General features: G+C 44.5%; 2 long non-coding RNA genes and 2 other non-coding genes across 4 annotated transcripts; 1 reads left to right on the top strand and 3 right to left on the bottom strand.

Moving 5' to 3' along the window:
* The first annotated feature begins 18437 nt into the window (after positions 1-18437).
* Positions 18438-18519, top strand: trnas-acu (transfer RNA serine (anticodon ACU)). The gene has a single exon. It is a non-coding gene; the product is annotated as a tRNA-Ser (tRNA).
* Positions 18520-30457: 11938 nt separating this feature from the next.
* Positions 30458-30529, bottom strand: trnah-gug (transfer RNA histidin (anticodon GUG)). The gene has a single exon. It is a non-coding gene; the product is annotated as a tRNA-His (tRNA).
* Positions 30530-41803: 11274 nt separating this feature from the next.
* Positions 41804-51991, bottom strand: LOC132814963 (uncharacterized). The gene is made up of 3 exons (XR_009644609.1): positions 51928-51991; positions 43042-43170; positions 41804-42546 (listed from the first exon to the last, which is right to left on the bottom strand). It is a non-coding gene; the product is annotated as an uncharacterized LOC132814963 (long non-coding RNA).
* Positions 51992-52000: 9 nt separating this feature from the next.
* Positions 52001-58283, bottom strand: LOC132814964 (uncharacterized). The gene is made up of 3 exons (XR_009644610.1): positions 58100-58283; positions 55948-56056; positions 52001-52033 (listed from the first exon to the last, which is right to left on the bottom strand). It is a non-coding gene; the product is annotated as an uncharacterized LOC132814964 (long non-coding RNA).
* Positions 58284-72089: the final 13806 nt, after the last annotated feature.

The raw sequence follows: 72089 nt of genomic DNA, 5'->3' as shown, positions 1-72089 counted from the left end.
TAATTCAACCTTTTCATCCCAGGAACCCGCCTAATGAACCAACTTAGTTACTTGCTTCATCAGCATGCTAACTTTATGTTTCATGCACAGAAACACTCCAATCCCTTTGAACAGCTCCTTTTTTGGGAGTCATTTCCATTAAGTAACAGCCTGACGTTTGGTTCCCAGTGTCATCCATAAACTCGGAATTATACTGCACTCAGCTTCCATCATCAGGCTATCAGTATAGATGGTCAATAACTGATGCCATCGCACTGATACTTGTGGCACTGCACTTGATACATTTTATCATAAAGATCTATTGATCGTTACTCTCCAACTTCTATGTGTTAACCAATCGTCATTCCATCAAATATATTATCCGTCATATATGAGCTCCTGTATTGTGTAAACACCTTATTTTGTGATACCTTATGGAAAATCTCTGGAATGCCTCAAGCCTACCAGTTCCCTTTCATCAACTTCGCTTGTTACATTGTCAGGGGTATCCAGATAAACTTAGCATGATTTTTTTAATAGATTCCCTTTCATAAAACCATACTGACTCTGCGTGAAGGATTTCTAAATGTCCTGCAACTCCCTGCTTAATACCACACTCTCGCAGATTCCAGGCAATAACGGTAAAGCTAAATGGTTCCTGCTTTCAGTCTCGCTCCTTTCTTGAAGACAGGCGCCACATTGGAGGCTCTCCAGATTCGCAGGAACACTCCTGTAATCCAGAGAGTTATGGGATACTTTACGCAGTGGCACAAGTCACTCTGTAACCACTTCCTTTAAAACCAGCTATGAATTTCTGCTGACCTGTGCCCCCCTTACACTTCTCTATTTGTTTAAGAAAAACCTTGTTCCTTTTGTTAGAACTTCTTTACTAATACAATTTTGTTTATAGCATTCAAATATTTACAGTGCCTCACCTTGTGAGGACCAATGTAAAATATTGGTGTAAATTACCTGCAAATTCCCCCTGGGCAATTCCCCCGTTATGCCCTCCAAATATCCTCAATATACTTTCCTGACTTCATTTCCACAAAAAGTCACGCACTCATCCTGATTTTCTTTTGTTATCAACACAGACTGTGTTGTTATCAACACAGCATTTTATCATGCTGCTTGTTTTTTATATTTCTTGACAATTTACTTACATCGTATCTTTTATTTCTTTTCCCTCACTTTCTAGTTTCATGCAGCCAGATCACCCACACACAGACCCTTTGATCCAACGTGTCCATTCTGACCAGGTTTTCCAAACTAAAATAATTCCACCGCTTGCACTTGGCCCAAATGTCTCTGTATGTTTCCCATTAATATGTTTGTCTAACAGTCTTTTCAAAATTGTAGCTGTATCTACCACTTTTCCTCTGGCAGCTCATTCCATGCACATGTCACCCCCTACATGAAAAAGTTGCTTCTTCGTCCCTTTTACGTCTTCCTCTTTCACCATAAAGCTATGTACTCCATGTTTGAATTTCACTATCCTGTCGAAAAGACATTGGCTATGCAATCTATCCATGTCTCTCATGATTTTATACACTTCTATGATTTCACTCCTCAACCTCCGACACTCCATCTGATATTAACTTCAAGACCAAGCGTTTAAAAGTAATCACTGCAAATTTGAAAAAAATATTAAAAGCGAATGGTTAACAACACTCAGCCCCAAACTTCATACTGTGATTTGTTTTCTCCATATTACATTACTAAGGCAGCATGAAACTCTTACTAGCACCAATAAGAAGTCAAACACCTGAATTTCTTTGTCTGAAGGGGGCGAAGATCTCTACAGTGAAAACGTATCTCTGCCCAAATCTATGTAATGCCGCATAGACGACATTCTTCCTCCTGGTCTCCCTATTTGGTTGTGCCTTCTATAGCTTGCACTCAGGATAGAGAACCTTTTTCTCCAAATCACATCTTAATTTAAACCCATTTTATATCATCTTCTCCTTCACCACTGATAAAAGCGCGATTTATCTTTTGCCACACCGTCTTTACACTGTCATCCATCCCCCACCTCTGACAAGGTAACAAAAAGCCCATTTTCCAATCATTTGCAATTCTGAACAAGTGTCACTCTGGGTTTGAAACGCTAACTCTGTTTTTATGTCTCTCTAAATGGTGCCAGACCTGCTGAGTTTCTCCAGAATAGGCACAGCACAAATTTTCTATGAAACAAACAACTATGGATACTGGAAGTGAAAATACAAAAAACGCTGTAGTATCTAGGAGCTTTGTAGAAGGGACACTTAACCTAAATATTAACTCTGCATTCACTCCAGAATATGTGGCAGACCTGCATGTTTGTTCAGCAATTTCTATTTTTGAACAAGTTCCAAAATGTTTTGGCAAAGCAGCTCATACACCCTGTTCAGCATGGACTTCCATACACCAGCAAGTGAACAATAACACAAGGTGCACAAATTCCTTGGTTCCATATGTTTGGCATCACTGATACTATAGAGCTCGTAATCATGGTCAGGGAGAGAAACAGAGGGAAACACATTCACTTCAAACACAGAAGATGGCATTGTCGGAAAGATAAATATTCAGATAAATATGCTAAAGTGTTTGAGTAATCTAACAAATTGGAGGCATGACACCCGGGAGAAACCCTCAGCCGAAGGAGGATATATAAATGGAAGTGTTACCACATCAGAAACCAGGTTAGGTCACTGTGTACAGGGCTGATGGGTGAATGGATCTCGATGTGAACTGCAGGACGCTCAGGAGAATGGAATCGAAGATATTCCAGTTCGAACTGGTCCTATTATGTGATGTTGTGGACAACAGCAGCAGCATGACTTGGAGATGTATCTGCGATAAATTCATTGAGTGATGACGCCGTCTTGATGGTCAAAGTAGTATACTTCAGCCCTCCATCCTTTATCTTACCATTTTTTGAAATGTTGATTATTGCATTGACCAGACTTGTGCTCATTATTTAAAGTTGTTTCCTAAACTGGCGTTTGCTAAAGATCGAATATCATCCACAGTCTGAGGTCAACAACAGAAAATATCCAAAGATACTCTCGACCAACAGAGTTCCCTGTCCAAAAATCTTCAGTGAACTGTGAATGTCCACTCCAAGATCTCTTTGTTCCTGTTTATTCTGTTCACACTCAGAATCCTCACTGTTATTTTTTCAACTCCCCACATTGGTTACCACTTATTGGTCTGGATTCAATTCCATTCGCCGGTTTTATTTACCTCCTGATTGATACATCTCTGAAGGCCCTGACAGTATTCATCACAGTCAAAAACACGGCCAATTGTTGCATCCTCTGCAAACTTCTAAATGATGACTCCTACAACTAAGTCTGAATCGTTGATCTACATCAGGAATCAGTGGAACTCCACTGGAAACAGGGAGTCCAGCAATGAACCAAACATGGTTCATTGCTGGATGTGATGAACACCTGCAATAACAGCACAATCGGACCCCTGAGGTCATGTGTAAACTTGTTGGTGACTCTGCCATTTGGCCTCCTGAGTGATCCCTTCTCTCATTAATGGGAGTGGTGAATGACCTGTCCACATTGTGCCTGGGCATGTATGTTTACACTTCAGTGGGTAATTGAATCCTTTCCTGAAGTCCCCTATGGGCCTGACTTTTTGGTGGTGTGTGTATCCATGTGTCTATTTAGCTTGATAATCAGTTGAATTTGAGTCCACGCAGAGATGACTCCCAATTTTTCCCGTCATCCATGTACTTTTTAAATCTTCTTTATTCTCCCACGGAGTGTGGCCACCATGGTCTGAACATTATTTGTTGTTCATTCCTAATTCTCCTTGAACTGAGTCAGAGGGATTCCATGGGTGAAACGCACTGTTGTGAGTCTGGAGTCGTATGTTGGCAGGTTTCATTAAGGACGGCAAATTCGCCTTTCAAATGGGCAAGAATGAATGGTTTTCAGCAAATTAAAACATTTTGCCTCTGTTTCTCCGATAGGGGTTAATATTCCAGATTTTATTCATCGATTTAAATCCCAGCAGCTGCCATATTCCAGTGTCCAAGGGTTCTGAGCCAAGTATATCGCCACTACATTTGCATTTCACACGAAGATTGATGAGTAGCAGAAAGCATAGGGATCAGTCAAAGAATGAAGAAGAATATAGATAGACAGGAAAGTTGAGCGGAGAAGTGGCAGATGGAGTTCAATCGAGGCCAGTGTGAAGTGATGCATTTTGGGAAGCCTAATTCTAGAACCAACTACATTGTAAACGGAACAGCCTTGGAGAAACTGAATGAGCAGAGAGATCAGGGAGTGCAGGTCCTTTGAACAATGACGATGACAGCACAGGTGCATAGAGTGGTCAAGAAAGAATATGGCATGCTTGTCGTCATTGGAACGGGCTTTGAGTGTAAGAGCTGGCAGATCATGCTAAAATTGTGCAAGATTTTGGTTCGGCCGAGTTTAGAATATTGTGCACAGTTCTGGTCGTCAAGTTACCCAAAGGAAGTGGTCCTTAAGGAGAGGATGCAGAGAATGCTTGCGTGGGTGTTGCTGGTATGGAAGATGCTTGCTGTGAAGAGAGGTTAAGAAGTTTATGATTGTTTTCAGTCGTAGAAACGAGATTGAGGGGTCCTAATTGAGGTCTACAAAATCTTGAAGGGTACAGACCGGGGGTATAGAGATACGATTTTCCCCAGGTGAGGGATTCAATAATGAGAGGTCATACATTCAAGTTGAGAGGTGAAACCTTTAAGGAGGATAGATGTAGAAATTGTTTTGCACAGAGGGTGGTAGGTGCGTGGAACGCGTTGCCAGCAGAGGTCGTAGAGGTAGACACGGTCGTTCCATTCAAGGTGCGCCTTGATAGATGCGTGAGTAAATGGGGAGCAGATGGAAACAGATACTGAGGAATTGGGTGATAGGTTTAGACAGTTGCTTTGCTTCTGCCCAGGCTTGGAGGTCCAAAGGTCCTGTTCCCGGGCTATAAATGTTCTGTGTTCTTTGTTCTTCTTTGTTAAATACATTGCAATCTCAATGTTACGTTGCTCCATCTCAGAGAATGACATTGGTAATTCCAATCATCTCAGAGGGAGTGAGAATATGACATGTGGCTGTGTTGGAATGAAACTGATGTACGCTGGATTGGAGTGTTTACTGGGAGGCAAGAGGCCAATGTGGAGACGATGTGATCAAAAACAGCTCTTCGAGTAAAAGTAACAAAACGGCGCATTGTTAAGGAAAATTTCAGAGAATGCTTCCAATTCATCGATCTCTCATGACCTCCAGCATGCTTCCGCTGAGTCAATCTGCAATGCGCGTTAATGCTGCTGTTGTATCTTAATAATCTAATAACCGGTGACAAACATGCCCTTCCGCCCCGCCTTTGACCAGGAGAACTCCCAGCCTCGGAATTTCATGTGCTGCTGTACCATCATAGAACTACCATGTGCTCACCGATTGGATCAGTGATGCGACAGAGTAGCTTCACGTGCTCATTTCCATCCCAATTTCCAGTTTGATCTTTGCAACTGCATCATTGATTCTAGGTGGAGGAACTGGGATTATGTGATCCACTGTAGAAATGGGTACTTCCTTGTGTGGGGAAGCTCGTGTGGCAACAAATGTGAAACCTCATTACTGTTGAAACATACATTTCAACAATATCCTGCAGTATCCCTTGAGAATTTGATGTTTTGTAAAAATCTATCACCCTCAGTCTTCAACATGCAGTATTCGATGGAACTTCCTCAGCCTCTTGAAACATCCAGTTTGAATATGCAGCCAATTCTGACTTCCCACGTGTCTATTATTGCGCGCCAAATACTCCTGTTGTGTCTCTGCATTCTTCCTAACATACCCTCTGTCACTGTAGATACTGCTCTTTTCAAACACGTATCTCTGCATGTTCCAGGAATGCTATAATGTTCAGTGTTGTGCGTTGTGGCCTCAATAACCTCGATTGAATCCGAGTTACGGCATGTAACATTCTCCCCTTTTTAACTCCTTGTGGTACATGCCAAAGAAACACAGAAATGAATTAATTGACTTTACATGAAACGTTCTCTGATATTATGATTTTTTTCATCAAACCCCTCCCTCACACATCTCTGTGAGATGAATATCAGAATTCAGACTCACCCATTCTTGGAGACTTCTCTCCCTCCCACAATCACTGACCTCGTTTAAGTTCCCCGTCCCATTTCCATTACAATCATTTTCAAATTGAACCCTGTTCAGTCTGTGCTGCTGCGTTCACTGTGCTGGGTGAACGTGCCACAATCATACCAGTGCGACCTTCAGACCAGTCAAGCCTTTTCGGGACTGTGGTTTTGAGATCAATGGTCAATTAGCAGGTTTTAATGACATGGATCAAATATTGTTGGAACTTCAGGCTCAGGAAAAGACCACAGGATTACCCCTCTGTTTTGCTGCAGTTCTGGACACGGAGACTTGCATGAATTTCTGACATTCTGAGTCTTACTTTGCATTCTTCCTACTTTACAATTTAAACTGGAATTGAATTTATTCTTGCATCACATTCTTACATCTTCAGTATTCATGGAAACCATGCAACGTGTTCATGGATGCATGAAGGGTCAAGATTATTGATAAATGCAGTATATTTCATGTTACCAGTATGAACTTTCAGAAGGAAGTTGTGAAGTTTTATTGATTTGAATTGAATCCGATCGAAGGAAAGGCCTGGCGACAGCGGCAAAGTAACATTGTCTGTAAACAACGCAGGAACCAACAGAAACCCATTTTTCAATGAAGTCTATTTTGCATATTTTTATGTGTCGCTTTCCTGAACCTGATGCTTCAATAATCACAGGTGCATGTCTGTATCACCTCGTCTGCGTTTGTTTTAATTTCAGAACCACAGCAAAAGTGGAGCAGTTGAGTTAAAGTTCCTAAGGTATGAGTCGGACATTTGACCAGCTTGCTGTCTGCGGCTTCAGTCACGCAATTGTTTCGCGCCTGCTACTTAAAGGTGCGTAAAATGCCACGTTTGTAAGTTCAATGCTTATCTAAAGATGCTGTTACTGACATTGAAAAGGGACTATTAGCGCATCATACTAAAGCGCAGTTGAAATCAATGTTGAGTAAAGCAACATTTATTTGGAAACTCCAGTTTCATATTTGTGTCAATTATTATCTGAAAAGCTGCAAATATTCCCCAGGATAGGGAAACAATGGTGAAATTTTAGCTTAATTACCTTTCTCAAATCGCTCAGCCTGCACTGGATTACATTCTGGGAAAGTCTGTTTAACTCATTTCATATCATTCAATTTCCTGCAAACACGCACAGCTCATTATCCAATCGAAAGTATTCGATTTATCTCTTTGGGGAGTTTGAATGTTGTCCGTAAATCTGGCAAAGGCATAACAAGTGTTTTGCTATTGGGCGGAGCAGAGGGTGCAAACTGGGATAGGATCGAGTCTTCTCACAGGATGTTTCAAGCGGAGATCAGTGAGTATTAAATGTGCTCTCTCTCCTTTCGAGTGATTGTGACCAATGTTTAAGGCAACAGATGGCAATGATAATGATGTTTTATATCTTCAGGCCAAATCTTACTCTCTAGAGGCACCATATTATTACAGATCAGGTGAGCGGGGTAAATAATGATCCTTATGCAAACCTGAGACAGTGAGAGAATTAAACTCATGCTGTTGGTCTCACTTTCCTCATGACTAGTTAGTCAGCGGACTGAGCTAACCGACTTCCATTCAATGTAGAGTGAAACCAAACAGTTCAGTGTATTTGCAATATATAATATTTTATGTAGAATGAGCTGCAACACCCATCAACGCCATAAACTCTTCTTATACTTAACATTTTCAAATGCAGGTATTATGCAATTTCTTTCTGATGAACGTTATCCACTTCGAGAGTATGTCCCTTTTGCCTCGCCATGCAGGTAGCTCTGAATCTCTGTCGCTGTTAAATTCACTCCCTGTGTGTCTGCACACGACTTTTGAAATATAATGGAATCAGCTCCTAAAATGTTGTTATTTCTGAAAATTCAACTCCGATTTGAATAATTCTCAGATTTAAAAAAAATCTGCTCCAAACTTCTTCATCATTCCCCGTTGGGTTTGAAGCTCCACTCGCCTAAACGAAGGGATTTCCCTCAGATTTACTCTTATCAACGTCACATCAGCTGGATAACCTCCCTTCAGATACAGCTACGTCTTTCCTGATTTCTCCTGCAAGATTCTTTATCTATGCCACCTTCCCATTAAATCTGCTCTTTCCTTTTCTAGTGGCTTTATCTCAAAGGAATCGTCATGTCTGCCTTTTTATCGAATTTGTATCTAGTGAATTCTGACCGTTTCCTTCCTAACGTCTTTTTATTCCAGTAAACACCACCGTGTCTTTCACCACGCCTTTATATCCCAGTAAATTTCAACCTGAGAAAGAATGCTGGGTCCAATTCAACGCATGAAAACTCACCACTAAGCTATGCAATCTTATTACCGACACAGGAAAGGTGGAAGCAATTTCAATTAAAGCTGAATCGATTGGCTGCAGCAGCATCGGGTCAAATCCCAGTGACATACGTGACTGTTCTTGTATTTATTTCTTCTCTACTTGTGCTGAAGTAACACAGGGAGAGATCAATTACTGTTGTCAGACATACATGTAGTGGCGTATTAAATACTGAAGTTGTGAGATCCGAGCAGTTTTTATTAACATAGACGACTCACTGTTCGAATCTCAGGCTCAGGAATTTGACAGAGAGCGAATTTGAGCGAAAGTTGAGCCGGGGGGTTTGCCCCATGACGTAACACGAGCTTCTCCGGTTGCTTTGTTGTTCACCTCATTTGTATGTTTTGCATCATTGAGGATTTAGAAGTTGTCCCATCTATACAAAAGGCCCGTGCTTTTGCAACATTGTACAAAAGATGCAGTCCAATAACAGCTAATGCTGATTCAGTCTACTTATCCAGATATTGACCCATGGAAACAGCACTGTGCACGCTCCTCGAGTATGGAAAAACAACTTCCTCACAGATAATGTTACATTCCCGCTCTCATGGCTCTTTTCATTCCATCGGCTTCTGTTTTGCACGGAATCCTATTCAATAGATCTTCGAACTGTGTCATTTCTTTCCACGTGGTCAGATCTTGTGAACAGAATATCACAGTGGAGTTGTAAATGCTGGAACCAGTCGAGATTGTTCGCTCTCCCACATCCAATTTATCCCCAGGTTGTGTTAAGACGATGCTCTGAATCGCTTCTTTCTCTTCCCTATCACTCTGGGATGATGTGAGCTGTGAAATTAATGATCTGAACTGGAGGAAACGTGGAAAACCGTATACACACCAGCTGCGTGAGTGACGGGACTCGCTGCAGTAACATCCCATGCTGATTCAGACAGCATAAGCCTCCCCGTGACTTTGAGAAGCACGGACACTGTTCCGAATAATGGGGACAGCATCACTCTTTCCTCGCAGTTCTGCATTTTCTATCTGTCTCACATCGCATTATTTGGACAAGGGTTCCCAAAAGAAGATGATTTCTTGTGCATGCACGATCTACACTTTCTGCACATTTCCAGAATTTCCATACTTCCCACTCCCGCCAGACCCCTACCCCGCTCCACAAACCCGTATTTGATAGAGAGCTGAAAACCGCGTTCAAGCCTCTCTCCACCAACACTGCGTGACAATGGAAGATGAGTTCGTCCAGTTATCAATGAAGCCAGCCCTGTTCCGGGAAAGCAGCTAGTGCAGCCTCCTGGGAGAAGCGAGTTAGAATGGAAAAGAGCTTTTATTAAAACTCTGTGCTTCTTTCACTCTGAATCAGCAGAAATAGCCTTAGTAAACCAAAATACTTACCTGATTCATTGTTACCACGTCTGGCGCCGTTCTGGCTCATTTGTCTCAGGAGTGATATTGCCTCAGACATGTGACATACGCATGAGAGCTCTCGGGTTCACCTTGCAGATGAGCCTTGGAATTTTGCACACTACTTCATTTTTGACTGAGAAGATATGATTTCGTTGAGATCGGGTTCAGATAAAGATTCCAAAGCTTGAAAACATACATAAGCAAGTTCAAGAACCGCTCCTTCTCGGCCGTTGCTGCTCTGAGAAATGAATTGTCTAACTTGAAATAATGCTGATCTTGCCAATGTGGATTTTGCTGACCGCATGTCCTTGAATTCCTGAGTCTGGTCAAATTTTATTTTTCTCACGCTATGATCTGCATGTCCTTGATTACTATGATTTGCCTTTACCTATCACAAACAACGCTTTCCACTGTACTTAGGTCCATGTGACAATTAGTCAATCAAAACAATCATTTCCCCATTGTGTGGAGCCAGCAGAGCGAAGGTGGGCTGCATGCCCTCAGTCTGCAGAGTGACACATTTTGTGATCCTGTTTGAAATTGCAATTAAAACAGCAGAATTGGGGAAGTTACAGAGTGGTTATATTGGCACAGCCGGGACACATCTGTGCCACAGTGTATCACATAATAACAGTGAAGATCTTTTGACGTCATTCTCGAAGGTACATGCGAAAAAAACCTGAAGACTGCGTGAAACTGCTGTGGTCAGCGATAACAGAGTGGCCCAGAGGGATCGTGGTGGGTGCATAATTCAGACATGAATGGATGAAAAGCATCTTCTGCTCGATGACAATTCCAGCTTTCAGTGTGTGTCCTGCCACTGCCAGAGTTTCGCTATAACTGTGCTCCGTTCTTCCCATTACATGTGGATGAGTCTTCTGCGTCCTTACACTCAATGGTAACTGAAATAGATAAACCCGCCACATTTATACGTTTGAGGAAACACACGTTTGAAGTTATTGAAGATTTTTTTTGGAGTTCTCTGTCGGGCTGTTATGACCTGATTCGCAAAATCACTTGCCTGAGCTGGGAATGCACTGGCGAAGGTGAGAGAATTCAGTTGTGGCGTGTACCATGCCCATGACGCCTTGCAGTTATTCCTCACCTGTGTCACACAGCAGGGTCCTCTGGTGAAATGAACAGCCGTGAATGACATGTGGATCAGTATGTTGGAGACAGCATTTCGAGACAGATACTATTAGAACAAGCACCACTGATTATGAATAACCTCAGAGGGAAACAAGTGAGAAAGATTTGCCGGCCTGAACGGCTTCTGTCGGCACGTGAATTCCGTCACACGTCTCTGTAGTCCCTCTGCCTGTCTCTGTGACAGAGCGGCTGAGCGAGAAATAATGGCTCGTTTTTAATCCTCCCTTCCACTTTGGACTGCCTGCTGCCCCGCAGCTCCTGACTGTGGGGCTGGTTCTCAGCGAGTGAGCGTTTCATTTGGAGTCGCATCATCTGGGACAGTTGGGACTCAGATGGTAACTGATGCCCGATTGCAGCAAAGAAGCTGAAGCCTCTGAAACAAAAGCCTTTGAGCGGGATTGTTCTCCGAAGATTGATTCTGATCATCAGATGGGCAGCACAAAAACGCACTTACTGGAATTCTACTGAGGAAAGAGTCCACAGCCCATTTCTCTCTTTCCCACCATCTCAGCATCTTTCTCTTTCTCAAATAAATGATATTTGGGGGAAGTTCGCGATCAAAATTGCTAAGTTCCAGCCGCGCTCTTCCACCTGGCTGTGCCCGTGAGAGGAAGCTTCAGAACATGTCCGCACTTACATCCCCTCATAATGCCTGCAAGTGGAGGGAAATGGCGGAATACTCTGCCAATAGAGACAGCTCAGTCCACAGGGATGGGATAAACAGCACTGTCCTGCGTGGGTACATTCTGCAGATCAGACACAGTGCACTTCATCATTAGGATCGTACCAGAGTGAGAGTGCTTGAGAAGGCCAATCAGTCACTCGTACCTGATGCCAACTCGGGAGTTGCAAAAGATTGGTGAAAGTGGAAACACTAGTGATTTGTTCACGTTTCCAGTGTTTCCGTGAAGCGGGAAGCAGAAGAAGATATATTATGAAGCGATTGAGATCTGAATACAGGAGCAGAAAATAAGTTGTACAGGCAGAGGAGAGCTTTGAAGTATTGAATTCTGGTTTATGGAATGATCATGCTTTCACGAGGCCACGCTGCTACAGAAGGAACGATGTCAGTGTCTCTCAACATTGTGATGTCACAGGCAAATGTCGCCATTACACTGCAGGAAATTCCTTTTTCTAATGTGAGGGCAGTCTATATGTAAAGTAGCTTATATATCAAATCCGTTCACATAAATAATTCCACTGCACCTCGTGTGTTGTATTGTCTCCTTTTCACTTTACCTGTCATTGTGCCTGCACAGAAGGAACTTTGCTCCTTCTGTGTGCCTTTTACAGTCTGGGTGATGTGGGGCAGTTGTATTGACCCATCTTCTGACAGAACTTTCCACTTCACTTCAGCCCGCCCTAACTTCGCTATCTGATCCCATTCCCGTTGTTTAGGTGTTAAACGCTCGTCTCAGATCCAGCCTGCCCTCACCCAAAATAAATGGAAAACTCAGTCACACTGTGATCACTGCAATCGAGGGATATCTTCACTCCAAGGTCATTGATAATTCCAAAGATAAAGTTAGGACTGCAGATGCTGGAGATCCGAGTTTGTAGGGTGATGCTGGAAAAGCACAGCAGATCAGGTAGCATCCGAGGAGCAGGAGGATTCAAGTTTCTAGCTTCAGCCCTCATCAGGAATAAGGCTTGTGAGTCGGGGCTGAGAGATAAATAGAAGTGGTGTGGGTTTGAGGGTAAGTAACTGGAAAGCAATAGATGGATGAATAGGAGGGAGAAGATAATAGGTCAGAAGTGACAGTGATGGAATGGGTCGAAACGGCGGTGGAGATTGAAGGCTTGGGCTTGGGGGAGCGGAAATGTGGAAACTGTTCGAATTCACATTTATCCCGTGTGCTGTTAGGGTCCCAAGCCGGAATGTGTGGCGTTAGTCCTCCAGGCGTTGGGTTGTAACGATTTGGCATTGGAGAAGGTCCAGGTCCTGCATATCTTTGACGGTGTAGGAGAGGGAGTTGAACTGTTTAGCCATGGGATGGTGAAATTGGTGGGTACGTGTGTCCTAGAGATGTTCTCTGAAATGATCTGCAAGAAGGTGTCCAGTCTCCCTGATGAAGAGGAGATCACACTGGGTGCAAAGGATGCAGTAGATGACATTGATAGCTGTACAGGTGAAGTTCTAACGGATGTGGAATGATCCCTCCACGTCTTGGTGGGAGATGAGGGGAGTGCTGTGGGAGCTAGTTTCACCCTTCCTTTGGTGCCAGCGAAAGGTACCAGGAGAGGGTTGTGGGTTGGTTGGGGGAGTTGTGGACCTGAAAACGGGATCGTGTAGGGAATGGTCTTTTTGGAGTGCTTGCAGGGCTGGGTAGCACAATATATCTCTGGTGATGGTATCTGTTCGGAGGTGACATCAGTGGCTGAATATGATGCGTTTTATGCGGAGGTTGGTGGGTGGAAGGTGAGCACCAGGAGGTTCTGTCCTTGTTGAGTTGAGAGGCCTGGGGTTCAAGGGTGGTGGTGTGTGAATTGGCGGAGATGCACTGGAGGGCGTTGTTAACCACGTGGGAAGGCAATTTGTGATCGTAGAAAAAGGACACCAACTGGGTCTTTCTGAACTGTAATTGGTCATCCTGGGAACAGATGTGGCGGAGGCGGAGGAATTGTGAATAAGGAATATCGTTTTTACACGAGATAGGGTTGGAGCAGATGTAGTCTAGATACCTGTGGGAGTCGGCGGGCTTGCAGTCTATGTCTGTAATTAGTCAGTCGCCAGAGACGGTGATGGAGAGGTCCAGGAAGGCGATGGAATTTGCCAAGATGATCAGGATAAATTTGAGTTGTGTGTGGAAAGTATTGGTAAAATTGGTGAGTTATTGAACCTCCTCGTTGGAGCACGAAGTGGCGCCAATACATTCATTAATGAAGCAGAGGAAGAGGTGGAGGATGGTGTCTGTGTAACTGTGGAAGATGGACAGTTCTGCGTATCTGACAAACAGGCAGGTATAGCTAGGTCCTATGCGGCTGCCCATGACTACCCGTTTCGATGGAGTAAGTTGGAAGATTGGAAAGGGAAGTTGCTGATTGTGAGGACCAGGTGGATGAGGATGTCCGTGGAAGGGTTCTGGTTGGGATGGTGTGAAATTAAGAAATGGAATGCTTGCAGACTTCTGTCATGGCAGATTGGTTTGTACAGGGACTGGATGTCCATGGTGAACATGACGCTTTGGGGGCCAGGGAAACGAAATTCTTGGAGGAGGTAAAGTGCATAGAGGTGTCACGAATGTAAGTGGGCATTTCCTGGACTGGGGAGATAGGATTGTGTCGAGATAGGAAGAGATGATTCGGATGGGACAGGCGCAGGCTGAGACAAAAGGTCGACTGGGGAAGTCAGGTTTGTGAATCTTAGGAAAGAGGTAGAATCGGGGAGTGCACGGTTCACTGACATTGAGGTTGGAGGTTGTGGTTGGCAGATGCCCAGAGGTGATGTGATTGTGGATGGTCTGGGAGATGATGGTTTGGTGATTGGAGGAGGGTTTGTGATCGGGGTCAGTCAGAGGAGGTGCCTGCGAGTTTGTATCTGGCTTCAGCTTTGTCCCTCAACCCGACTCACAAGCCTAATTTCTGATGAATGGCTGATACCTAAATCGCTCATTCTCCTGCTCCTCAAATGTTGCCTGACCTGCTGTGTTTTTCCAGTACAACACTCTCTACTCATTCATTTCACACTAGCAGGTCCATGCTGTCTATTTGATTCTCGAGAGCACTGTCCTCATGAACTGTGACAAAATCTGCCAATCTGAAACAAAAACAGAAATTGCTGTAAAATCAAAGGTGTGCAGGCACCATCTGTGCAGATGAATCACAGTTAACGTTTCACATCCACTGAGTCCATCTCTCCACAGATGCTGCAAGACGTCCTGAAATTTTCCAGCAACGTCTGTTTTTGTTTGATTTTCAATATCAGCATTTTTAAAAATGTTTTCTTATTTTATGCCAAAAGATTTGGCTAACGATTACGTTAAATGATTTAAATATGACTGCGATAGAACGGCCAGATTCCACCAGCCCGCTACTTTTATTTGGTTCACGTGACCAATGCCTTTTCACTTGTTCACCGCACCCTACAGATGCACTGCATATAAATTGACAAAATTGTGGCATTCTCTAGGATTGGTAATCAGGAGCGAGATTGATTGAAATTGTTGAAAATGTAAGATAAATTGAGAAAATACAGGATATTAAACGGGAAACTGAACAGGAAAGAGAGAACAGCGAATGACAACTTTTTGACAAAACTGAAATGTAATTCCTCAAGATTCAGAAAGTGCTTTCATCCACAAACATACCACAATGCGGAATGTAATTTTTGGGACAACCAATGCAAGCAGATTGCAAAATCTTTGTTTTAAAGTCTTACTGCAACTCTTTTGCTTTTAATGAACGCACACATGGGATTCGGTGCTGTTATGATCCCCGAAACTGGAGAAGGAAATCCTTGCCTTCGAGGAAACGTGTGGAATGTTCACTGATTTATCCCAGTAATGGCAGGACTGTCCTCTGGAAGCATATGAGTAAAATTATTCAATGTTCCATGGAGTATCGAATGAGTGGTGAAGTGAATGTCTCCATTCGCAAATTAATCATTCAGTAGAATTCAATACAGGGACACATGTAATGATGAACACGTTGAACAAGAACATGGACATACAATGCACATTAACTATGACAATTACTCTGTGAAAACTGTTGATTTCAGATCCACGGTGGCCTTTGCTGATGGCATTTGCTGTCCAGAACCATTCTGTACTGGAATGACTGGAGACACACTATCAAGTATTTGAACTTCAGTCGCCTTTAGAATTAGCTGAGACTCACTCAGGGCATGGGGAGTTAGAGATGCTGACCTCATCAACCTTTCGAACATTTCGTGGAAGAATAAAGGAAGTGATAGATAATTTTCGTCTCCATAGAGACGATGTTCATGAACTGGATAGATAATAATTTACCTTATTGGAGGTTATACAGAGAGGCGTCATATTTAAAAAGCAAAGAGTTCATAGTGTAACTGTGAAATCTGTAGGTCACCCTCAGTGGGAACATTGTGTGTAATCCTTGTCCTCATGCTCCACCAAAAACATGTACAGAGGCACAGACTCTGTTTCCTGGATAGCAAGATATTAGAACGCCAATGACGTTGTTTACTGAGACATAAGGATATCAGAAGGAATACAAATGGGATGATAAAAAGAATGAAGGAGTTTATTCACAAGATTTGGAAATGCTGGTGCAGAAACACGCAAGTTTGAGGTAAACAAATGAGATTTTCACAAAATGTGAGGGTTGAATGACTAAATCGGGGAAACCCCTTCTTTCGTGTGAATCAATAACTTCAGTTAGGTCTTAAAAACCATGAGTGAATGTTTGGATGAGAGTTTCTTCCACTCAATAGAGTTAGTCAAATTGCGAACGACTTTCCAGAAATAAAGTGTAGAATCTGATTTCACAGTGTTTTAAAAGATACCTGAAAAAACATACAAGGAGAAAGTCTTACATTGAGAGAAATTCAGTGTGGTTGCGTAAAAATTTCGAATTTGGTTGAGTTCAGACACAAAGACATTTCATGAACACGTACAACTGAATAAGATTGAGTATAAAAAGTTAATGGATTGATAAGGTGTGGCGTATTATTCAAGGTGAAACTCTGTAAATGGAGCTGATGTCCTAAAGTAACTGCAGACAGAAGTTATAACCTAATGATAGGAATTGAATCGTCACTTGGACTTTAAAGATTTGACCACATTCACATGACGTTACGTATATTTCCTACATTCTTAACTCAACCTAAGAAATGCACCAAGAAGATTCTGTCCTTTTGTGTTGTTAACCCGCTGTACTTCTCTGCAGCACGCTATTGAAGATAAAATCTGCTCAAACCAACATTCAATTCAATACGAAATTCGAACGGTCCTATGTGTGTTTTTTTCTTTTGATTATTGCAATAACCTTTGTGAGTTTGTAACAAACTGCATAACATGAAACCAGTTCAGCATCTATTTTCCCGGAATTTAACGCAGTGCACATGCCAAACGTTATTCATCTGCTGAAAAATCAACTTTGCCTCTCTCTCCACACCTGTCTCTTCACGTTTTAAATACTTGTTTGTTGATCAAGGAGTCATTATCCAGAAAGGGACGTTTGCCAATCCACAAACACGGGTATTTTCCCATAAACTTGGCTTTGCTCAATATCATCTTCCATCCGTACCCCTCAAGACAATGAATAATTGAAGCTGCTCCATGTGAGGCTCAAATTTAAAACTTCGGAGGGCACAGCCCATTATACTGGCACAGAGATACTGTGCACTGCCCACCTGCAGCACAGGAGCAACACATTAATGCTTACCTCCACATTCCTGGTTGTACCTTAACGTTTGGGAAACTGAGTTTCTCTGATTCCATGGCTAGTAACGATCATCTTCACCAGTGGTTCTGTACCTGAGTGAGGAAAGTGGTGAGCTGCTCATTGCAAAGATGGGTAGATTGTTGAAATATACAATGTCAACATTTGCCTTCACTAACCAATGTACATTTTATTTTGTTTTTTATCTGTAAAAATCTTAAAAATTTCATCTTTAACAGACTCAATGACAGGTCTCCATTGTGACTCTGGCATCAAATTCCAATTTGTAAACCCCCTCTGAATTCTTCCACCACAGTCCGTTGTTTGGGAAGTGTTCCTCTTGTGGGAAATGCACTTCCCCGTGTGTCAACTGCTGCTCCCAGCATTCTCTCTGGTACTGCACTCATTTTCCTTCTGACACTTGCTCACTGTGTTGCTGTGATCATACAGTGACTTGTTGTAGCATGGCCCAGGAAAATGACACAGATCAAGGTTTTTGCATTGTTGAATTCAATTGTCAGTTTAACCTCATTTAGGATTTTGAAGTTGTCTGTTCTGTACACAGGTGCGTGTCAAAAATATCTGAGCAGAAGAAAGGTGTTCCAAATAATGACATTGAGCACTATGCACTCTCCTCCAGTCCGGAAAACAATTCCTTACAGGCAATTTAATCGACAATAGACAATAGGTGCAGGAGTAGGCCATTCTACCCTTCCAGCCAGCACTACCATTCATTATGATTATGGATGATCATTCTCAATTAGTATCCTGTTCCTGCCTTATCCGCATAACACTTGATTACACTACCCTTATGAGCTCTATCCAACTCTTTCTTGAAAGAACACCTCCTGCTTTTTCAGGTTCTTCATTCCGTTGACTTCACATATTCACAGATTTCAACAGACTTTGTTACATAGTCTTTTCTTCATTTTTGTTCAGATCACTGTGAGCAGAGTGTCACAGTGGGAATGCCGTTGCCCCACAACCCAGAGGTCAGACCATAGTCTTGGGACCGTACTGTGCTATTTAGCATTTCACTGGACCAGGGAGAAATATCTACTGTTCAGCATAATTTACGCAATTCACTTATTCATAAGTTCATACACATGCCAGCATATGTGACGAGGTGGCCGAGAGGTTAAGGTGATGGACTACTAATCCATTGCGCTCTGCGCGCGTGGGTTAGAATTCCACTCTCGTCGCTGTTTTCAATGTTGCTATTTTTGTATGTTGACACCTGTCTTATTGAAATTGGAACTCCAATGGTCAATTTATATGCATCGACGCTATCATAAAATCTCAAAGAATAATTTGAGTCAGTTGCCTAAACTGCATTGAAACGTAGATCACATCGGGATAATGAAAAGCAACGCGATTTTCTTTTTCAAGTCGAGCAGCTGGGACCTTTTATCGTATGAAAGAGATCCAGGAAAACCAAAATACAAGAGATGTGAAGGGCGTGTTTATGTAATGGGATTCTTAATGACTGTTTTGTCAAATGAAATCTGGAACAGGTTGAGTAGAAGTGATTCATCTTGGTGAGAAGAGCACAGAAAAACTGCACAAAATAATGGAAATATTTCAAAAGGGGCAGGGCGTGGGTGTTGGGGCACCGAGAACTGACTATAAATGCACAGTAGAGAATTGCAGATGTGGGTGCCATGCATAAGTACGGAAAGACTTACACATTGGTCTCTTCCTCGCCCGTTGCTCTCGCCATTGATGAAGGCTGGGAACAAGGCACAGATAAACACAAGATGTGGGAATCAAGCTCCAAAACGTTATGCACACACTGGATGCATCACATTGAACTATGAACAACTGGAGAAGTCAGCATGTTGACTGTAGGGACTGAACCTAAACTGTGGATCAATAATCGCAAATTCATGCAGAATTAGCACGAAAAATGATTTAATGTGCCTTTATATGCATGTCATTAATAGACGTTTCTTTCTAATACCCGTGTGGTTGAAAGAAGAGGACACCACATGTCAAGATGGATGACAACGTAGTTCACCCATGAATGCCCTCTGACTCAGTTCACGGTGAATTAAGAATGAATAACAGATCCTCTTCAGACCAATGATTACAATCCCTGGGAGAATAAGGAAGAATAAAAATACATGGATAATGCGGAAAATGGGAATCGTGCCTTTGTGGACTCGAATTCAATTGATTATCAAACTAAACAGACACAAGAATACCCGCAGTACCAAGCAGTCAGGGCCATGGGGTGTCTGCAGGAAGGGATTCAATTACCTGCTCATGTTAAAAGTCACTTGCTCAGTCACAATACACACAGGTCATTCACCACTCTCATACGTGAGAAGTGATCACTCTGGAGACCAACTGACGGAGTCACTAGCAAGTTTACAAATGACAGCAGGAATTAAATTCTACTGTAATTGCAGCTGTTAATCCCAACCAGCAATGAACCCTGTTTTGATGGGTGTTTCCAGTGGAGTTCCACAGTTTTCTGATGTAGACCAAATATTTAGACTTAGTTATAGGAGCCATGGTTCAGAGGTTTGCTGACGATGCAACAATTGGTCGCGTAGTTGACTATTATGAAGAATGTCAGAGAATGCAGGGATGCATCCATCAGGTGGAAAGGAAAAAAGTCGAACAGAATTGAATCCAGACCAATGAGTGTTAAAGAAATTTGGGAGAAGGAACAATAACAGTGAGTATCCTATGTGGTGTAGACAGACAAAGAGATCTTGGAATGGACATTCATGATCACTGAAGATCAATGGACAGGGGAATCAGTTGTACTGAAGTGCGTACTGTAGATGCTGGAGATCAGAGTCAAGATTAGAGTGGTGCTGAAGAAGCACAGCAGGTCAGGCAGCATCCGAGTTGCAGAAAGAAATGACGTTTTGGGCAAAAGCCTTCATCAGGAATAAGGCTGGGAGCCTCGAGGTTGGAGAGATAAATGGGAGGGCTGGGGTTTGGGAGAATTTGGCTGACAGTGCAATAGGTGGATGGAGGAGGGGATAAGAGTGTTAGGTCGGAGAAGAAGGTGGAGCGGATAGGTGGGAATGAAAATAGACAGGTGAGACAGGTCAGCAGGACGGTGCCAAGCTGGAAGGTTGGAACTAAGGAAAGGTGAGGGAGAGGAAATGAGGAAACTGGAGAAATCCACATTGATGCAATGGGGTTGAAGTGTCATAAGGCAGAAGATGAGACATTCTTCCACCAGGCGTCGGGTGGTGAGGGAGTGGTGGTGGAGGATGCCCAGGACCTGCATGTCCTCGGGAGAGTGGCGGGGGAGTTGAAATGTTCAGTCACGGGCATTGGGGTTGATTGTTGCCGGTGTCCTGGAGATGTTCTCTGAAGCGCTCTGTGAGAAGGTGTCTGGCGGCCCCACTCTAGAGGAAACTGCATCGATAACAACGAATGCAATAAATGACATGTGTGGAAGTGCAGGTGAAATTTTGATGGATGTGGAAGGCTTCTTTGGGGCATTTGGCGGAGGTGGAGGGTGCGTGGGCTCAGGGTTTGCAATTCTTGTGGTGACAGAGGAAGGTGTTGGGAGGGAGGTTGGGTCATTAAAGGGCGTGGACTTGACTAGGTAGTCGTGGAGGGAACTGTCTTGTCGGAAAGTGGATGGGGTGAGGAGGGAAAAATATCTTTGGAGGTCAGTGTTACTGATTTCTTTTGCAAAGCCACTGACTCCCACAGCTATCTGGATTACACCACCTCCCAAACCACCTACTGCATAAATACTATCCTGTGTTCAGAACTCCTCCACCGCAACCGTATCTGCTCCCAGAAGACCAGTTCCAACCTAGAACACACCTGATGGCCTCCTTCTTTAAGGAGCGGAACGTCCCCTCCCATGTGTTTGAAGATGTTCTCTAACGCATCCCAGCCATGCCCTGCACCTCCATCCATGAACCCCACACCTCAAAACACGGCCAGGACAGAACAAGGACAGAGGAAGGGCCTCACCTTCCATTCCACCAACCTCCGCATAAATCAATTATCGCCCGATATTTTCACCACCTCTAAATTGACCCCACCAGCCGGGATATATTTCCCTTCCCCAAACCTATCCACTTTCCTCAAAGACCTTTCCAATGGACGACCATTTCCTCCCGGCACCTTTCTCTGCCACCGCGGGAATGCAAAACCTGAGTCCACATCTTGCCCCTCACCTCTGTCCAAGGCTCCAATGGAGACTTCCACATCCATCAAAAGTTCACCTGTACTTCCACACATATCACTCGTTACACCTGCTGCTCCAGATGCGGTCTCCTCTAAATTGGGTAGAGCGATGTCTTCTAACAGAGCACTTCAGAGAACATCTGCAGAACACCTGCAAGAATCAATTCCACTGCCCCATGGTCAAACATTTCAACTCCCCCTCCCTCTCCCCTGAGGACTCGCAGATCCTGGACCACCTCCATCGCCATTCCCTCACCACCTGACACCTGGTGGAAGAACGCCTCATCTTCTTCCTCGGGATCCTTCAACCCCATGGCATCAATGTGGACTTCATCATTTTCCTCAATTCCTCTCACCCATCTTACCCCAGTTCTAAACTTCTAGATCAGCACCGTCCTCCTGACCTGTCCCACCTGTGTATCTTCATTCTTATCTATCCGCTCTACCCTCCTCTCTGACATATCACCTTCACCTACTCCCCTATCTACCTACTGCACTCTCAGCGACCTTCTCCCCAGACCTAGGCCCTCCCATTTATCTCTCCACCCCTAGGCTCACAGTCTTGTTCCTGATGAAGGGCATCTGCCTGAAACATTGAATTTTCCTCAGATGCTGCTGGACCTGTTGGACATCTCCAGCACCACTTTCATCTTGAGGAGAATCAGTTGAATGAGATGTTTTTTGGATATTTTCGATGGTTGACCACAGGTTGAGGACGATAGTAGAATTTAGCACACACCAGTATAGCGAATAGCTGAAGGACTGAGCACAAGTCTGGTCACTGCGTTAATCAACATTTATTAAATTTTAAGATAAAAGATGGAGGTCTGAAGTATGCAACTTTGCCCATCAAGACTGCTTTACTATTCAATGACTTTATCACTGATTTCTATCCAAGTCAGGGTGCTATGGGCCTTGGAGGGGAACTTTCAAATGGTAGTGTTTCGTTGCATCTTCCAACCTTGTCCTTCGAGTCAGTACTGTTGTTGAGCTTTGAAGGTTCTGTCAAAAATGCCCGGATGACTTACGCCAGTGCATTGTGTAGTTGGTGCATTCTCTGCAATTGTGCCTTAGCGGTGAAAGGACTAAATATTCAGGTATTGAAGAGGGTACAATCAAGTGACTGCATTGTCGTGGATGGTGCCTAGTACCTTAAGTGTTATTGAAGTTACACCCATCTAGGCAAATAGAGAGAGTTATGTTCCACATCTCATTTGTGCCTTATAAACGATGTAGGATTCATGGAGCAATGAGTTAGAACGTAGAGCATAGAACAAGGAACAATACAGCACAGAACAGGCCCTTCGGCACACGATGTTGTGCCGAACAATTGTCTTAGCGTAAGCATCTATCCATGTACCTATCCAATTGCCGCTTAACGGTCACCAGTAATGCTGACTTGGCCACTCTCACAGGCAGGGCATTCCATGCCCCCATCACTCTCTGGGTAAAGAAACTACCCCTGACATCTCCCCATACCTTCAACCCTTCACCTTAAATATATGTCCCCTTGTTACACTCTATTGTACCCGGGAAAAAAGTCTCTGACTGTCTACTCTATCTATTTCCCTGATCATCTTATAAACCTCTATCAAGTCATTCCTCATCCTTCGCCGTTCCAATGAGAAAAAGCCTAGCACTCTCACCTATCCTCGTACAACCTATTCTCCATCCCAGGCAACATATTGTTAAATCTCCTCTGCACCCTCTCTAAAGCTTCCACATCTTTCCGAAAGTGAGGCGACGATAACTGCACACAGTACTCCAAGTGTGGCCTTACTAAGGTCCTGTACAGCTGCAGCATCACCTCACGACTCTTGAATTCAATCCCTCTGCTAATGAACGCTAATACACCATAGGCCTTCTTACAAACTCTATCCACTTGAGTGGCAACTTTCAAAAAGCTATGAACATAGACCCCAAGATCCCTCTGCTCCTCCACCTTACTAAGAACCCTACTGTTAACCCTGTATTCTGCATTCTTATTTGTCCTTCCAAAATGGACAACCTCACACTTGACAGGGTTGCACTCCATCTGCCTCTCCTCAGCCCAGCTCTGCATCATATCTAAGTCTCTTTCAAGCCGACAACAGCCCTACTCACTATCCACAACTCCACCAATCTTCGTATCGTCTGCAAATTTATTGACCCACCCTTCGACTCCCTCTTCCAAGTCATTAATAAAAATTACAAACAGCAGAGGACCCATAACTGAACCCTTCGGAACTCCACTTGTAACTGGGCCTCAGGCTGAATATTTACCATCTACCACCACTCTGACTTCGACTGGTTAGCCAGTTCTCTATCCAACTGGCCAAATTTCCCACTCTCCTCGGCCTCCTGACTTTCCACAAGCCACCATAGGGAACCTTATTAAATGCCTTATTAAAATCCATGTACACTACATCCACTGCTCTACCCTCATCCACATGCTTGCTCACCTCCTCAAAAAAATCAATAAGTTGAGTTTATAATCAAAAACTGGCTATCAACGAACATGTTTTTTGGTGACAGAGTGTTTATGTGGAGTAATAGAGTCATAGAGATGTACAGCATGGAAACATACCCTTCGGTCCAATCCATCCATGCCAAACAGATATCCCTAACCAATTTAATTACACCTGCCTGCACCCAGCCCATATCGCTCCAAACCCTTCCTATTCATATACCCATCCAAATGCCTCTGAAAGTTGCAATTGTCCCAGCCTCCACCACATCGTCCGGCAGAGCACTCCATAAACATCCTACCCTCTGCGTGAAAACGTTGCCCCTTAGGTCTCTTTTATATCTTTCCCCCCACCCTAAACCTATGCCCTCTAGTTCTGGATTCCCCAACACGAGGGGAAAAACCTTGTCTTTTTATCTTATCCATGCCCCACATAATTGTGTAAACCTCTATAAGGTCCCCCCCCCGTTAGCTCTGACGCTCCAGGGAAAACATCCCCAGCCTGTTCAGCCTCTCCCTGTAGCTCAAATCCTCCAACCCTGGCAACATCCTTGCAAATCTTTTCTGAACCCTTTCAAGTTTCACAACATCTTTCAGATAGGAAGGAGACAAGGAATGCACGCAATATTCCAACAGTGGCCTAACCAATGTCCTGTGCAGCCGCAACATGACCTTGCAACTCCTGTACTCAGTACTCTGACCAATAAAGAAAGCATACCAAACGCCTTCTTCACTATCGTATCTACCGGCGATTCCACTTTCAAGGAGCTATGAACCTGCACTCCAAAGTCTCTTTGTTATGCAACACTCCCTAGGACCTTACCATTAAGTGTATAAGTCCTGCTAAGATTTGCTTTCCCAAAATGCAGCACCTCACATTTATCTGAATGAAACTCCATCTGCCACTTCTCAGCCCATTGACCCATCTGGCCCAGATCCTATTGTAATCTGAGGTAACCCTCTTCACTGTCCACGACACCTCCAATTTTGGTTACATCTGAAAACTTTCTATCTGTACCTCTGATGCTCGCATAAAAATCATTTATGTAAATGACAAAACATAGAGGATCCAGCACCCATGCTTGTGGCACTCCACTGGTCACAGGCCTCCAGTCTGAAAAACAACCCTCCACCACCACCCTCTGTCTTCAACCTTTGAGGCAGTTCTGTATCCAAGTGGCTAGTTCTCTCTGTATTCTGTGAGATCTAACCTTGCTAATCAGTCTCCATGCGGACTCTAGTCGAACGCCTTACTGAAGTCCATATAGATCACATCTACTGCTCAGCCCTCATCAATATTCTTTGTTAATTAGTCAAAAAACTGAATCAAGTTTGTGAAACATGATTTCCCACGCACAAAGCTATGTTGACTATCCCAAATCAGTCCTTACCTTTCCAAATACATGTATATCCTGTCCCTCAGGATTCCCTCCAACAACTTGCCCACCATCGAGGTTAGGCTAATAGCCAGTCTCAATCTCTTTTTCCTAAATACTAGCTCCGTGGACGATTACTCAGGGGAACTGGGTTACAGTAAAACCATTGAGTGCCAATGGGATACGATTAGGTTCTCATTTGTCAGAGTTATCATTACTCTATTTCATCCTTGTGTGGACAAATCTGATTCCAATCGCTGTCTGATTTCAATTTCCAACTCCCTCTGTGCTTGAAATTTCAACCGTTGCCTTACATAACTGTCTCCACCTGCCTTAATAATATATAAGGCAGCTGCAGGGGACAGCAGAGATTTACGAGGATGTTGTCAACACCGGAGAAAATGGAGCTCAGTGGAATTTTTTTTAAGGCTGGGATTATTCTCCTTGAAGCAAAGGAGGCGGAGGGGAGCTCTATAAACACATAATTACGTTTATAAACATTCAATATTCGTGGGACCTTGACAGGGTAGATATGGGCAGGTGGTTAACCCTCAGGTATGAAGCGCACCAGAGGACATGAATTCAGAATTAGTTATTGCCTATTTAGTTCAGAAATGAGGATTAATTTCTTTGCTCAGGGGCCAGTGAATCATTGGAACTCCTAACCAAAACTGTTGTTGAGGCTGAGTTTTCTGTATTTCCAAACTGTACCAGACTGATATTTAACCAGAAAGACGATGAAGCTCTGTCGAGGTAAGGCAGGAGAATGGAGTTGAGGATTATCAGATCAGCCATGAATTCATTGAATGGTGGAGCAGACTCGATGGGCTCAATGGCCGACTTGCAATTCTACATCATTTTGTCTAACACATTATTTAGTGATAAGTTTAGAATTCTGTAGTGATGGGATGTAGTGATAGAAAAGTTTTCTCAAACTGATCAGACAGATCAGCAACGAGGCTCATAAGCTGATGAACAAGAAATGTGCTGTCGCCTGGAAACAACAAATGGCATTGTGCACACCACAGATGGATATGTGCAGAAGGTGTGATTGCTGATAAAATTGGGGGAATCTAATGTTGTTGGCAAGATGGTGATCATGCTGGATGATGGATCGCGGTATGAATCACACAGCAATAGTTTGTGAAAGAATGTAAAATTTGTTTCATTAAAGAAGTTTTCTGCAGTTCCAATTCCACTTGACTGTTTAAAATACTGATCAGACCTTTATGTGGAATGTTACATCAAAATATTCATTCACAACACCACTGGATAAACTATTGATCTAATCTCTCCTTATTTGTTTCATTTGATGTAAATTCAGAGAAAGTCAAGATGGAATGAAAGGATGAACGGAATGTTGCACTCAATTTTATTATCCCAATTTAACTTACAACAGAAATAAATTGCTTTATTTCGACTTTGATGTGGTATAGATTTATCACAAATCTCCGGTGCAATGAAGGGCAAGAGCAAATTTCTCCATCCAATGTCTACTAAAGATGCGAGGCACGGAGGGAAACCACAGCTGCGTTTGATAGAAGTAACAGCCAGAGTAGGATTCAAATCCACACATGCATAAAAAAATGCAACCATCGCTTTAACCTTTGGGCCACTTTAGCCCGTGGCAAAGGGCGAATCCACATCATTATGCTTCTGCTTTCAGCGGGACAATAGTACCAGCAAAATCCAATGAATTTACATCGTCCTTGGAAGGAATACCTGTCCTTGATTCATTCCGATTCGGAATTGTCTCAGAATGAACCAGCGAACAAGAAATTCCCGTCACATTCACACGCACATTTAGTCTTGACTCATAATTTCTTCACATAGTTTCTCTCTCACGTGAAGAAGTATATATGGAGAGAGAAGTGAAGGTGATGTATTAGCTCGATAGTCTTTCTCATATGACTGAACCCGGACTGGGTAAAATTCCCAGAAAAGCAGTTTTGTTCATTTCATTTTATTAATTTTGCTGCAACCTCACTCTGTTCATTGCAATGATCGGAAGTGAATTGGATTTCTATCATTGGAACGTTTAATGTTGTATTCAATTTTGCTCCGAAAATATTTCAGTTTAAATGAAATACTGATGAGAAAAACAGAAGGTTGAACTACAAGAAAAGATATCAGTTTTGATGCTTAATTACTTTGGCAGATTTCAGTGGGTATCAAATGAACCCAACATCACGGCGAATATCCTCCATTTAAGGCATATGATTAAAGCAGGAAATCGATATTCAAGAGACGAGTCACTTCCTGTTCATTATTGAAGATCTTCCCTTGACAATATACCAAATCGGCTCTGTTGCATTTATAATACTTCATGGGGAATATTAATTTAAATCTTTCAAAACTCTTAATTTTTTTGCTGAATCTTTTTTAGCTGCATACGTTTCCGATTTTTCTTTACATCTAAAGTTATCCAAAGTAGACTTTGTTTCCTCGCACCTTCCATCCTCCACACCCCTCTTTTACACTTTTACCTGGCCACAGGCTGTCTCTCTCTCCTGGTGAAACTCACTGCTTGTGTGTCTCGAAATATGCCTTTCCAAATATTTTGGAAACGGATTCTCAGAGTGACAGAAATTCTATTCCCATCATTTCTTTGTCCTACATCGATATTCTTGAAAGAGTGACGTTCAGATATTTACCGAATTGAAATAGAGAATTTACCACCTATTTCCTCTCTCCAAACCTCACATACTCTGGAAAACTTACATTCGGTTTTATTTTGTTCAGTTTCAAATTTTCAAACACACAAATAAATAAAATTCTATCCCCACTAAACGCTGTCAGCATAATATCTAATGTCTTTGTACCCCAGTAAGCGCTGGCATTGTCCTCTCTCTGATAGAATCACGGATTCCCTACAATGAAGAAAGTACAATTCAGCCAATCGAGTCTGTAAGGACACTCTGAAGAAAATCTCAACCAGACCTAGCTCCAGTCTCTATCCCCGCATACCTCTGGCTTGTTATTTCAAATAAACCTACTGAAATAAAAACCTGGCATCGTGTGACTTTATCACTGCGTTCCCTATGACTAATTCACTTAACTTATTGAATTCACTCCCTGGACACATCAGCGCAATTTAACATGGCCAATCCACCTAACCTACAGACTTAACAGCAGAGTGAAATACTGAGCAAAGGTACCATCACATTGAACACTATCTGTATCATGTTTAATGGCTTTACACACTGGTAACTCAGCCTAGTGAAAGCAAGCTGCGCCCATCGACCCGAATTCAATGCATCCAAACGCGGTTCTACGCTGTACAACCTCATTAGTGCTGCTGGAAATGATTCTGCACTCAGATCTGAATGGGTTTACTCTGTTTTCTTCCTCAGATTCCTGCTTTAAATAAACATATCAGTCAGGAACAACTCTATATAATGGTTTTCATTGCAGCACAAACACAATGTGCAGTTTGCAGAAGTTACGTGTTAGCACTTTCACTGACACACTCTCTCCCCAGGAGCTGCAGTCCTTCCCCAGCTGATTCTGACAGCACTGTCCTTCCTGTGACACGTCCCACCGAGAATGGAAGGCCAGGCATTAATAACCTTCACTGGATAACAGAGTGACAGATTTAAAACATTTTCGATGCCCCCAGCGGAGAATTGAGTCCTGAGACAGGAGGGGACACTAACCACGATACTGTGGAGGACAACAACATCGAAGGAAGCCCTTCAGCCTGTTGTGCCCGCACTTGTCCAACACAACTGCTCAACGACCTCAATCAAGTTTTCCATCGTTTCGCCCATAGACTTACATTCCTTGTCATCACAAATTCACATCTGAATTTTTTTCAGGTTAAAAATGTTTCCGCCTCTCTGACCCTTTCCGCACATATAATCAAACCTTTCTGCCTTTTCCCGAAATCTCTTGGCCCCAGTGTTCGATCCCTCCTTTAACAGCAAACGCTTCTTTCAGTCTATCCTATCCATATCCGTCATTATTTTGTACATCTCAGTTATGTCTTCTCCAATCTCCTCTGCTCGGCGACAAACAACCCCAGTCTGTCCAATCTCTCCTCATAAGTGAAACTCTTCTGCCCAGACAATATCCCATTGAATCTTTCCTGCAACGTTCGCAGTGACATCACATCATTGCTATACTGTGAGTTGCAGAACTGCACACAGGAATCTAGCGAGAGCTAAATTAACTTTTTTCCTATTCTGTTACAGAATGAGGGCGTGACTGTCTCGGGAGTATTGATTACGATCCCTAATTGCACAGCGGGTAGTCGAGACTCAACCGTATAGCAGTGAGTCTGGAGTCACATCGAGGCCTGACCAGGTAAGAATAGCAGGTTCCTTCCTCAAAGGACGTCAGTGAACACGATGGTTTTGTTTTTTTCAACAATTGGCCATGTATTTATAGGTGTTATTAGATTCGTAATTCCAGATAAGTATTGTATCCCAATTCTAACACCTGGCATGGTTGGAGTCAAACCCGGGTCTCTGGTCCATTTGCTCTGTATCTGAGTTAACAGTTCCGTGGTAACAGTGCTCGGCCATTGCGGAAAAGCCGTGAAACTAATCTGTCTGAAAGAAGTCGCTTTTCCTCGATATTGTCCTGTGTCATTTTCCTGAGCTTGACCGCCCATAATCGCAAGTCCATATCAGTAAAAGCTGCTACCTGAGGATTGGCCACACAACAGCCGTAACCAAATGGATCAGTTGATCTGCAGGTCCCGATGGTGGGGTTGGGGCACGTTCACCCAGCAACGGTGACCGCAGCAGCACAGACTGAACACTATCAATGTGAGAGTCTGTGTTCGATTCTGCAATGCCTTAATGAAATAGGAAATGACTCCGCAACCACATGATGAAAGAGCAGTGCTCCGAAAACTAGTGCTCAGTTAAACCTGTTAGACTCCAACCTGGCGTTGTATGGTTTTTAACTTTTTACACCATAGTCCAACACCGGCATCTCTAAATTAATGTAATGGGGCTGTGGGATGAAAAGTTCAGTTAGTGATGGTAGGAGGGAGTGAAATCTCTGAGAACGGGTGGATTTGAATTCTGACATATGAAATACAGAGATGTGAGCGAGCAGAATTTGAAGGGAAAAAATTACCTTACCCAAACAACTGATTCCTTGGTGTTGCCCAAGAGCTGCAGCAGATAGAGGAATTACTGCCGTGACTCGGATTCGAACCGAGGTTGCTGCGGCCACAACGCAGAGTACTAACCACTATACGATCACGGCATCCCACAGATGAGAGCGCTGATAGCGTGCAATAAATACAGTCTCATAGGACATATTAGGCAGCGCAAATAATGCACAATATTAGTGCTAAGCGAACAGTGGCAGATATGTGGGAACTCAGAATGGGCTGACCGTTTAATATCGGTTCCCCCAGAGGCTGTGGTGATTCCATCATTAATATGCTGAAGGCTGAGATAAGTAGATTTCTCCAAAACATCAAAAACTCCGGGGACAGTACAGGTGTTGTTGAAATGTATGCTTCAATCGTAATGCAGTTTAACATTGGCTACTTCACCAGTTTCCCCCCACAAGGCAGTAACCACTGCTGCCACATAGTCCCAATTCCCAGCCACAGATTCAGAGGAACTGAGTAGCGCAGTCGCGAAGATGTACAAAAAAGCTTTATCAGCCAGTGGGTGGTTGGAATTTGGAATATACTATCTGCATTGTTCAGAGCGACAGAAACCCTTACAACCTGAATAAATATTCAGATGTGAGCTTGTGATGCCAAGACATATAAGTCTGTGGAGTAAGAATTGTGAAATGTGATTCAGTTCATTAGGCAGTTGTATTTGAGAAGTGTGGCCACATTTGGTTGAAGGGCCTCCTTTGACACTCTTGTTCTCGGTAGTATAGTAGTTAGTATCCCCGCCTGTCACTGGGCTCAATTCTCCACTGGGGACAGTGTAAATATTTTAAAACTGTCGCTCCATTCCCAAGTGTGGGTATTGATACCTGTCCTTCTATTCTAGATGGGGCATGTCACAGGAAGGACAGTGCTGCCTGAATAAAGGTGGGGAAGGACTGCAGCTCTCAGGAAGGCTGTGTGTCAGTGAACGGCCAAACACGTGCCTTCTGCAAACTTCACCTTGTGACTGTGTTGGAATGAAAAGTATTTGACAGACTTCTTCCGGATTCAAGTGTTTACTAGAAGCAGGAAGCTGAGGAAGAAACAACGTAAACACATTCAAATATGAGTGCAGAAGCATTTCCCGCAGCACGAATGAAATTGTAAAGGACAGAGTACCGTTTCGATACATTGAATTTGGGTTCATTTATTCTGATGAGGCTGTTACCAGGGTATAAAACCATTACAAAATGATACAGCATTTAATCAGTATGATGGAACATTGTCTCAGTAATTCGCACTGGTGTTCAGAGGGAGGGTTGGGTTGATTGGCAAGTTGCCCTCTCCTGTCCAGGGAGTGAATTAAGTAAGTTAAGTGAATTAGCCATGGGAAATGTGGGGATAAGGTCAGAAATCACAGGACGTCAGATTATACTCCAAAAGGTTTATTTGAAATCATAAGGGGGGAGGGATTCCCCTTCTTCAGGTGAAATATATGGAAATAGGGAGGGGAGGTGGGACTAGGTGAGATGCTCTTCAGAGAGTCGATACCGGCCCGATTAACTGAAATGCTCTTTACGCACTGTAGGGTTCTGTGATTCCATGAATTGATAATGACGGGGTTTACTGGGGTGTAAAGCCATTAGAGAAGATGCTGATGGGGGTGTACTGAAGATGAGATTTTATTCACTTGTCTTCTTGGAAAACTGAGAACAGTTATCCTTTAATCAAGGAAGACTTAATGTTTTTTTTGTAGGTTATGAAATGTTTGGTCAGAGTAAATAGGTGGAAAATTCCATCTTTCAAGTAAGTAAACATCTAGATATCAGGTGTTCAATGCCTTTAATCAAACCTTTGAAGGAGAAAGAAATGATGAGAACAGAATCGCTGTCACTCCGAGAATCTGGTTTTCAAAATATTTTGAAAGGCACATTTGTTGATATGCAAGGAATAAATTTCACAAGGAGAGACACAGCGTGTGGGTAGGTAAAGGTGTAGGGATGGGGTGTAGTCGGTCGGAAGTTGCAGGGAAACAATGTCTAAATTAGTTGACTTTAAATGTAAAGAAATTCTTTTAATGTGTGCAGCTGAATAAGATTCGGTTCCAAAAGTCTGCATTTTGAAAGATTTGGCTTAATATTCCACCTAAAGCATTGTAAATTGAACTGAGTGAATTTTTATTTATTGTGAAGGGAAGATATTACATAATGAATAGGAAGTGACCAGTTGCTTGGAGAACGACTTCCTGCTTTCATCACATGCGTTCACATACTACAGATCGGGAGCACAGGTTTATCCAGTTGGGTTGTTCATGAGTATTTTAACCTAACACTTCACGCAAAGATCTGATCAGTATTTCAAACAGTCAGTCGGCATTGGAGCCACAGAAAATTTCTCCAATGAAACAAACATTTCATTCTTTCAGAAATTTCTGCTGTCTGTGAATTATACAACGATCCAACATCCAGCGTGATCACTGACTTGCCAACTGTAAAAGATCTAGCAACTTCCTTCAGCAATCACAGCTTCTGTACACAGCCGCCTGTGCTGTGCCCAGTGTCATTTGTTGCCCCCAGGTCACAGCACATTTCTTCTTCCTGAGTTTATGAGCCTTGTTCCTGCTCTGTCTGATCGGTTTAATGAACCTTTTCTGTCACTTCATCCCATCCCCTCACAATTCTGAACTTATGAATAAAATAAGGCGTTAGACGAAATGTTAAACCAAGTGGAAGTATGCTATTCAGCGCAAGGAGTCTGCAAACCATTCAACGAACTCATGGTTGATCTGATTTGGAAATGCTGGTGTTGGAGTCGGGTGTACAAAGTTAAAAATCTCACAACACCAGGTTATAGTCCAACAGGTTTAATTGGAAACACACTAGTTTTCGGAGCGACGCTCCTTCATCAGGTTGCTCATACGTAATAATCATTCAATCCAGTATTTGCTGTAAATGTGGAATTTCCTCTTATTTTACCCAAAGAAACATAGTTGAATGCAAACATTTATTGTACTTCTAATCACAATAAAATTTAAGTATTTTTCATGCAACAAAATCATGTAAAATTCACGCGTTTTGATAAGTCAAATGAAAAAGAGTTAACATGTCTGTATTGTTTCTTTAAACAATGCATTTTGAATTTTTCGAAGTTGAGCATTTTTGCAAAGAAGGGATGTTGTCTTCAGCTGAATAATCACATTGAATGAATAATTCACAGAATCTGCTGTTTATTCGCTTCGAGTTCCCAAGTAACCAAATTAACTAATTTTACTGGTTCTAAATTCCTGGAAAGTATTTGATCATGTTTGAGTCTTAAAGATGAAAAAAAAACAATGTGATTGTACTGATTTCTTTTGATAGAAAGAACTTAATTCAAACATTTCAGGCACATAAATCCTATTCTACAGTGTTACAAAGATGAAAAGCAAGGCAATTTCTTCATCAGTGAAATAAACAAATGTCAATTCCCGTTATTCATTAGTTAGCTCATTCCAAATTTGTAATTAAACAATGCAATTGACCTGAATATTGTTGTGTCCTTTGATCATATTAATTTTCTAATTATTGTTCATTCGTGATTCGTTAGAGCTTTTTATTTTTTGTTTTGCACGTCTCTTACATATTTCACTTCTTGCAAGGGGGCTGGGCATTAGAACAGAGGATCCGTGGTTAGCACTTGTGTCTTACAGTGTTATGCAAATGTGTTTGATTCCATTCTCGGCCACATGTTTGTGTGGAGTTTGCATGTTCTGGTTTTCTCCCACAATTCAAAGATGTGCAGATTAGGTAAATTGGCCATGCTAAGCTGCACAATCTGTTCAGGGATGTGTAGGTTGGGTGCATTAGTCAGGGGTAAATGTCCAGTAATCTGAGAGCAGAATGGTGCTGAGTGGAGTATTCTTTGGAACGTCAGTGTAGACTTGTTGGGCCAAATGGCCTGTTTCCACACAGTAGGAAATCCGTATAAATAGAATTGTGTTTTGCTAAACAAAACTGACATTTAAAAAAATGTTGCCTTTAAAACTTATCTTTAACCGTCAATTGTCAATCTTGTAAAATATCTCAATGTTACTGAAATCAATGTTCAAACAGAACACTGCACATGAAGCCACACAAAGATGTTCATGACCATCTAATTGCTGTTCAGTGGAATAATCACAATAAATATCTTTTTGTTTCTGAGATTAATCACCACTATCACCGAAAGGATCTGGTTATCATTCCCTCCAATAAATGCAATCGTTGTCCTCTGGTATTTCAGTTCAGTCGTTATACACCACACTGGTTGTTCAAAGCATGGTTATTCTTTATTATGAATGGCCAAGGGTTCCAACGGCAAGAGTGTTGTTGGATCTGATTTGTTGCATGTTCTCAAACAGGTTTTCTCTATAAATATTGCAAAAAATGTGTTAACTTGGTCTTGTTCAAGTGCTGATGCTAACCTTTTCAGTTCATGTTCATTAAACATATTTGGAGAAAGTGAGGAAAGCTGAAGCTGAAGATCAGAGCCAAGAGTGTGGCATTGGACAAGGGCAGGCACGTCCAAAGAGCAGAAGGATCGACACTTTGGGCTTTAGGCCATAATCAGAAAATATTCCTGATGAAGGGCTTATGCCCAAAACGTTGATTCTGCTTCTCCTCGAATGCTGCCTGACCTGCTGCACTTTTCTGGCACCACGCTCTTGACATTAGAAAAATTTGACTGAATATTCAGAGATTATACTAAAAGCTGCCTCTGTCAATTTAATTTCCTTTGCTTTCTATTCACTAAAGTTTTCATGTTAATTGTTTCTCCTTTTCTTCTTAAATCGGATACAAATCTCAAAATACAGAACACATTAAAATTCACATGAACTACAAATCTGCATTCTCGACAAGAAAACCAATGGAAGGCGAGATAGAATTCTTGAACAGTTTACACATTCAAATGAAAAAGCAATTCCTTCCAAAAAAATGTTTGCCCGTCTGTATCTCTCTTTCAATTCAATAATCCTGCAAATAGTTTATAATTGTTAATTGATCTCTCTGAATGAGAACCTAATCAATGTCAATGTAACCAGCTGAAACATTAACAACAGATTGATAACTGGGTGTTACAGATTTTATTTGAAGTCAACAAATGTTTGGAATTTACTCGAATTCCACCAGGAAACATTCTTGAATCATAATACAAGAAATGAGATATGTGAGAGACGTGCAAACCTTATTTTTAAATGAACAAACCCCAATATTTTCAAAACATTTCAATCTATCGGTCAAAATGAACAGGTGAATGGAAAAATAAAAACAAGTTTCTGACAATTCATAAACCGAACAAATACAAGTTCACTTTGATAAAAGGACAGAGTAATATTGAGATGAATCACAACATTTAGTTACAAAGTAGGTAACCAGCTGGCTGACATCTAATTAGTGGTTGCATTTGTTAGTTTACTGAAGAAGGTATCAACTTTATTTCAAATTTATATCATGAGAGAATAATGTTTAATGTGTTTCAATTGTTTGGACTTGCCTCTTTGTAACAAAAAAAGATCGATCACATTACTTAGACATCGTTATCTTTAATTCTGCAACATTTTCAAATTTCTCCAGGAACTTATAAGTAACAGAATTAGATACAGGTATCCCCACTATCCGAAAGTAGAGCGTTATTATGAAACCTTACAGAAGCTGAAAAGGGGCAAATCGAAGAAGCATTAATTTAAATGGGAACCATCTCCCCTTTTTTTCGTAAAAGTGAAAATCCTCTTCAGATTTCTTTCAGTTAGAGAAAACAGGGACAGATGTAAGTCTTTTGTAAAAGCAATGTGGCTAAAGTGAAGTTTCCAACACATATTTCTTGATAACCTGACACAAATAAGTATCAGATTTTGTGATTATTGATGTAATAGATAAAAGCAGATCTAATGTTGAATTGAAAAGCAGTTCAGTCTGTGCTTAGGTGCTCTCTAATCACCATTCTTGATATATTTCTGGTGAAGGTGTGATTTGAAACCTTCCCTCGAGTCCAGTAATATAGACACTGCCACAGCTCCACAAGCTCCTTTCATAATGTTCCCACCCAGGACGGGCAGGATTGTAATATTATGTTTAATGTGGTTACACAAATGAAAACTAATCAGCTGTCTATTGCAGTATTCGAATGGGAATTAATTAGGTAGTTTCTGTGTGTAATGGACTGGAAATTAAATAATATTTTACAATAACATTACAATGGTGGTCTTAAATAAAGAGGAATCTCATGACAATTCTTTGAAAGACAGATTGATAAAACTGCATGATCATTGTACTTTGATTTAAAAATGCAATTTCCCTTCCTTTCAACAATGTATAACTTCCACAAATTCAAAATGAACAGTCATCGATAAAGAAAGGAACAAACAGATGTTAATTCTATTTTCTGTACATAAACGTGCGAGGAATTTTAAGTAAGTTATATATATGTAAAAAGAAAGCTCTTATTGTGCTTCGAAATACAATAAATGTTAGCGTGAAATGAAATATAATCAAATCAATTCAACTGTGTTTTCTCAGTTAAAATACAGCTCAATATTCAAAGTAATCGAGTGATTGTACACTGCAATATCTTTACATTAATTCAGTGCTGAGACATAATTCCACATTTATACCCCATATAGTGAAGCAAACTTGTGCTAGGAGTCAGAGGGGATAGGGGATGTCCTTAATGAGTACTTGGCTTCAGTATTCACGAGTGAGTGGGACCTTGTTCCTGTGAGGACAGCGTGAAACAGGCTGATATGGTGGAACAGGTCGATGCTAAGGCGGAGAATGTGCTGAGCATATTGAAAAATCACAGGGATAGATGTCCCCTGGGCCAGAAAGGATATAACTTAGGTTGTTATGGCAAGGGAGGCAAATGATTACTGTGTTTTGGCAATGATCTTTGCATCCTCACTGTCCACTGGAGTCATACCAGATGATTGGAGGGTGGCAAACATTACTCCCTTATTCAAGAAAAGCAATTGAGATAATCCTGGGAATCATCAATGAGTCAGTCTTACATCAGTTGTGGGAAAATTATTGGAGAGGATTCTGAAAGACAGAATTTATGATTATTTGGAAAAGTATTGATTGATTAGAGATGGTCAGCATGGCTTTGCGAGTGGCAGGTTATACCTCACAAACCTTACTGAATTATTTGAGGATGTGACAAACACATTGATGAAGACAGAGTAGTGGATGTGGTGTATATTGATTTTAGCAAGGTGTTTGATTAGGTTCCCCATGGTAGGCTCATTTAGAAAGTAATGAAGCATGGGATACAGGAAAACCTGCCTAGTTAGAAAATAAATTGGATGGCCCATAGAAGACAGGGTGAGATTACATGGATAGTTTTCAGCTTGGAGCACGGTGACCAGTAGTATTCTGAAGGGATTAGTTCTGGGACCTCTGCTTTTTGTGATTTTTATAAATGACTTGGATGAGGAAGTGGAAGGGTGGGTTAGGAAGTTTGCCAATGACACGAGGGTTGGTGGAGTTGTCGATAGTGTGGAGGGCTTTTGTAGGCTGCTAGAGGACATTGGCAGAGCTGGGCTGAGAAGTGGCAGATGGAGTTCAACCTGGGAAAGTGTGAAGTTATTCATTTTGGAATTTCAAATTTGAGTGCATATTTTCGGATTAAATGCAGGATTCATGACAATGTGGAGGAACAGAGGGATCGTGGGGTGCACGTCCATACATCCCTCATGGCTGACATCCAAGGTGATAGGTTTATTGAGACGGTATATGCTGTGTTGGCTTTCATTCGCAGGAAAATTGAGTTTAAGAGACACGAGGTTATGCTGCAGCTCTATGGATCCCTGGTGAGACTACACTTGGAATATTGTGTTCAGTTCTGATCACCTCATTTTACATAGAATGAGGAAGCTTTAGAAAAGGTGCAGATGAGATTTACCAAGATGCTGCCTGGACTAGAAGGCTTGTCTTATGAAAAAAAAGGTTGAGGGAGCTGGGGCTTTGGTCATTGAGGTGAAAGAGGGTGAGAGTTTGCTTGATAGATTTTTATAAGATGATGAGGCATAGATAGAGTAGATAATGAAAGAGTTTTCCCCACAAAGTGGCATAATTTTAAGGTGAATGGGGGAAGTTGTGGGGAGATGTCAGAGATAGTTTCTTTATAGATAGTGGCGGGTGCGTGGAATGCCCTGCCAGTGGTGGCAGTAGATTCAGATCCATCAGCGACTCTTGGATAGGCACATGGATGATAGGAAATGAAGGGCGTGTTGGTTAGTTTGATCTTAGAGTAGGTTATTCAACTCAGATACATATGCTTCCTTTATGGTTCTGTGGGTGCTCACTCACTCCTTCCCTTCAGTTTTACATCAATTTCACACTGACTGTGAGGGTGGGAATGAATTTGTAAATATAAATACTCCAACCGAAACCCCTCACAGGTCAGGAACTGTTTTTGCTACTTTCATCACTCACAAGGAACAGGAAAATAAAGGTTCAGTCACAAATCTTACAGGAACATAGCGGTTATAATCACCAGGAAAGGCTGAACAGCTCAAAACGCTTTTCTCAAGGAAAGAGGAGGCTCAGAGAAAACGAGTAGAAAGCTTTGTGTCTGTGTTTTCAGAGATTTGAGGTTGAAATCATTGGGTTGAAAGCATGCTTCATTGTCCCAGATCATCAAAGGTGCGATCTAAATGTGCATCTTGCTTACTATCTGTCTGAGTTAACAATCAGACGAACAGGTCAGTGTCTGTGTGTTTTTCCAAATCCCTGATTGAATCTGTCTCCCCCAACAAACTCAGGTGCCTCACCACACTCTGTGTTACGGAGAAACTCTGCCATTACAATGAGAACTATCTTTGCTGTCACCTCTCCTCGGGATTCCGCCTAATCCCCACTTCCCTTCATTAAATCCCAGCTGCCTCTAGTCCACCCACATGGACATGTTGAAGAGCTTAACAGGAGATTGGATTGAAACCGAGAGTTCAATCGACACAATGAAAGAGGAAGAAGGAAATAAACGGTGATTGTGAATCCCAGCGGATACAGACTCCAGGATTAATCCTTGTCGGCATTCCTGCAGTAATATGAGACAGCACTCGATGATGAGAGTTAAACCCGGGTGGCAGGAGAGGGAGCCACTGAGCATTAGCAGGTTTAGTTCAAACACAGGAGGTTTGTTCAGTCAGTAACAGTGTGTTCGATATGAGGGTAAAGTGAGCAGTGAGGGGAAATGTTGCCGAAAGCCGCAGATGGACAACTTTCATTGGAACAGGAGGAGGCCATTCAGCCCCTCAACTTTGCTCTGCCATTCAGGATGATCATAGCTGATGTGTGACCTAACGTACAATTTTTGAAACCCTTTAATTTCATCTGCAACAGGCAAGATGAGCATTGGAAAACTAAACATCTGCAAATGTTGGGAAATCAGAAATAAAAACAGAAATTGCTGGAAAAATTCAGTAGGTCTGGCAGCATCTGTGGAGAGTGAACCTGTCGTGTCCAGTGACCGGTCAGGTGACCAACTGCAGCTGACCATTCTGCCTGTTCTGGAACCCTCTCTGGAACAGGTTCTGGTGCGGGAGGAATGAGATTGTCAATGACAACTGAGACAAACAGTAGGATGCACTCAATTAGAATTAGGAATTTACTTACCCCTCCCAATGGGACACTCACCGACACAGTCACACTGCGGAGAGGCTGTTCACCTGCCCCACGTATGGGGAGGGATTTACTCGATCTCACAATCTGCTGAGGCACCAGAGATGGCACAGTGGGTTTAGACCCTTCACCTGTTCCATGTGTGAGAAAGGATTCATTCAAATCTCTCACCAGCAGAGACATCAGTGCATTCTCACTGGGGAGAGGCCATTCACCTGCTCAGTGTGTGGGAAAGCATTCACTCTGTCCTCTGACCTGCTTAAACACCAGCGAGCTCACTCTGGGGAAAGATCATTCACTTGTTCCCAGTGTGTGGGGAGATTCACTCAAATGCAGCACCTGCGGAGTCCCCAGTGAACCCACACAGGGGAGAGGCCATTCAGATGCTGTGTGAGAGAAGTGATTCAGTGATTCATCCTGCCCCCGAGACCCCAGCGGGTTCACACTGGGTAGGAGCTGTTCACCCCTCTGTGTGACAATGGATTTGCTGCGTCTTCAACACGATTGAGAGCCCAGTGAGTGCTCACAGGGAAGTGGTCATCCACCTGCTCCGCGTGGACTGCAGGACTCTGATTCTGATGTTACTGTTCATCAGACTCAGGAGCGGCCCTTGTACATGATGACACTGTTGCAGTATTGATGTTGTTGTTGTTAACCACATTAACTGGGCTGGGGTTGACTGAACTTACATTGCCACTGTCTAAACCTCAGGATGTCCCTCTGGGCAGGATGTCTCTACAAACAGCAATGGGACAATGAGCAGGGATCATCTGTTTTATTTTAAATTGTGATAATAGCACTCCTGCTTCACAGCACTAGTTACAAGGTTGGAGTCCCCACATTCTCCCCATGATAGTGTGGGTCCCCTCCAGGTGCTCTGGTTTCCTCCCACAGTCCAAAGATGTGCAGGTTAGGTGGATCGGTCGTGCTACCTTGTCCACAGTATCCAGGATTGTGCAGACTAGGTGGACCAGCCATGGGAAATGCAGTGTTACAGGGATGGAGTGCTCTGGGCGTGATGTTCTTCGGATGGTCGGTGGGGTTTGATGGGCCAATGCTCTCCTTCCACACTGTCGGGATTCTATTCCATGATTGAGGATAAAGGCTACACAGCCGGGTGTCCTTGGAGAAGGAGCATGTGGTGTGTATCAATGCTCTTGATGCCTTTAGATAGAGGTGGGTTCCGCAGGGGATACAGTGCTTTATCTCCACCGCTGCCCCCTCCCCACAACTCTACTTTGATTTCGTCCTTTTCTCACTCTGTCACTTGTAATGGTTTGCTTGGCCCGTAATGGGCTTTGTTTGGAAATATTCAATTGGTTACACAAATGGTTTACTGCAGATGATTATATGTCTAGATTAGAGTGACGTTGGAAAATCACAGCAGGTCAGGAGCCGGAAAATCAACATTGTGGCAAAAGCCCTTTTCCAGCACCACTCTAATCTAGGCTCTGGTTTCCAGCATCTGCAGCCCTCACTTTTGCACTGCTGGTGATTATATGTTAATCAAAAGCAAAATGGCGTAATGATGATTTTGATGGTGGGAAGGTTGCTGTGATAATATTTCTGGTCAGAGAAATGGGGAAAAAGAACGCTTCACAGCTCACAGAATGAGAACTGAAAAGCAGTTAAATCAAACCAAAGGTTCAGACAGGGAGGGAATATTTCCCTGGAGCTTGAGTAGCTGGAAAGTGGTGGTGTCCAGGAATAGACAGGATTTTGTTTTACAGAGGTTGAAAGTTTTAAAACTGTTATATTCAGACAAATTATTTTCTTTAATTTTATTTGCTGTTCAAAAAACTTTCACAACATTTTAAAACCAAAATTTATCTTTAACACAAGGTTTGTAAATGTTAAATAAAATCCATCAAACCATCGCTCACTAAAACCTGTTGTGGAAGTGCAATCTCTTGGAGAATCCCTGCGCACTCCTTCCTTCCCGGGCTCCATGGCTATATACATACCTGGGAGATAGCAGCAGGAGGCCATTCGGCCTTTCAATCCTGCTCCACCATTCAATGGGAAACAGCTGACCATCCAGCTCAGTCTCCTGTTCCTGCTGTGTTCCAATCCCCTTTCATGACTCTACCTCAAGAACGATATCTAAGTCCTCCTTTGGTTTTACTGCCTTTTGTTCCAGTGACGTTGTGGTGTTACTGTGTGGGTGTAGGCAGGGGTAATGTGATGGTGCTGCCTCCTGGAGGATGCACTCAGCGTCCCTCATCATCCTGCAGTAACATCAACTGGGGTTCAGCAACTAGAGATAGAACCCATTTCCAGGATATGGGCATCACTGGCTCAGCCAGCATTTATTCCCCATCTCTAGTTACCCTTGAGAAGATGGTAGTGAGCTGCTGTCTTGTACCATTCACAGTCCATTTGGTGCAGAGAGACCGACAATGCTGGGAGGGAGAGTGTTGCAGGATTTTGGTGGAGTGATTCTCTATCTTTGGTTCTTCAAATGCTGGTTAACTTAATCACAATCTGCACATGACTTTGAGATTTCAGTCTGCAAATCTTCACCATCTAGCACCCTATATAAAGGAATATGTACAGATTAGAAATTCAGAACAGACAATTCTAGTTTCTCTGGAATATCTTTTACCCCTTTCTTCCCCCGAAGCTGTAACCCGCCAACCCACTTTCTCTCTCCCACCATTCTGACTCTGCTACCCCCTAATGTACACCCTCCCCATTCTCATGGAGTTACTGATAAACAGATCCATTCCACCACTTCCCGTCCCTGGTTAGACTACACCCTTTCTGGGTTCACTTCCTTTCCCTTCAGTTGCTGCAAGTCAATAATGTAACAGCAGAATGAAACAAAAGTAAACAGAAAGGGAGGTGGCAGATCCTAGACAGAAGAGGAACCTTCAGTCTGGGAGAATGGGTCAGATCCTTCCTTGTTTCCCATTGGTCGATGCCCAGTGTTATGACGAGTTGAGGATGGCCTTTGGCCCCACATGGGTGTAATGACACTTTGACCTCCTGCCCCCCAACCGATATGTTCATCCTCAAAGTATACTTACCCAAAGCACATGTTCCAAAACCCGCTCACATTCTGCACATGTAGCGTGCAGGGTTTCCCCACACACGTGCGGTCCCTGCCACAGGTACTGTGGGAGTTGTAGCCCCCATGAAGTCACTGGAGCCTGTCTCTGGAATGTGAATGAAAAGTATAGGCTGGAGGATGTTGTGTATAGGATCCCCATTCAGACAGACAGGACCTGTGGGCTGTCACTGGGTTTTACTGAGACACCTGCTTCCACAACCTGATTTTCTGATGTAAGGAATATAGATTCAGCCAACTGGGGCGTGGGAAGTGAATAGGAGGAGCAGATTTTAAGCAGAGGTGGTTCAATGGTTAGCATTGCTGACTCTCAGCGTCAGGGACCTGGATTTGATTCCAGCCTTCGGTGACTGTGTGGAGTTTACACGTTCTCCCCGTGTCTGTGCGAGTTTCCTCTGGCTGCTCCAGTTTCATCCCACAGTCCAAAGATGTGCAGGTTAAGTGGATCGGCTATGCTACATTGCCCACAGTATCCATGCATGTGCAGGTTAAACTGTTAACCATGGGAAATACAGGGAATGGGTGAGTCTGAATGGGATGCTCATTAGAGTATTGGTGTGGACTCCATGGATGATTATCTCGATGTGTTGTGAATCTGTGGAATTCCCTATTCAAAATGCGGTGGATGCCAGGACAATGAGCAGATTTAATGAAGAGATACAGATGTTGAATTTGCAATGAGATGAAGGGTGAGAGAGAGCAGGTGGGAAAACCCAGCTGAGACCGAGGTGAGCTCAATCATCACCGTATTAAATGGTGGGGCTGGTTCGAAGGGCTGCATTGCCTCTCCTGTGCCCAGTGCTCATCTTCTTACGGTAATAACTGGAAAGCTGCATCCAAAACTCACCACCTTCATCTTTTGGAAAAAGCAGGATAGTCAGGTGGATTAGCGTTCCAAACTTAGATAGTGAGGAAGCGTGTAGGAGATAATGATTTTGCAATTTTAAACTGAGGGGAGACAGTGATTTATGGTTTTAGACTGTGAGGACATTCACACCGTCCAGAATACTCTGTTGTGAACATCCATCCTGTACTTTAATACAAAGCCAAGGTCTTCGACAATGGAACACAAAACACCCAGGAAACATTGCCTCACCTCGTAATCTGATAAAAGACTTCTGATAAATCTGGTTGAACTTAGAACACAGCTGGAAAGCTGGAAGATTAAATCTAATCCAAGATCCAGTGCTTAAACAAAGGAAACTACAATAGGATGAGGCAGGAGTTGGCTAATGTAGACTGGAAGCAAAGACTTTACCGTGGGAAAGTTGACGGACAACGGGGGAATTTTTCGAAGTGCTCAGCAAAAGTATCTATCAGGGAAAAGGAAGGACTGTAGGAAAAGGAGTAATCTGCCATGAGTGGCTCAGGAAATAAGGGAGTCTATCAAATTGAAATAGAAGGCATACAAATTGGCAATAACCAAGGAGAAACTAGGAGATTAGAAAAAAACTTTAAAGACCAACAGAAAGCTAGATGGGATTGGGGGAGAAAAGTGATGAGTAGCTGTCCCCAGGGCCGGAATAGCAGTTTACACTGGTAAAGGGGAACCTATTGTGTGGGGAAATGTGGCGTCTCATTGTTGAAGCACTTAACTGTTACCATAGAGATAATCCTGATCATGTTACAAATCACAGCACACTCCAAAAGCTTGTACTTCCAAATAAACCTGTTGGACTATAACCTAGTGTTGTGTGATTTATAAGTTTGTCCACCCCATCCCAACACCAGCTCCTCCATATCTGAATCCTGATAGACAGCCCCACTGAAACTGAAGTGCTTGTCAGATACTTGAGGGAGCCACAGGGGTGTATGTTTTAACCACAAAGTGCGAAACTGAAGTAGACTTTCTAACTGACCGTTGCCGTGGAGATAATACTGAGAGACAGAATCTATTCAAAGTCCCAAACCACAAAAGGTATAAGAATGGGAGCTTTACACCAGACAGGTGGGGCTTTACCTGTTGCTGCCTGGTGGTGTTCTGCATGTACACTATCCAGGTAACTGCCATGTCTCATCAATAAAGACTCTAAGAAGACCTCTCAGAGTTCTGTGCCTAGTTATTCCTATCCAGCAGGGTTCAGGAATATGAGGACACCGCAGTCAGTCTTCACAGTGGAGGATACTAAGAACATGCCAGTAATTGATAAGGAAACTGAGGAAGGTGAGGACCTAGAAACAACCATTATCATGAAAGAGTTAGAGCTGGGCAAGCTAATGGAGCTAAAGGTAGATAAGTCTCCTTGCCCTGATGGAATACATCCCAGGATACCAACAGTGTTAGTGGGAGAAATAGCATCCTGCAGCAGAGACAGGCCCTTTGGCCCAAACTGGCCCATGCCGACCAGAATGTCCATCCACACTAACCCCATTTCCCTGCACTTGGCCCATCTGCTTCTGACCCTTTGCTATCCATGTATTTGTCCAAATGTCTTTTACCTGTTGTTAATGTACCCGCCTCAACCACTTCCACTGGCAGCTCTGTCCATATACATACCACCCTTTGTGTAAAACAGGTGTCTCACAGCTTCCCTTTTATTCTTTCCCCTCTAACCTCCAACTGATGCCCTCCAGTCCTGGATTCCCTGGGAAAAAGACTGAATGCATTCACCTTATCCATGCCCCTCATGGTCTTATACACTTCTCGAACAGTACCCACTCAGTTTCCTCTGCTCTAAACAAAACAATCCTCGCTTGTCCAACCTCTCCCTATAACTCAGACCCCTGAGCCCTGAGAACATCCTTTTTAAATTGTTCTGCACTTCTTACAGTTTAATAACTGAAACCTACACTGCATTCATCATATTTCCAGTGCTTCCCCACGGCACTGGAACCAACGTGACAACGCCAATGGATTACAATCCATGATCGAGAATGAACTCCTTTACAACAATCCAGTTTTCATAGTATTTCCCATGGTGCAGGTATCCTTGTGTCTTTCTGGTTGTATGGTTAATTAAAGACTTGTCCTTCTACAAAGAAAAGCTATGGCTTAATTGTTCCTGGGAAACATGCCATGATTTTTCAGACTTTCAAAAACAAATGAACTCACTCTCCACAATCACCACCCTAACATGGACTTGGCTGTACCTCAGTATTTTTTTCCAGTCACACTGAGATTTGGAATATTCACCCACGGACAGAATACACACCTTTCCTTCCACATGAAAAGGCCAATGAATATTCAGATCGGCACGGATCAAGTAACTATCAGATCTGAACATGAAGTTCAATTTGAATTTCTCATCCACAAATCCACCCTTTCAGTACCCTACACCTGAGAACACAACTCACCATATTAATACTGGATGGATCTTTATAAGACAATTATAGTATTAAATTGTAGTTTCATCTTTTCCAAAGTTTTAACTTTCAGTCTAACAATTGCTTTCATCTGTGAACTGAAATCCAAACCAACCTCCTCACTCCTTCCCTCCACACCCAGTTCTCACACTCTCTCTCCTCTCTTTGAATTCAGTTTCCTAGCTCTTGTCTGCGGACGAAGAACCAAATCAATGAGTCTGATTCTGAGTCCACCAGGGTGGGGTGGGGGCGGGGGGGGGGGGCGTTGTTGGTGAATCCTCTGACGACAACCACCCTGCATACACTGCTTCCTGCACACTCTGGCCGAAACCCGTCTTACTAAAATGAACCAAATTGGGACTCTAATTGCAGGCCCATCCTTGTCACTTTCCATAAAAACCCTGAATCTTCACAAAAGAGTTCTGATAACTTTCTGCAAAACGCTGCACCACTGATAGTCTGATCACAGTGTCGGGGGGGGGGGGGGGGGGGAAAGGGGCCATTCCCCTGGGTCCTGCTCCCAGAGGGAGGAAGCTGCCAATGAAGCTGCCAAGTCCATACTGACCCTCCAAACAGTAACTTACGCAGACCCATTCCCCTACCCTATATTTACCCCTGACTAATGTAACTAATACTATAGGCAATTTAGAATGGCCAATTCACCTGTCCTGCACATCTTTGGATTGGGGGAGGAAACCCGCTCAGACACGGGGAGAATGTACAAACTGCACACAGACAGTTGCCAGAGGCTGGAATCGAAACCGAGTACCTGATGCTGTGAGGCAGCAGGGCTAACCTTCCCGTCTTCTTCTCTATAGACGGGAAGGAGTGGGGCTGGAGAACTGGGGTAATGTGATTGCAAACAATGAATGAATGTGGAGGACACTGGGGGATGGACAGGTCAGTGAGGGACACGAGCAATGCAGCAGCAGAACGGGATCCTGGACAAACTGAGCAATGGGAGAGTCTGACAGGAGAGAAATTACAGGAAGGTTCTGTTTAGAGGCTGAGGCAGGGACAGCTGGGAGACAGTATGGCCTGGTGGCTTGGGCGGGTTTTCTAATCATCCTCTTCAAAGATGCTGTTCCTCAACTCTGAGCCCGATCCTCCTGGTCCAGAGGTAAAGACACTGCCACCATTTCCTGGTGGGCAAGGGATACGGGGACTACCGTTCAAAAGGAACTCAACTGTGTTGGTAACATTAACAAGACTCAATACATAGTCACTGACAAAATGCTGGTGTACTTGAACTTCATCCCGAATATTAACACCTATAACTGGGCAACGCAGACCCCGATGTACAGAGTTAAATCCTGGATATTAATAACAGTTTTGTGCATGGGAAATCATGTCTCATGAATCTGACTCAGGTTTTTTGAAGAAGTAACAAAGAGGATTGATGAGGGCAGAGCATGGACATGATCTACATGGACTTCAGTCAGGCGTTTGACAAGGTTCCTCATGGGAGACTGGTCAGCAAGGTTAGATCGTATGGAGTACAGAACTGGCCCGAAGGTAGAAGGCAGAGGGTGCTTTTCAGGCTGGAGGCCTGTGACCAGTGGAGTGTCACAAGGATCGGTGCTGGATCCATTACGTTTCGCCATTTACATACATGATTTGGATGTGAACATAAGAGGTATTGTAAATAAGTGTGCGGATGATACCAAAATGGGAGGTGTGGTAGACAGGGAAAAAGATTACCTCAGAGTACAAGAGGATCTGGATCAGATGGGTAATGGGCTGAGGAGTTCAGTTTAGAAAAATGCGAGCTGCTGCATTTTGGAAAAACAAACTTTTGCAGGACTTACAGTTTACAGTAAGTTCCAGGGTAGTGCTGCTAAACAAAGAGTCCTTGGAGTGCAGGTTCATAGTTCCTTAAAAGTAGAGCAGCAAGTAGATAGAATAGTGAAGGTGGCAGTTGGTCTGCTTGCCTTTATTGGTCAGAGCATTGAGTATAGGGGTTGGGAGGGCATATTGCGGCTGTACAGGACATTGATTCGGCAACTTTTGTAATATTCCATGCAATTCTGGTCTCCTTCCTATCAGATGGATGTTCTCAAACTTGAAAGGGGTCAGAAAAGAATTGTAGGATGTTGCCAGGGCTGGATAGGCTGTTTTCCCTGGAGCATCAGAGGCTGAACGGTGAGTGGAAAGAATTTTTTAAAATCAGGCCGGGCATGGATAGGGTAAATAGACAAGATATTTTCCCTGCGGAGGGGGGAGTACAGAACTAGGGGAATGGGAGGGGAGGGTAGACAGAGAGGGGGTGGATCGAGAGGGTTGGGACAGAAATGGGTGGGGGCAGAGAGGGGGGATAGAGAGGGGAGGCACAGAAATGGATGAGGGCAGAAAGCGGGATTAGAGGGGAGGGGAACAGACGGGGGCTACAGAGGGGGCGACCGACGGAGGGGGAAAAGAGATGTGCGATCGACAGGGGGGCGACTGACAGAGGGGGGGAAAGACCAACAGTTTGTGGGACAGACCAACAGGGGAGTGCGCGCGACAAAGGACTGACCGCCGGGGGTGGGGGAGGGGAAACCAGACAGAGTGTGGGGAGACGGGGGGGAACAGAGAGGGGGAAGATGCAGAGTTATTTTATTGATCTACAACTCAACCCTGTTCCTGTTTTCTCCTCCTCGCATTAATTCCCTCTGAAGGGCTCAGAACAACTGCATAGTTCCTGGAAAGTGGGGTTTCAGGGAGATCAGGTGCTGAATGCGGCATTTGGGACACTGACCTTTAATGGAATGCGCTGGTCAATAAATGGACTCTGGTTCGACTCCACTGTCTGTGTGGTGTTTGCACATTCTCCCTGTGTGTCTGGGTGGGCTTCCTCTTGGTGTTCTTAATTTCCTCCCACAAATCCAAAGACGTGCAGGTTAGCTGGATTAGCTTTGGGTAATGATAGGTTACAGAGTTAGGGTGGAATGCTGTTCCGATGGTTGGTATGGTCTCATGGGGCGAAAGGCCTGCTTCCACACTGTGGGGATTCTGTCACTGAGTACAGGGGTTAGGAGGTCACGTTGTGGCTGAGTAGAGCATTGGTCAGGCCAGTGTTAGAATACTGCATTCAATTGTAGTCTCCCTCATTTCAGAAAGATGTTACCAGAATAGGACTCAACTTCTCAAAGAAAAGTTCCTGGGAAGTGTTGACAAACAAACAGACCGTGCAGTGTGGGTTGATAGTTCCTTGAAAGTGGGGTTGAAGGTAGACAGGTCGGTGAAGGTGGTGTGCGGTATGCTAGCTGTTATTGGGCAGTGCAGTGAGGATAGGAGTTGGGAGATCATGTTTCGGTTGTACAGTTTATTGGCTCGGCCACTTTTGGAATCCCGAGACTGCTTTCAATTCCAGTCTCCCTGTTACAGAAAAGATGTTGGGAAACTTGCACGAGTTCAGAAAAGTTTACTAGGATGTTGCCAGTATTGGAACATTTGAACCATAGGGAGAGGCTGAATAGGCTGAGGCTATTTCTCTGCAGCACTGGACACTTTAGGTGGCTTTATCGAACTGTATAAAATTATAAGGAGCAATGATAGGGTGACTAGTCATGGTTTCTTTTTTCCCAGGGTAGTGGAGACCAAACAAATGTGAATCTTTTTCCCAAGGTGGAAATGACAAATCCTAAGGAGAGATGGCAAGTTTAAATGATATGAAAACCGAACCAACTGAAGATGCTGTAAACCAGGAAGAGAAACAGAATTTTCTGGAAAAGCTCAGCAGGTCTAGCAGGAGGTGTGAAAAGAAATTAGAGTTAATGTATCTGAGGAAGGATGACCAGACCCGAAACTTTAACTGATTTTTCTTCACAGATGCTGCATGACCTGCTGAGCATTTCAACATCAGTGCAAGTTTAAAGGGAGTGGTTTGGAGTATATACCTGAGAGGAACTTTATGAAGTTTATAAATTGAAGTGAGACCACATCTGGGATTAATGACAGAAGTTTTGGTCCCTTTATTTAAGGAAATACATCATTTCATCAGAGGCATTTCACAGAAACCTGACTGGGATGAACCCTGGTTCGCAGGGATTATCTTTTAAGAAAAGGCTGAAGTAGTTGGGACTCCACCCACTGGATTTGGGAAGAATGAGAGGTGATCTCATTGTAACATGTAGAATTCTTAAGGAATTTGACAGGTTAAATACCGAGAGGATGTTTCCCATCATGAGGGAGTCTGGAAGCAGATTTTGGGTCAGTCACGGAATCACGGATTCTGTTTTAGATTCGTCAAGTTTAAGGCAACACCAACACGGGTCAGGGGTTTCAGTAGCAATGGAGCTGGGGTGAGGTGGAGACAAGCAACATTTTAGAGATTGGAATTCCTGGTGTTTGTGATTGTGTAGATATCTGATCAGAAGGTCAACTTGGGGTTACAGATATGACAGCAATATTGTGAAGAGTATGGTTCTATCTCAGATAGTTCCCAGGGAGAGGAAGGGGGTTAGCAGTAAGGGAAAGGAATTTGTAATAGCAACTGAAGGCAATGAGTTTAACCACTACAATGTTTCATTGGGGGAAACTGCAGCCAATCGCGTAGTGGGAGTGTGATGAGCAGTTTGATAACTGAGTAATGGAGAGGGATGATGGGGAGGGAGAGCTGGGCATTGTCAGTGTACATGTGAAACCTAACACGGTGCTTTTGGACGATGTCACCTCCTGGCAGTATGTAGGTGAGAAACAGGAGGGACCAAGGAGAGATCCTGGAGGGACACCAAATACAAGGAATTCAGAAAGAAAAGGGAGAGTGGAGATGGAGGAGGTGTTTGCAACAACGGTGAGGTCAAATATTAGTTTGTAGCAGAATGGGAGAGAAGGACATAACCAGAAAAGAGAGACAGATAGAACAAGGAACAATATCTGTGACTTAGTGAGGGGGAGTGGTGAGGAGGAGGCGCAGCCTAACACCAAAAACACTATTTCTACATTAGTGACGTCACCCAACTCCACCCTAGTCTCAGCTCATTTACTGAAACACTCGTCCATCCCTGTGTTATCTCCAGACTTCGTTATCAAACACACTCTTTGCCAACCTCCCACATTCAACTTACATGCAATCTCAAGAGTATCTAAAACCCTACTGTCCAAGTGCTCACTTGTACCAAAATTTGTTGATCCATCAACAAGCAACAATTTAAAATTCTCACCCTTGATGTAATTCCTGGCTGTGAACATCCCTGTCTCCCTGCACCACACAACCTGTGAGACCCCGACAACTCATTTTCTTTCAGATTCCCAACGATATGTTTATTCATTGCTTCACCTGTCTGGCTGTTTCTACTGTTGCCAAGGCAACACTGTCTGGAATTCCCACCCTAACCCTCTCAGACCTGCTTTCCTCCTTTAAGGTATTCCTGAAAACCTGTTTATTTGGCAGTTCTTTTGATCACCTGACCTAATATCCCCATCTGTGGCTTTATGTCAGAAGCTCTCAATAGTATTTCTGTGGAATTATAAACTTAAAAAAAAACAAACTGTTGTTGATTTGCACATACATTGTCAACTCTTCACTGTCGCTGAGTGAATAATCTATAACAGCTCTTACCCAACCACATTGTGGGAGCACCTTCACCACATGAATTGCAGCTGTACAGGAAGTCAAACATCACCCTCTTCCCAGGCAATGGGGCTTTGGCACTGATCACTGGGATCTGTGGAGGGAGAAACAGTTGATATTTCAGGGAGTGTAAAATGCATTATAGGGAGGGAAAATGGGGCAGCATTTGGGATTTTCAAATTGGTGTTTTACAATGTGCACTACGTTCTGTAAAACCTCTCATTCCATACCGTGAAAATTTCCTTCTCTTTCTGGTCAATACGTCTTTCCTTTCCCCTGCCCTGCACCTTCACACATTTCCAATGCCTTGGTCACAACACACTGTGCTGTCCGTGAAGTTTACCACGTGGTTGAGTATTGTCCCGCCCCTCATTCACTCCGATTGGTTGAAGCAACAACTAGCACCTCTAGCCCCCGTTCCCCCATTAACATCAATAATCCGAGGCCCATTGTGGGCTGGAGCATGCTCAGTGCTTCCTGCTTTTGCTGCTGTTCATCAGGTATAAGAGAGAGAGGGCTCATCCCTGTTTCTCCTGATGTCAGACAATAACAACAACTACCTGCATTGTATGGAGCCTTTCACATTGACAAATCTCCTAAAATGCTTCACGGATGATGGAAACGTTGATTAAAGAGAACGATTTTTAGATACATCTTTAAGGTGGACAGAGGGGGTTAGGGAGGATATTCCAAAGGTTTGTGTACTCGGCAGCTCCAATTGTGGAGTGATATAGGTGGGCAACAGCTTACAATGGAGACAGTTAGGGGCTAACCATAGGTTAAGAACCCCATGTCGAAGCCCCCTACCCCACACACCAGACCTTGTCCTCACAGCCTGTCATTACACACTACCTATGGTTAGCCACTAACTGTCTCCATTAACAGCTAGTCACCCTCCCCCAGCCACATTGTTATCCACTCCTTTATCCAACCGTTCTTCTCACTCTATCCCCACCTTTACTCCTTATATCCTCCCCCCACACTATCTTCTGCAAATAAACTGACTTTTTTTCCTCAGTAACATCTGTTCTGTGGAAGGGACACCGGATCTTAAACTTTAACTCTGATTTCTCTTCACAGATGCTGCCAGACCTGCTGAGATTTTCCAGACCCTCCTGGTTGTTGTTTCTGTTTTACATCTTCCGCAGTTCTTTTGGTTTTAATTTACCGGAGTTTGTAATTCAGGTCCTACAGCCTCTGTCCCAGTCTCTGCTGTCTCTCCCACCCCCACCCAGTGACACTGCACCTGCACAGCTCATGGACAGGTGTCGTCTTGCTGGCCACACCCCTGATTCACTCCCATTGGCTGCAGGACCACACAGACTCTCCTCCTATTGGTCTGGAGCTGCCGTCAATCAGCCGGGCACCATTGTCATGAGAGTGGTTGGCTCCTCCCTCTCTCTGCCCTGGGATGAGCTTCATCATTCACAGTGAATAGAGCAGTATCACAGAGCACATGGGCTGGGGGCTATTCAGCCCATTGGGGCTGTACTCTCTCTCTCTGGAGATGCTGCAAATCTGTCCCAAGTCCCCTCCCATGAGCCCATAGCCTCCCAAATCTTTCCTTAAAAAGTAAAATTCCAAGTCTGTTTCAGAATACCTGCTGAATCTGTGTCGTTCAGACTGTTCCAGATGCTCAGAACTTACTGAGTAAAATAGCGTTCACATTTTCACCTTGTATTATTTGCCAATTACTTGAAAATAGTTACTAAAAATTGTGACAGTGTTAACAATTCCTCTCTCTCTCTGTAAATTCAAGACCTTGCAACCAAATCTGCACAAGATCGAAATCACTGCTTCACCTTCTCAGCTCCAAGGATAATTATCTGTGCTTCAGCTAGCTCTGCACAAAAGAGAGGAATGCATCTTAAATTATCAACATCAAAGAAACAGACCTTCGGTCCAATTCGTCCGTGCCAACGAGGAATCCTAAACTAATGGATTCCCATTTACCATCTATTGGCCTGTATCCATCAAATCCCTTCCTATTCATGTATCCAATTGGAAGCCTTTTAAATGTTGGGATTTTATCAGCCTCCACTACTTCATCTGGTAGCCCCTCCCATACACACACCACACTCAGCTTGAAAACGTTGCCACTTAGATCCCTTTTAAATCTTTGCCCTCTCAACTTAAACCCATGTGCTCTAGTTTTGGACCCACCTAACCTGAGGAAATAGGACCCCAGCTGCTCACCTTATCCACGCCCCTCGTGATTTTATAAATCTCAATGAAGACACCTCTCAGTCTTTGACTCACCTGAGAAAATAGCCCCAGCCTATTCAGCCTCTCCCTGTAGCCCAAATCCTCCAATCCTGGCAACGTTTTTGTAAATCTTGTCCAAACCTTTTCAAGTTTCACAACATCCTTCCCAGAACAGGGAAATTCAAACTGAAAACAGAATTCCAGAAGTGGCTTAATCAACATCCTGTCCAGCCACAATATGACGTCCCAGTTTCTGTATTCAATGCATTGACCAATAACGGAGAGCGTTAATGGAGTCCCATTTGCCAGCGGTTCACCCTTATCCCTCTAAATCCTCCCTCTTCATGTACCCAATCAGATGCCTGATTCCAAGAACAGGGAGATTGGAACTGAAAACAGAATTCCAGAAGAGCCTTAATCAGTGCCCTGTCCAGCCACAATATGACATCACAACAGCTGCATTCAATGCATTGACCAATAACGGGGAGCGTACCAAATGCTGCATTCACTACCCCGCCTCCCTGTGACTCTACTTTCAAGGAACTATGAACCTGCACTCCAAGGTCCCTTTGTTCAGCAACGCCCCTCAGGACTTTACCATTAAGTGTATAAGTCCTGCTCTGATTTGCCTTTTCAAAATACAACAGCTCACATTTATCTAAATTGAACTCCGTCTGCCATTCCTTGCTCCAATGGCCCATCTGATCAAGATCCTGTTGTATTCTGAGCTAACCTTCTTCACTGTCCATGACACCTCCAATTTTGGTGTCTTCTGTAAACCTACTGACCATACCTCATATATTCACATCCAAGTCATTTATTTAAGGGCCCAATATCCATCCTTGCAGCACATTGCTGCTCACAGACCTCCGGTCCGCAAAGCAACCCTCCATCATCCTCTGTCTCCTACTTTCAAGGCAGTTTTGTAATGGCTTGCTCTCTCTGCATTCCATGTGATCTAACCCTGCTAACCAGTCTGCTTTGTGGAACCTTGTTGAATGTCCATATCAACAGCATTCACCGCCTTCCTTATTCAATTTTTTCGTCACTTCAAAATACTCACTCAAGTTAGTGAGACCCAATTGTGCATGTACAAAGCCACATTGACTCTACCTGATCATTTCTGTCCCGCTGCGCCTTCCTTGTTCGGTCCACACCCTCCCACCAACCCACGCTCCACACACTTGACCCTCCCTTACCACCACGGGAGATGTAAAACATGCGGCCACACCTCCCTCTGACCTCTGTCCAAGACCCCAAAATGATCTTTTCACATCAGGCAGAGATTTGCCTGCACATCCCAAAACCTCATCTTCTGAATATGGGAAATTTAACATGGTTCATCCAACTAACCTACACATCTTTGGACTGTGGGAGCAAACTGGAACACCCGAAGGAAATCCTCACAGACACTGGGGAGAATGTGTCAACTCCAACACAGACAGTTGCCCGAGGCTGGAATCAAACCCAGGTCCCCGGTGCTGAGGAAGCAGCACAAACCACTGAGCCACAATACTGTGGGATCTTTGATGCTGATGAGCTGCCCCACTAATACCTCAGTCACTCACCCTGCCTTATTTCCTAAGAGGCAGTGATGATGGAGTGAAATTAGACAGTTAATTCAGAGACCCAGATAACGTTCTGGGGACAAGGGTTTGAATCCCATCACGGCAGATTTTGGAACGTGAATTCAATAAATATCTGGAAAAAATAATCTAGTGATGACAGGAATCCATTGTCAATTGTTGGAAAAACCAATGTGGCTCACTCATGACCTTTAGGGAAGGAAAATGCCATCCTTACCTGGTCTGGTCTGCATGGGACTCCAGACCTATAGCAACGCAGTTGACTCTTAACTGCCCTCTGGGTAAACGCAGCAATAAATGCTGGCCGAGCCAGTGACAGCCTCATCCTGTGAATGAATAAAGAAAACAGGTCAGGTTTTGTTCCTTTTCTCGTCGGTACATCCTACAAACTCAATCAGAAACGTTCTCGTACACACTGAACAAATACCTTTCCATCCAAGCCCTTAACACTACAGCACTCTGAGGCTATGTTGGTAAAGTTAAAACCACATATCATTGCATCCATATTATTCTTACAGATATCTGAGGTCTCCTGGTAAAATTGTGTCTCAATTCCCTGCTGACTATTGGGAGAGGGTCTATAACACAATTCCAGTAAGATGGTCATCCCTTTCTTATTTCTCAGTACCAACCAAATAACTTGCCTGGATGTACTCCCAGGAATATCCTTCCGAAGCCCAGCCATAATGTTATCCTTAATCAAAAACACCTCTCCCACTGCGCTGTTGGTCCCTTTCTATCCTTACTATAGCATCTATACCCTGGAACATTAATCTGCTAGTCCTATCCATCCCTGAGTGATGCCTCTGTAATTGCTGTAATATCCCAGTCCATGTTCAAAACCATACCCTGAGCCACCTGCCTGACCTGTCAGGTCTCTTGCACTGAAATAAATGCAGTGTAACTGGTCCGTCCCACCTCATTCTGTGACTTGCTCTTGCCTGCCTTGACAGTCTGACCGGTGAACAGTACCAGCCTCAGACTCACCTCTTTTCTCACTATCTCTTTAGGTTTACCCCGACTCCCTCACTGGTTTAATGCCTCCCGAGTGGCACTAGCAAATCTCCCTGCTCATCAGGACCCCATGCTTTCCCCTTCCTATGCCATTGGTACCAATGTACAATGTCCTCCCACTGGTTATTCTCCCTTTTGAGAATATTCTGCTCCCTCTGTGAGACACTGGCACCAGGGCAGCACCACCCCATTCTGATGTCTCACTGTCAGCTGCAGAAATGGCAGACTGTGCCCCTGACTAGAGAGTCCCCCATCACTATCGATCGTGTGGAAATGGATATACCTCACATTATGTTAGAAGCCAGTCTCAGTACCAGTAACTTGGCTGTCAGTTCTGCATTCCCCTGAAAGTCTATTACCACCTACATTTTTCAAAACCGTGTACTTGTCTGAGATGGGGATAGCCAGTGGAGACTCCTGCAGTACCTACCTACCCCTCCTATCTTTCCTGGAGGTAACCCATCTACCTGACTGTATCTGCAGTATCTTGCAATCCTGAGACGGCCACATATCACACCCCCCGGCTCCTGTTAACTCCTCACTGCCTTTAATCACTCCTCCACCAATCCATGCGTTCCAATGGGATTTGCAATCACACTTCCTGCAGACATAATCATCAGGATCATTGAGACTCTCCCTAATTTCCCACATCCGACAGGAACAGCACGCCACTCTACAACAGGCCATCTCTCCGCCTTCACAACCTACAGACCATGACAAAGACACAGTCTTACTTCTCAAAAAATACTGCCCGAGATTAGCAATGCTTACGGTTCATATCTTAAACATTTAATCAAGAGACCCAAAGACATTAAAAAGAAATCCTCACTTTACTCCTATTGTTGTAGATTTAATAAAATAAAACCGACTAAGATTGATATTTGAAGAGACTGAAACTCACTGAGCTGAATCCCGGCTCTGAGTACTTCCAAGGGTGAGGTCTCTCTGAGGGCAGCTGTGAAATGTCACTGTTTCTCTTCTCTGCCCGCTCCATTTCCAGAGAGGTTTTTAACATCACAGCAAGTCAGCTCAGAGAGGTCACTGCTTGGTTTTATTCACTGGGAGTTGCCTTTGCTGCCCAGACCAGTATTTATTGGCCACCTTCACTTGTCTTGGAGAAAGTGGTGGTTAACCGCCTCCCTGAAATGCTGCAGTCCATGTACACCACAGTGATGTTTGGACAACAGTCCCCCTCTGGCCCCACAACCCTCCCTGTCTCCGTAATCCCCCTCCGCCTTCAGAAATTACATGTCCGTGGCATCAGATTTTTATTTAGATTCATTTTTGTTTAATAAACACCCCTCCCCCCAAAAAAGTGAAATATTTCACTCCCAAACAAATTTCTGTTGATTAACCTTTTGGAGAGGCCGACACATGGACGTTGCACATTGTTCACGTAGAATGATGGAACTTTCTTTAAACATTGCTAAAAAGGGGAGGCAATGGCTTAATGGTATTCCTGCCAGATGAGTGACATGTGCAATGTTCCGAGGATTAGGGTTAGAATCCCAACATGGCTGTGCGGACATCAGAATCCAATACAATCTAGAGTGAAAAGGCAAAGGATGACCATGAAACCATTGTCGATTGTCAGAAAACCCATCTGGTTCACTCATGTCCTGTAGGGAAGGAAACGGTCATCCTCACCTGGTCTGGCCTACATGTGACTCCAGACCCACAGCAATGTGGCTAGCTCTCAACTGCCCTCAGGAAAATACATTAAACACTGTTAACAAATACTCCGCAGGAATCATTGAAAAACTGTCTGTTCCCTGAACTAAAACTGAGTTTCAGCTTCACCTTCTCCCTGTCTCCCCTCTCCCTGTTTACACCCAACTCCAAAACACACTCATTGAGACAAGCAGCCCTCTCAGTGCAGCCCTGTTATTGTCATTGCCTGCTCACACCTACACTGCCCTCAGCCTCCTGTACTGTTCCAATGCATCTAATGGGAGCTCAGGGACAGCATCTCATCTTTCAATGCAGCCCTTTGTAACCCCAGAGTCAACATGGACCTCAGCAGTTTCTGAATGAACAGACCGTTGTCAGAATCTGGAACGTTCCACCTGAAATGGTGCTGGAATTCGAGTCCAAAAGGACTTTTGATGGGAAGTTTGCAGTTAATTGAAAATATGAAGTTTACAGGTTAACATCATGAAGTGAGTGATTGTAAGATCTCTCAGATTTAGACCCAAAGAGACCAGGTGTAATTTGGATAAATCTGTGCTCCCTCTCAGGCCAATAGCTCCTTCCTCAGCTGCAGGGCCCACAACATAGCGCACACCCAAAGGGTGATCCAACCACGAATTTGTACATCTTCCTGCTTAACAAAAATATTGGAGATATTTTCCACAAACCTTTCTCCTTCCACATTTAGACGTCAATGATATTCAGATCCTGATGACTCCATTGACTGTAAAAACTTACTTTTGAGATCCCAGCCTCAATTATTCTGATTTAATATCCTATGAAATGAATTCACAAAACAAAACTCAGAGCCAGTGCAGGAAGAATACAAGACATATTTTTCTCTTGGTATGTGACTGATGTGTAAATGCCTCTCTTCAAATCGTACACCACCCCCTCCCCCCTCCCCAGAAAGAGGACATGTCCATGCCCCTCACTGTATCTTGCCCCCAATAAAGATGGCGGCCATATCCCAAGACCTGTCACCGCCTGAGGGCCGCAGCCATTTTCCCATCTGCTGCAAACACGGGAAAGAGTTTCTAATTCAGATTAATGACCCGTACAGAGTGTAATTAACACTTCCCAGCCTGAAGTGACTCATTGTCTCCGTCTCCGAGGCCACTCTCCCCTTCCCTGTTTGCCTCTCCCACATTCACCAACGGCCGAGTCACGTGACACTGCAAAGGCGGAGTTACTGGTGACGTGTCATCCCACTGGCCACGCCCCTCATTCACTCCCATTGTTTGGATGACCAGCTGCTTCCACCTGGTCCACCAGTCCCACCTCCTTTTCCTATTGGTCCGAAGCTGCCATCAATCAGCTGGACCCCATTGTGAGGTCAGTGGTGGGATCCTCCCCCTGCCTGAATCAAACCCGGAAGGTGGATGGATGGTGTCAATCAGGAACAACAAGCAGGAGGTGCTGGGAAAGCTCAGCAGGTCTGGCAGCATCTGGGAACAGGAATCTGTCCAGTGGCCCTTCCTCAGAACCGATGGGAGCTGGGAACATTAGAATCCTGACAGTGTGGAAACAGGCCATTCGGCCCTAAAAGTCCACAGCGTATCTCCGAAGGGTATCCCACCCAGACCCATTCCCCTACCCTATTACTGTATATTTCTCCTGAATAATGCACCTCACCTACACATCCCTGAGCATTATGGGAAATTTAGCTTGGCCAATTCAACTAACCTGCAGATCTTTGTAGTGCAGGAGATAGGGGTTAAAGAGCAAATAATGGGCAGGTACAGAACCCAGAGAGAGACAGGAACATTTGGAAAGACAAAGGAGTGGATTATGATCTGATTGGGAGAGTGCATAGCTGTTAATGGAGGGGACAGGAACCTGTGTCTGGCAGCATCTCAGTGGAGGTGGCGGAAATGGTGACTGATGATCGACGTTTTGCTGCAAAAACAGACCCGAGCTTCCAGCTGCCTGTCACTATAACACACGAGCCTGTTCCCTGGCCAACACCTCTGTCTCATGCTTACTGCAGTGTTCCAGTGAGGCCAGAACATACCAAATGGCCCGTATTTCAAGGACTGCAATTTCCCCTCCCATGTGGTCAATACCATCCACTATATCTCCTCCACTTCCTGCACCTCTGCCTTTGAAACCCACACCTCCAACTGCAACAAGGATAGAACACCCCCCCTCCCCCACCAAGTCCTTAACTTCCACCCAGATACAACATATCATCCCCTGCCATTTCCACAACCTACAATCAGACTGCACCACCAGATTCTTAAGGGGTTTGACAGAATAAATACTGATGTGTCTGAGGGTAAATACAGAGGGGGGAGTTTGAAACCAGATTCTGAGTCAGTCACAGAATCAAGGGTTCTGTTTCGGATTCATCAAGTTTAACGGAACACGGGTAAGGGGTTTCAGTAGCAATGGATCTGGAGTGAGGAGGAGACAAGCAACATTTAAGAGATTGGAATTCCTGGTGTTTGGGATTGTGTAGATGTCTGATCAGAAGGTCAGCTTCACATCAGATATAACTGTAATAATATTGTGAAGAGTGTAGTTCTGCTGCATCGTTCCCAGTGAGAGGGAGAGGCTCAGCAGTAAGGGAAAGGAATTTGTCAGACAATGGGTTTAACCATGACAATGTTTCATTGGAGGAAACTGCACCTAATCGAGTAGTGGGAATGTGGTAAGCAGTTTGATAACTGAGTAACAGTGGAGTAATGGAGAGGGATGATGGGGAGGGAGAGCTGGGCATCGTCAGTGTACATGTGAAACCCAACATGGTGCTTTTGCACAATGGCACCTCCTGGCAGTGTGTACGTGAGATACAGGAGGGGCCAAGGACACCAAATGCAAGGAATTCAGAAAGGAAAGGGAGAGAGTGGAGATGGAGCAGGATTTTGGGAGAGAAGGATAAAACCAGAAAAGACAGAACAAGGAACAATATTGGTGAATCAGTGAGGGGGACTGATGAGAAGGAGGAGGAAAGAGAGTTGGAAAGTCTATAGTTTAGTGAATTTAGGGTAAAGGGTCAAGATGAGTTCTGATAAGGCTTGACAAGAGACTGGAAGAAGATGTAAGTTTAGGACAAAAACCAGGAACACCATGTGAGGCAGTTTGGCTCTGTGGGCTAGTGAGAGGGAGGGAAGCAGCAGATTGGATTATCTCAGTCTTAGTGACAGAGAAACGCCATGTGCTCCAAACTCTTTTTGTTGGATGGAGGAGACAGGATGATGGACAGTGTTTCACAAAGAAACAAAACCTGGGTAAGTGATATTTAAAGTGATTAAACAAACCTAATATATTTAACTTTTATCCAAAATATTAAAACAAATGACTGAAGTCCTGGTTCGAATCCCAACTTGGCAGATGGTGGAATCTGAATTCAAGAAAAAATAACTGGAATTAGGAATTTCCTGATCTCCATGAAACCATTGTCAATGGCAAAAAAAAATCCTGCCAACCCGACAGTGGCCCAGCCAGCTACTCACTGTATTAATCACTGCAAAGTCTCAGCAAAGGAATGAAACTGGGTGGACCACTCGGTATCTAACAAGGCACCAGAAAATACAGCCACAGAATCAGCCCTCTGGATGGTGCAACGTCCTCCAGACTAACATCTGGAGTTTGGTGTCAAAATGTGCAGAGCTGTCTCACAGACCAATCAAGGAACAGCCTGACATTCTCATACTCATGAAATCAACCCTTACAGACAATGACCAGACACCACCATCACCATCCCAAGATATTGAGATTGTGGTGATGGAAAAGCACAACAGGTCAGGCAGCATCCGAGGAGCAGGAGAATCGACGTTTCGAGCCTAAGCCCTTCATCAGCCTGACCTGCTGTGCTTTTCCAGCACCACACTCTCGACTCTGATCTCCAGCATCTGCGGTCTTCCCTTTCTCCTGAAATCTCTGAATATGTCCTGTCCCACCGGCAGGACAGACCAGGCAGAGGTGGTGGCACAGACAGGGAGGATTTGCCCTCTGAGTACTCAGCATTGACTCCGGACACCAGGAAGTCTCATGGCTCCTGTTGATTACTAGGTACCGTCCTCCATTGGCTGATGAATCACTTCTCTTTCATGTTGAACACCATTTGGAGGAAGCACTGGGGAAGTAAAATGGTGTCAAACGTACTCTGGGTACAGGATTTCAATGTCCACAATCGAGACTAGCTCTGCAACAGAATTACTGACTGAGCCGGTCAGGTCCTAAAGGACACAGCTGTTCAACTGAGTCTGCAATGGGTGGTGAGGGAACCAAGAGGGAAAAAACATACTTGATCTCATTGTTATGAATTGACCAGCTGCAGATACATCTGTCCATGACAGTAACGGACAGGACACATTCCTCTTGGAGACAAAGTCTTGGCTGAAAGTTGAGAAAAACCTCCATTGTGTTGAGTGACACTATCACCGTTCTAAATGGGACAGACTTTGAAGAGATGTAGAATCTCAAACTGGATCTCTGAGGCACTGTGGGACATCAACAGCAGCAGAACTGTACTCCAGCACAATCTGTAATCTCATGGGTTTGTAAATCCTGCTCTCACCCATCACAAAGGACAGGAAAGGAGGGCATGCCAACAGCAGCACCAGGTGTACCTAAAAATGAAGTGCCAACCTGGTGAAGCTACCAAACAGGACCATCTGCATTTCAAACAGCATCAGCACCAAGCCACAGAGCTAAGTGATCCTACATCCAATGGAACAGATCGGAACTCTGCAGTTCTGCTACACCCAGTTGTGAACGGTGATGGACAATTAAATAACTCACTGGAGGAAGCATCACAGATATCCCCACCTTTACTGATGGAGGGGCCTCACACATCCATGCACCAGATACGACAACAGCATTTGCAGCTATCTGTATCCAGAAGTGCAAAGTGGGATGATCCATCTCATCCTTCTGCAGTGGTTTCCAACATCACAGATGCGAGTTTTAAGCCAGTTTGATTCAGTTTGGATAACATCAAGAAATGGCTAAGTAGTGCAAAGGCTACGGGCTCTGGCAATAATACTGACAGAGGAGGTTCCAGACTGAGTCTGTCTGTCATAGAGAGTATGGCTGCCTCATGGAGTTTGAAGCACTGCAATGGGTCCATGCAAGTCATGTTAGTCAAGGATATTATAACGGTGGCTGTGAGTACTTTTGATGAGGACTCTATTACTGAGGTAGTGTGGGCTGAGGTTAGAAACAGGAGAGGAGAGGTCACACTGCTTAGAGTTTTTTTTATAGGCCTCCACAGAGTTCCAGGGAAGTTGAAGAGAGGATTAGCAAAATTATTCTGGGTAAGTGCAAAAGTACCAGGGTGGGCATTATGGGGGACTTTAGCTTCTGTGCAGAGAGGTAGCGAGTCTGTTTGAGAACGTGGCTGAAGAGCTTATGGGGGACTTTAGCTTCCCCAACATTGACTGGGAATGCTATAACTCTCATACGTTGGGTGATCAATTTTTGTCCAGTGTGTACAGGAGGGTTTCCTGATACAGTATGTCGAAGGCCAACAAGAGGGGAGGCCACATTGGATCTGGTGATTGGTAATGAACCAGGCCAGGTGTTTGATTTAGTTTTAGGTGAGCACTTTGGAGCGAGTGACCATAATTCAGATATGTTTAGTTTAGCAATGGAAAGGGACAGGTACATGCCACAGGGCAAGAGTTATCAATGGGGCAAGGACAATTATAATGCAATTACGCAGGAATTGGGATGCATAGAATAGCGTAGCAAAATGCAGGGGATGCAGAGAATGAAAATGTGGAGCTGGTTTAAGGAAGAGATATTGCATGTCCTTGATAGGTATGTCCCTGTCAGGCAGGGAGGAAGTGATAAGGTAAGGGATCCGTGGCTTATTACAGAAATTGCATCACTTGTTAAGAAGAAGGAGGCGGCTTATGTGTTGATGAGACAAGATGGTTCAGATGAGGAGATGGAGAGTTACAGATCAGATAGGGAGGATTTAAAGAGAGTTAAGAAGAGCAAAGAGAGGACACGAGCAGTCTTTAGCAAATAGAATAAAGGAGAATCCTAAAGTTTTCTATAGGTATGTGAGGAATAAAATGATGATTACGGTAGGAACAGGTCCAATCAAAGACAGAATGGGAAGTTGAGTGTGTACCATGTGGAGATCGGAGAGGTGCTAACGAACATTTCGCATTGGTTTTCACTCAGGGAAAGGAGAATATTGTAGAGGAGAAGAATGTGGTATGAGATATTAGACTAGAAAGGATCGTGATTAGTTAGAAACAGGTGTTATCAATTCTAGAAAGAGTGAAAGTAGACAAGTCCCCTGGGTTGGATGGGATTTATCCAAGGATTCTCTGGGAAGCTAGGGAGGAGATAGCAGAGCATTTGGCTTTCATATTTGAGTCAGCATTGTCTACACATTTGGTACCAGAGGACTGGAGGATTGCAAATGTTGTGCCTTTGTTCAAGGGCAGTAGAGATGACCCAGGTAATTATACACCAGTGAGCCTGACTTCTGTTGTAGGAAAGGTTTTGGAAAGGATTATAAGAGATAAGATTTATAATCATCTTGCAAACAACAATTTGATTTCAGATAATCAACATGGTTTCGTTAAGGCAGGTCATGTCTCGCAAACCTCATTGAGGTTTTTGAGAAGGTGACCAAGCATGTAGATGAGGGTAGGGAAGTTGACGTGGTATACATGGACTTCAGTAAAGCCTTTGATAAGGTTCCACATAGTAGGCTGTTGGAGAAAATGCAGAGGCATGGAAATGAGGGTGATTTAGCAGTTTGGATTAGACACTGGCTTTCTAAAGGAAGGCAGCGAGTGGTGGTTGATAGAAAATATTCAACTGGAGTCCAGTTACTAGTGGTGTGCTACAAAAATCTGTTTTGGGACCACCACTGCTGTTTGTCATTTTTAGAAATGACTTAGATGCAAGCATAGGTAGATGGATTAGTAAATTTGCTGATGACACTAAAGTCGGTGGAGTAGTGGACAGTGTGGAAGTGTGTTACAGATTGCAGGGGGACTTGGATAAACTGCAGAATTGGGCTGAGAGGTGGCAAATGTAGTTCAATGCAGCTAAATGTGAGGTGATGCACTTTGAGAAGAATAACAGGAAGGCAGAGTACTAGGTCAATGGAAAGATTCTTGGTAGTGTGGATGTGCAGAGGGATGTCGGAGTCCATGTACATAGATCTCTGCTAGGGGCCCTACAATGTCTTCTGCTGCAAATGTGTTGCTGGTCAAAGCACAGCAGGTTAGGCAGCATCTCAGGAATAGAGAATTCGACGTTTCGAGCATCCTGATGAAGGGCTTATGCTCGAAACGTCGAATTCTCTATTCCTGAGATGCTGCCTAACCTGCTGTGCTTTGACCAGCAACACATTTGCAGCTGTGATCTCCAGCATCTGCAGACCTCATTTTTTACTACAATGTCTTCACCAGCTTCCCACAATGTCCTGAGCTACATTTGATCAGGTCCTGGGGATTTATCTACCTTTGTGTTTTAAACCCTCCAGCACCTCCTCTTCGATAATGTGGACTCATTTCAAGACATTGGGTCATAGAGATATACAGCATGGAAACAGGCCCTTCAGACCAACTCCTGCATGACGTTTCTAGTCACATTTGCCACAATTTTGCCAATATCCCTCTAAATCTTTGCTATTCATACACCCATCCACATACCTGCAAATCGCCTCCCCAGATCTACTTTAAAAATTCATGTCGAATACTATCTTGCTCCATTGAATAACTTGAACTTGTGGGCCAGGCCTTTCCTTTTCCATCACTATTTTCAAACGAATACAATTGTGGTGACTTTCCAAAGGGCTCCCCCACTAACCCCTCAGTCCCGTTCCCGACCTTGTTTCCCAAGGGGAGGTCAGCTTTAGCCCCATTCTCCAGTTGGGCCACTTACATAATGACTGGGAGTTTCAGGAACACACTTAACAAATTCCTTTCATCCAAATGCTTAACTTAGTAGGAATCCCAGTCCACGTTTGGAACAGTTAGGATCCCCTATCATTACAACCCTAATATTATAAGAGATATCTGAGATCTCCTGACATATTTGCTCCTTCATCTCCCATTGCCTATCGCTGTAGTCCGACCATAGAAAACTAATGGCCAATTTTTATTTCTCAGTTCCACTAATATCGTTTAACTGGGCGATCCTGCATGAATACTCCCTCTAGGTCCTGCTGGGATGTTTCCCCCAGTCAAAACCACCAGCTCTCCGCCTGTTTTGCCTCCTGTTCTATCCTTCCTGCAGCATCTGTCTCCGGAACATCGAGCTGCTGGTCCTGTCGCTCCCTCAGCTGTGTTTCTGTAATACCTATGGTATCCCAATCCCATGTTCCCATCCATGCTCTGGGTTTATCTGCCTTATCTGTCTGGCCCTTTGCATTGAAATAACTGCAGTTTAATCCACCCGTTTTCCCTCATTGTCTGCTATGTTCGTGCCTGCCTTGTCTATTTATATTGCTGTCTACAACATCTGTACCAGCCTCAAATTTCCTTCTGGCCTTACAACTCTTTGGAGTCACACAGCCCTGCCAGACAAGTTTAAATCCTCTCGAGCAGCTCCAGCAACGTTCCCCACCAGGATATGGGTCCCCCTCCTGCTCCCAGTTCAGGTGCCTTCCCAGCCCTGTCTACCTGTGCTGACACCTTCAGACATCCAGGGACTTGCCCACCAAGGTCCCTGTATTCCTCAGTACTCCAGGAGGACCGACCATTCATGATGGATATCATTTGTTTATGAGACTTCCCACAGTGCATTGCCTCACAGTGATCAGAAGTAAACTCTGTCTGCCATTCCTCTGCTCAGTTTATCATCTGATGGACATTAGACTGCAGCCTGAGTCCATCCCCCTCACCATGGACAACACCCTCACCTTTCATGTTATCTACAAACCTACTAATGTTACCTTCTGCTTTCCCATCCGAGTGATTAATGTCCATAATGTCCAGCAATGGCTCCTGCACAGATCCCTGTGGTCCACCCGCTGGGCAAAGGCTTTCAATCACAAAACCAACCCTCCACCAATTGTGGAGCCAATTTACCAACTGACCTTGGATCCCATGGGATCTTCCCTTTTGGACCAGCCTTCCGTGTGGGACCTTGTCAAAGACCTTAATGAACTCCATGTAACCCACATCATCTGTACTGCCCTCATCAATATCAGAGGGCAGTCGTCTAGCAGATCCATACAGACAATCCTGACTGAAACTGCGGGGGTATCCGTTTCTGGCGAATACATTGTAGAGGTGTTCTTCTTCCTCTTTTTGCAGTTCTGGTGTACTGCAGTGTGTTGTGGCCCTTTTGAACCGTGTCTTGATGCAACTTCTTTTGTGTGTGTTGGGGTGGTTGCTTTCGTAGTTCAGGACTTGGTCTGTGTGTGTGGCTTTCCTGTATACCTTTGTTGTGAATTCTCCGTTCGGTGTTCTCTGTACCATCACGTCTAGGAATGGGAGTCGGTTGTCCTTTTCTACCTTTGTAGTGAATCGGATTCCTGTGAGTGTGGCGTTGATGATCCGGTGTGTGTTCTCTATTTCTGTGTTTTTAATTATTACAAAGGTGTCATCCACATATCTGACCCAGAGTTTGGGTTGAATTTGCGGTAAGACTGTTTGTTCTAATCTTTGCATTACCGCTTCTGCGATGAGTCCAGAGATGGGTGAGCCCATGGGTGTGCTGTTGATTTGTTCACATATTTGGTTGTTGAATGTGAAGTGTGCTGTGAGGCACAGGTCCAGTAGTTTGAGTATGCCGTCTTTGTTGATAGGTTCCCCGTCTTGTTGTCTGTTCTGTACGTCCAGCAGGTTGGCTAATGTTTCTCTGGCTAGGGTTTTGTCAAGAGAGGTGAACAGTGCTGTTACGTCGAATAGTTTCTTCCTTGTCTATGTGTGTATTTCTGATGATGTCCAAGAATTCCTGTGTTGACTGTATAGAGTGTCTGGATCCGCTGATCAGGTGTTTCAGTTTCTGTTGTAGCTCTTTAGCCAGTTTGTGTGATGGTGTCCCTGGTAGTGATACTATGGGTCTGAGTGGGATGTCTGGTTTGTGTACTTTAGGTAGTCCATAGAATCTGAAGGTGTTGTTGCTTTCAGTTTTCATTATCTGTAGGTCAAACGTGGTTATCTATCTTTTTTGTAGTTTCTCAGTGTGTTGTTTATCCTATTGGTGAGCTGTGGGGTGGGGTCAAACACCACGCAATTTCATCAACAGATGCCTCAGGGAAAGACAACAGAACGAGGACATGCCGCGGCCCAAAGGACTGGCCATGTTACCATACGTCAAGAACATTTCTGAACTGACAGCCAGACTACTGCGACCACTCGGACTCATAACAGCACACAAACCAACAGCCACTCTCAGACAACAGCTCACCAGAACAAAGGACCCGATAGCCAGCATGAGCAAAACCAACATCGTGTACAAAATCCCATGCAAGGACTGCACAAGACACTACATAGGACAAAAAGGAAAACAGCTAACGATCCGTATCCAAGAACACCATTTAGCCACGAAACGACACGACCAGCTATGCTTAGTAGCCACACACTCCTATGACAAGCAACATGAATTTGACTGGGACAACACTACTATTATAGGACAAGTCAAACAGAGAACAGCCAGGGAATTCCTCGAGGCATGGCACTCATCCACAGATTCAATCAACAGACACATCGACCTGGACCCGATATACCGGCCACTGCAGCGAACAGCTGGAACTGGCAACCGGAAGCGGCAGAGACAAACCACTATAAATGCCGGAGGAAACATCACAGAAGCGCTTCACAGGAGGCTCCCAAGCACTGAGGATGTAACCTTGACAGGGGACGAAACGTCTGCAATACAAATTCCCAGCTCGGCGAACAGAACCACAACAACGAGCACCCGAGCTACAAATCTTCTCCCAAACTTTGAAGCCCTTTAGACTCTACAAAGCTCCGTCATGAGCAAGCCCCCATCTCGCTATTTCCTTTGCCTTCTTCAGTGTCTGCAACTCGCTGTATCTTCCAGTAACGCTCTTTAGTTACTGCAGGTCTGCCTAGCTCCCCAGATAACCTGTTCCATGCCCTACAGCTCCATCAATCACTGTAAAACCCTCTGCTCTGTCTAATCCTCCTATTTCCCACTGTCTTCCAGGTACAATGGTGATCCTGTAAGAGACCAGTGCGGAATGGGATGTTATAAATCTCAGCTGAGGCTTGCGGCCTACCATTACCTGGGAGTCACTAAGGGAGAGAATCTGAGAGAGAGCAGCACAAAGCGGGAGAATATAAATCAGCAGCGAGGGTCAAGGCCGACTGGGACTTGGATCTGGAGAAACAGCAGAGCAGGAGGCTCGAAATCAGCACCGAGTCACAGAGGGAGTGACCGTGGGAGGGAGCAACTTGGAGCAGGAGCTTGAGGCTGACTCACACCTGGGAGAATATAAATCAGCACTGAGGATCGAGGCCTAGCTGTACCTGGGAGTGACAGAGACGGTGACCCTGTGAGGGAGCAGACTAGAGTGAGAGCTGGACGATTACACGTCCGAGGAGACACATCACTGTGTGTGCACGAGTCCCTCCCTTGTTCTGTGTTTGTGTGTGTGTGTACGTGTGTGTGTCCCCTTCCCTCGCTGTGTGTGTGTAACTCTCCTCACTGTGTGTGTCCCTCCCTCGCTGTGTGTATCCCACCCATCCCTCGCTCTGTGTGTGTGTGTGTGTGTGTGTGTGTGTGTGGCCCCTCCCTCGCTGTGTGTGTGTGTGTCCCTCCCTCGCTCTGTGTGTGTGTGTCCCCGCCTCGCTGTGTGTGTGTCCCACCCCCTCGTGTGTATGTGCGTGTGTCCCCTCCCTCGCTGTGTGTGTGTGTGTGTGTGTGTGTGTGTGTGTGTGTGTGTGTGTGTGTGTCCCTCCCTCGCTATGTGTGTGGTGTGTGTGTGTCCCCAACCCTCGCTGTATATGTGTGTGTGTGTGTGTGTTTGTATGTGGGTGTGTGTCCCACCCGCTCGCTGTGTGTGTCTGTTTTCCCCCCCTTCCTCGCTCTGTGTGTGTGTGTGTGTGTGTGCGTGTGTCCCCCCTCGCTGTGTGTGCACGTGTGCCTCCCTCGCTGTGTGTGTGTGTCCCTCCCTCGCTGTGTGTGTGTGTGTGTGTGTCCCACCCCCTCGCTGTGTGTGTCCCACCCGCTCGCTGTATGTGTGTGTGTGTGTGTCCCTTCCTCGCTCTGTGTGTGCGCGTGTGTGTGTGTGTGTGTGTGTGTCCCTCCCTCGCTGTGTGTGTGTTTGTCCCCCCTCCCTCGCTGTGTGTGCGTGTCCCCCTCCCTTGCTGTGTGTGTGTGTGTGTCCCCCTCCCTCGTTGTGTGTGTGTGTCCCCCTCCCTCGTTGTGTGTGTGTGTCCCCCTCCCTTGCTGTGTGTGCGTGTCTCCCCCTCCCTCGCTGTGTGTCCCCCTCCCTCGCTGTGCGTGACCCCCCGTCGCTGTGTGCGTGAGTATGCCCCTCCATCGCTGTGTGTGTGTCCCCCTCCCTCGCTGTGTATGTGTGCGTGTCCCTCCCTCACTGTGTGTGTGCGTGTCCCTTCCTGGCTGTGTGTGCACATGTCCCTCCCACCCTGTGTGTGTGTGTGTCCCCTCCCTCACTGTGTATGTGTGCGTGTCCCTCCCTCACTGTGTGTGTGCGTGTCCCTTCCTGGCTGTGTGTGCACATGTCCCTCCCACCCTGTGTGTGTGTGTGTCCCCTCCCTCGCTGTGTGTGTGTGTGTCCCCTCCCTCGCTGTGTGTGTGTGTGTCCCCATCCCTCGCTGTGTGTGTGTCCCCATCCCTCGCTGTGTGTGTGTCCCCTCCCTCGCTGTGTGTGTGTCCCAGCCCCTCGTGTGTGTGTGTCCCCATCCCTCGCTGTGTGTGTGTCCCCTCCCTCGCTGTGTGTGTGTCCCAGCCCCTCGTGTGTGTGTGCGTGTGTCCCCTCCCTCGCTGTGTGTGTGTGCGTGTCCCCCTCCCTCGCTGTGTGTGTGTGTGTGTGTGCGCGTGTCCCCCTCCCTCGCTGTGTGTGTGTGTGTGTGCGTGTGTCCCCTCCCTCGCTGTGTGTGTGTGCGTGTCCCCCTCCCTCGCTGTGTGTGTGTGTGTGTGCGCGTGTCCCCCTCCCTCGCTGTGTGTGCGCGTGTCCCCCTCCCTCGCTGTGTGTGCGCGTGTCCCCACTGCCTCGCTGTGTGTGTGTGTCCCCCCTCCCTCGCTGTGTGTGCGTGTGTCCCCCTCCCTCGCTCTGTGTGCGTGTCCCCCCTCCCTCGCTATGTGCGCGTGTCCCCCCCTCGCTGTGTGTGCGCGTGTCCCCCTCCCTCGCTGTGTGTCCCCCTCCCTCACTGTTCGTGACCCCCCCTCGCTGTGTGCATGAGTGTCCCCCTCCATCGCTGTGTGAGTGTCCCCCTCCCTCGCTGTGTGTGTGTCCCCCTCCCTCGCTGTGTGTGTGTGTGTCCCCCTCCCTCGCTGTGTGTGCACGTGTCCCCCTCCCTCGCTGTGTGTCCCCCTCCCTCGCTGTGTGTCCCCCTCCCTCGCTGTGCGTGACCCCCCCTCGCTGTGTGCGTGAGTATGCCCCTCCCTCGCTGTGTGTGTCCCCCCCTCCCTCGCTGTGTGTGTGTGTGTCCCCCCATCCCTCGCTGTGTGTATGTGTGTCCCCCCATCCCTCGCTGTGTGTGCGTGTGTCCCCCTCCCTCGCTGTGTGTGCGTGTG

This window comes from Hemiscyllium ocellatum, unplaced genomic scaffold, assembly GCF_020745735.1.
Source record: "Hemiscyllium ocellatum isolate sHemOce1 unplaced genomic scaffold, sHemOce1.pat.X.cur. scaffold_98_pat_ctg1, whole genome shotgun sequence".
In the NCBI taxonomy this organism is placed as follows: domain Eukaryota; kingdom Metazoa; phylum Chordata; class Chondrichthyes; order Orectolobiformes; family Hemiscylliidae; genus Hemiscyllium; species Hemiscyllium ocellatum.
The sequence above is the reverse complement of the archived record's forward strand: the minus strand, read 5'-3'. Positions and strand labels throughout refer to the sequence as shown.